Below are 72089 nucleotides of genomic sequence, written 5' to 3'. Positions count from 1 at the left end.
TTCAAATAAGACAAGACAGGGAAGACATTCTAGGAGACAAAGACAGAAGCGAATGAGCTACATATCTGAGAAACACACAGACTGCCCGGCCTTGAGCTGTCTTAGGGTTTATAGGGACCAGGGTTCTGCCATTTTAGTGTTCATTTTCAGGCCCCACTATTCCAACTGGCTCTGTGATAAATGCTATAATGTGTGCTTTTGTTGCTGGGAAAGAAGGGCAGGAGGGAGAGAAGGAGAGAGGGAAGGAGGGAGGGAGGGAGGGAGGGAGGGAGGGAAGGAGAGAAAGAAGGAGGGAAGTAGGAACCATTCTCTGGAAAAATCTAACTTACTTGCAAAAAATTACAAGTTTGATTAAGTATTTAGGTCAAGGTTCTCTTTTCTCGTTTAGATGACTGTGACAGCTAATTTCTTGGTCAGGAAACTTTGTGTTCTGTCCTGGGTTATGGGTGGAAGACAAAGGTGGCTGGATGTAAGGTGGTTCCAGAAGATTAAGATAAAAGCTCAATGTAGAGTGGCCAAACTGGCACCAGTGTGGGACGGCTTTCTGTCGGTAGATGGCTGAGAACTGGTAAATCTGGGATGCATGAGGGCTGCAGCTACCACTCCTGCATCGAGCCTACCCACTCCACAGGAATTCCTTCCACTCATGCCTGGAGCCTACCCACTCCACAGGAATCCCTTCCACTCATGCCTGGAGCCTACCCACTCCACAGGAATCCCTTCCACTCATGCATGGAGCCTACCCATTCCACAGGAATTCCCTGCACTCATGCATGGAGCCTACCCACTCCACAAGAATTCTCTGCATGCATGGAGCCTACCCACTCCACAGGAATTCCTTCCACTCATGTATGGAGCCTACCCACTCCACAGGAATTCCCTGCACTCATGCATGGAGCCTTGGAATTCCTTCCAAGATCCAGACTGTGACGCATACCCCTCTGGGCTCTAAACTGGCTAGAGAATCAGTTTCTTTTTTTTTTTTTTTTTTATTTATTATGTATACAATATTCTGTCTGTGTGTATGTCTGCAGGCCAGAAGAGGGCACCAGACCTCATTCCAGATGGTTGTGAGCCACCATGTGGTTGCCGGGAATTGAACTCAGGACCTTTGGAAGAGCAGGCAATGCTCTTAACCACTGAGCCATCTCTCCAGCCCCGAGAGAATCAGTTTCTTATCCGTCGTCAGTCCTTATCAATGAGCAAAATTAAAGGAGGGTAATAATTCATAACCAAGGAGCTCCAAGAAGTCCGAAGTCAGCCAGTGAACACGGGAGCCCTCTGCCTGCCACAGATTTAGGGTGAATTGTAACAGATGAGAGAGGCCAGCATGCAATCAGTAGAAAATTAACGCTCAGGAAATTTGTACTTATGTGTAGGTGTGTGTAAGCACGTATTGCTAGGAAGGGCATAGCTTGCGTGCCTTACAAATAGCACGCTCTAAATGTAATTGGCTCTACCACTTCTGTTATTCAGTTTTGCTCTGAAAGGTCAAATGGAACTGGGGAAAAAATAAATCTGGTGACAGCAGAATTGTTTTAAATGTTCCTGGGCCAGCAGCGCTCAGGCATGACTCCTCCAAGCAGCCTATTAACTCTCATTGCTCATCGTTTGAAGAAGGAAAGGGCAGTGGAGTGGTTCTCCCTTCGATCCCCAGCAAGGAAGTGCAAGACTTTTACCATATACTCCTAAAGCAACGTTCTGAGAAATAAAACCAAGCCCTGAACAGCACTGCTGCTCAACCCATGTTTGCCTGGTATTACTGGGGTTGCTATGCTAATTCCGGTCTGCAAAGCAGATTACATAAACAAGCTAGAACAAGAAGCAATCAGCGTTTGGGATGTGTCTTTTCTCCTCAGGCCCACCTGACCTGGTGCCCCAGAGGGTGAAGAAACTTCCAAGTCTAATGTTGCAGGTAGTTTAAGAAGCTGCCTTTGAGTGATAACTTCCAGTGGCTCCTGGAATTGTCTCAATGTCATCAGGAGAATTTTGAAAACATGCTTCAGACTGTTTCTTTGAACAACACAAAGGTTACCCAGATAATAATGCAAATGAATTCTTTATTTTACATGTGAGGTACAAATCTATTTTTATTTAATTGATTGATTGATGAGGGTGGGGTAGTGACTTGTAAAACAGCCCAGGCTGACCTTGAATCCAGAATTATTGTGCTTCAGCATCCCCTGCGCTGGGGTTAGAGGTGTGTGCTAATACACCTGGCTAAGTCTTTTATTTTCTTTTAAGCAATTTCAAGTGTGGTTAAAAGTATGTACCATAGAGCTAAGGTGTGGCTCAGTGATACAGAACTTACCTAGCACACATGAGGTCCTGGGTTCAGTTTGCAATATCAAAAAAGTAAAGTAAAATAAAATAAGATAAAAAACCTTATATGGCAAAAACTTATTATCTTACCATATTTTTATAGGAAATTATTGGATTTTGACAATATTCTGGCAAAGGATGACTTCCACAGCTGACTAAAAAAATACATATTTTTTATTTTATATGTATGCCTATATACTATATATGTGCAGTACCCAAGGAGACCAGAAGAGGGTGTCAGATCCCCTGGAAGACTTACAGATGGTTGTGAGCTGCCATGTAGATGCTGAGAATTGAACCCAAGTCCTCTGGAAGAGGAGCAGGTGTTTTTAACCTTTGAGCCTCTAGACTGACTCGCTGATTTTATTCACACATCTTAATCCATGCCCCAGTACCTCTCAGGTCTGCAACAAATGTATCTAGTTAGTAAACAAATACATAGGTCACATGCCATTGGACATATACTCTGTAAATCTGCTGTCCAACCACTCTCATAGTGGGGTAAGCTACTGTGTATGACCCAGCCACCTTCTCCTAGGCTTCTTTTGCAACTAATGCCATGTGAGGCTAAAGAACACTGTGTAGCTCAGGCCAAAGATCAGAATTTTCTGCGCATGAAGCAAATTGGCACAAAAGGATACAATCTGAGATTTCTGGCGGCGTTTAATACCTGCTGGCTACCCTTGATTAGATGGCACAGTGCTCCCTTAATCATCAGCCACCTCCAGCACTTATATAATCAGAGCCACCAAGTGTGGGATGAGGGACACGTAGAGGACAGGGAAGGGGCAGTCTGTGTGGGTGGACCGCAGCCAAAGCGAGAACAGGTAGACTGGGGAGAAGGCCCAGCTAACATCTAAACATCTCTGCTAGTGGTTTTCAATTAGCACTGCTTGAGGATCCTTAAAACGTATCGTTGTCTGAGCCTTCAGATCAATAAGAACCTTTTCAGGGATGGGAAATGATGGCCCCAAACTGCAGGTGATCCCAAGTGCAGCCTAGATCAAGAGCCCTATTTTGAGCCACCAAGTGAGTTCCTTGCTAAACTGGGTAAGATAGGATTGACCCATGAAAGCTAGCGCCGTGGACAGCAGTGATTCTCAAACTTCCTGTGCTTTGCGATCACTCTGCTAGCTACAACAAAACAAACCAACGCAGGACAACAACCACACACCCCAAATGCCGATGTCTGCCTGGACCTGGTTCCCACAGGTTGGCAGTGAATGAATCCTTACTGCAGCTGGGACTCCGAAATCCGAATGACACCCTCCCCCGACAATTCGTGCAGATAAGACACAAATGATTAGATGCGGAGAATTTCTAGCCCCAGAGCAGACATAATTATCTTAATCTGCATTTTAAACACAATTTAAATTGTGGTAAAATACATGTGTCACAACGTATCATCTTAGCCATTTTTAAGTGTTTAGTTTTAGAGTATTAAGTATGCTCATAATATTGTGCAACCAATCTAGAATATTCTTTTCATATTTTAAAACGCAGCTCTATGTGCACCAAGCCACAAAGCCTTACCTGCCTCTGCTCCCCAGGCCCCGAAACCCCACTCTCCTTTCCATGCCTGTGACTACTTTACATACCTTATGTAAGTGGAATTATATAGTATTTGCTTCGTAGTGACTGGATAAATTAGAATAATGTTCTCAAAGTTCATCCTTGCTTTAGGCTGTGTCACAATTTTCTTCTTTTTCTTAAAACTTAAAAGATAATCTCTTTGAGAGCCTGAAGTGGAGCAGAGAGATTGTCCGGTAATGCTATGTTGAGTCTTTTGGAAAGTCATTTTATTCCCCACGAGGATTCCAGCTTTCCCAAGGCTTCATCAATAATGGCTACTTTCTGGTTTTTATTTTTATTTTGTTTGCTGTGGCAATTGGCTCCCATAATCTCATAGGAAGTGGCACTATTAGGAAGTATGGCTTTGTTGGAGAAGTATGTCACTATGGGGGCGGGATCTGAGGTTTCCTATGCCCAGGATACGGCCCAGTGTCTCAGTCAACTTCCTGTTGCCTGCAAGATTAGGACTCTCAGCTATTCCTCCAGGACTATGTCTGCCTGCATGCTGCCATGCTTTCCACCATGATGATAATGGACTGAACCTCTGAAACTGTAAGCGAGCTCCCTCAATTAAATGTTTTCTTTATAAGAGTTGTGTGGTCATGGTATCTGTTCTTAGCAATAAAACCGTAAGACATTTCTGTATGTATGTATGTATGTATGTATGTATGTATGTATGTATGTGTGTTGCATGTATGTGTGTCTGCATGGGTGTGTGTATGTGTGTGTGCCTGTGGAGGTCAAAGATCAACCTTGGTATCATTCCTCAGGTTCTTTTCTACCTTTTTATGAGACTGGGTCTCTCACTTGACCTGACACTAATTGATGTCTAGAGTGACTGCTTGTCTCTACCCCCAACTCCCAGTACAAGGACTACAAGTACATGCAACCACACCCCCTATTTCTCTTGGCTTCTTTGAACTGAACTCAGGTCCTCATGCTTGTATGGCTAGGACTTTACTTATGGGGCCATCATTTCAGCCTTGGCTTTCATTGTTTATTTTTGATGGTTGCCTCTTTAACTGGTGTGTCTGAGAAGCCACTGTCTCTACTGCCCAGACCAGCTCTTTGCATGACAGGGTGCCTCCTGAGCTATTTTGTAGCGCCAACTGTGGGGCTGTCTTAATGTTCACCTTTCTGATTTTACATGCACAGCCACGAGGACGGGATCCTGCTTGTGCTCTGTTGTTCTCTAGCAGCTTGGGTGACGGCTGCTCTATGAGCTCAGACCCCAAAGACCGAAGTGATTCAGGCCTGAGGTCCCATCTGGTCTAATGTATCCACGCAGACAGAATAAAAAAGCAACAGAGTAGCCCAAAGCAATGAGAAGAAAACCTGAGCTTCAGAGAAGCTCAACATAAAAAGAAACGGAGACTAGCTATTCCCGTAACTCTTCTAGAATTCTTTTCCTTAATCTGTTTCACGGTGTCCAGAGACTCCATCTTCCCCCACCATTCTTCTACTGGTGTATCACCTCATCTTTCATTTCAGGTTTCCTCCTGTGTCTTATTCTTTCATTCTCCTGGACCGAATCCAAAGTCTTGCAACTGTGGAGGAAAGCTAAACTCTCCCCCAAATAGCCCACAGGAAGCCAGTCACTGGGAAAAATGACATTTTCTGTATGGTGGAAGGGCAGAAGCTGCTGAGAACCTTGGTATGTTAAGAGCTCGAACTGGGAAGTAGACCTGGGAAGATGGCTCCCTGGGAAAAGTACTTAGTGTGCAAGCATGAGGGCCTCAGTTTGGAACCCCAGCACCTAGGTTAAAAAAAAGGCAGGTGTGGTGACACCCACACACAAACACACAGAGTGTGTACTCATAAATAAATGAATATTCATTATATGAACACTACCATGTCAAAAATACCTGGGCCCCAAACCCATGGGAATCTTCTGGCGCAGTACAGAAGATGTTGACAGTATGTGCAGAAGTACCAACCACAGCTTCCTTCTCCTCAGAGACTGCTCCCCTACAGAGACCTATCAAGATTGGCTAGCTTACCTTCTCTAGCTCTATGTACAAAACCAGCCTCCTTGATGACTTATCTGAGTTTCCAGCCGACTTGTGCCTCTCCATCAGAGCATACAGCCTGCCCCCAACCCTGGCTTTTCTGTACACATGTCTGCCATTTCTTAATTCCTCCATCATCCTAGTCAGGCCAGTCCCAAAGCTGTGCAGGCTGTGGTAGACACAGGCCTGCAATCCCAATGTTGGCAAGCAGGGATGGATAGGTGGATTCTGGGGGATTGCTGGCCAGCTGGTCTAGCCAATCAGTGAATTCAAGGTCCGGCAAGAGATTCTATCTCAAGAGAGAGAGAGAGAGAGAGAGAGAGAGAGAGAGAGAGAGAGAGTTGAGGAAGACAGTGGACTTCTGGCCTCTACATCCATACACACATGTGTATGTGCATGCACACAAGAAATAAATAAGTAAATAAAAATTTAAAAGGGGACAAAGGATTAGCTTACATATTTGTCTTTTTCATTTTGAATTCTTTGAGGACTCTTTGTTATACTCCCATGTGAACTTTTTATTAGACTTGAGTTCCTGTTTCATGGGGGAGATGTTGAGATATGTATCACATCTGACTTCTCAGGAACTTAGTCCAGGCAACCTAGGCCCTACCAATGCTCAAAGTGATCAATTCACCCTTATGCCCCAGCTGCACCTAGACTCTCTTCTCTCATTCCTTTGATGGCACAGTTTCCCCCAAACCCCCTCTTGGGGCTCAGTGATTCTTTCAGCCTTAAGCATGTGGCTGACATATTTAACAAGAGTTCTTGATGGAGATGGTATTTTGAAACTCTGAAAACCAGTAGGTAGGAAGTGCTAATTCATAACTACTTCCTCATCCATAAAATCCATGCTTGTTAATGGCCCCGAGATGAACATTAATATTCCCTCTTACTCATAAACTATAGATTTATATAAATCTAATTAGATTCATTACTCCACATCTCTGCTCCCAATGACAATGCCTTTCTGCATCTCCTATGTTCTTTTTCTTATCATCCCTGCCCTTGGATGTAGTCTTTCTTCTGTGGACTGAACATTAGGGAAACTGTACTGACTATCTTCATTGCACGCCTGTGATCTTCTGTGGTCCTCAGGGAACTGGCTAAAGGAAAAAGCTTTAATATTCCCCAGCAAAGGAAGTTGTACCCATTGCAGTGTTTGCTCAACTTGTCACGCTCCTCTTCTGTGGATCTGGATGTAATGCAATAGAAAATATCACAATGTGCTATAGTAAGTCAGTGGGTTGGCAAGATGGATGCTTTTGTGCTTCAAAGTTGTGCCAAGTGTACATTGATGGAGCGACCTTCTCCTGGGACTCTGAGAAAGTGTCTATGGTTCTAATCCTGTATGACTCTGACTGAGTCAGATTTACATAAGCTAGGAAGTTGGCCCAGCATGGCTTCATTCATCTCCATAACTTCACTACTGATGGGATTTATGGTGAAGGCGTTATTATTCTTTCACAACCAAGGTCTGGTAAGCTTAAGCCTTCAGTCAAACTAACAAATTCCATAGTGGTTCCAGCACTAAGGGAAAGAACACAGGTCTGTAGTTATGTCTACGTTAACAACAATAGCAAGCAGGAAACCTATTGTTCAGCAAGGATGGATTGTTGGTGGAGGGCAGTTGAGTCTCAGAGACCCACTCCACTCAGGGATTTAATTAGACTTGACTTGTTAGTTCCACGAAGCAACAGGTCATTCAGCCTGACCCTCACGTTATTAGATTTATTTATTTATTTTTAGCACAGACAATTTTGAATGTTAGAGGTCTACTAAATTGACTGCACGTAGATTATTTTAATGAAGGTCATCTTTTTAATAAGCCCCGAGGAAAGCAATGATCTGAATTTAAATTCTTATTCTTGGACATCTGTTCACTAAGAAAGCTCGTGGCATCCACAAACTCCATTTGCAGCATCCTCGGACAGTTATGGATTTTGACATGCTCCATATTTTGATAGGATTTTTTTTGTTATTAGGAAAGGGAACCTGAAGAATTCTCAGGCCAGCGAGAAGTTCATTTTTTCTTCATATGGAAAGAAGTATAGACAGTTTGCCATAGCTCAGAGGCAGAACAGAAAGAAAAAGTAAATTGCTTCTGGCATTCCAGGCTTGGTAGGATAAAGAAAAAAGCATGCACATACTATGTGTTTTCTAGGTAGTAGTCAGCTTTCTTTGTGTGGGGATGGTACATGTTTGTGCTCACATAAGTGTGCACGCAGGTGTTTGCTAGTGCGCATGCGTGTGGAGGTTAGCGGCCGATGTCAGGTATCTTGTTCAGCTGTTTCCCACCTATTTTTGAGACAGAAGGTTTCGCTGATCTGGAAGCTCATTGATTTGACTAGACTGGCTGGCCAGTGAGCTCTGAGGATCCTCCTGCCCCATCCCCCAGCCTGGGATCACAGGTGCACGGCCCACGTCCAGCTTTTACAGTGGGTGTTGGGGACCTAACTCAGCTGATACATGCTTGGTGACAAGCACTTTCCTGACTGAGTTGTCTCCCTAGCAATGCGCATCTGAGATAAACGAACTGTAAAAGAAGAAAGGTTTATTTTGATTCAAGGTCTATGCTTGGTTGGTTCTGTGGTAGCTCAGCCAATCACGGTGGGAACGTGTGAAGCCCGTTCACCCAAGGAGGGAGAATAGAAGCAGCCAGGTTCCCCAATCTCCTTCCGAGTTACTCTCCTAGTTACCCACAACCGTCCATGAAAGTCCTACCTTTTAAACACTCTCTGGTAGCGCTGTGGGCTAAGCCTTTAGCATGTGGGTTCTTGGGAGCTCATTCAAAACTGAAACTACACCCAGGTGTCTGGTTGATTTCCCACAATATGGTGTGTTCCAGATTCCTCTGTGTTGTTGAAGATAATGGGGTTTCCTTTCCCAGGCTTACTGGTACGCCATTGTGTATGCATACCACATTTCTTTATCTCTTCAGCCACTGATGAACACTTAGGTGGATTCCACATGGCGACAATCATGAGTAACGCTGCAATGACCATGAAAGTGCAGGTCACTTGATGACCTCATTCCCTTTGGGTGTCTGCCTGGGGAAAGAATTTCTGGGTCGTACGATAATTCTATTTTGAATTTATAGAGCAGCCTCCCTGCTATTTTCCATGATGGCTGCACACGGTTCCATTCTCATCCATCGCATGCAAGGATTCCCATTTCTCTGTGTTCTTGATGGCATTTATCTTTTGACTTTTGTAAAGTGGATTTTTAAAATGAAATTGAGTTACATCCTTTTCTCCCCTCCCTTTTCTTCTCTCCTGTCCCTCACAGATACCCTCCCTAGAGACCCTTCCATGTCTCCCACTCTCAAATTGATAGCCTCTTTTCTTTGACTATTATTGTTATGTACAGGTATATGTATGTATATGCATACAAGCACAAACACACACACATAGGACCTGCTCCGCCCATTTTTGTTGTTTGTATGTATATGGTTTTAAGGTTGACAACTCTTTATTGGGGAGCCAATAAGGGGACTTATCCCTGGGAGAGGCTAATTCTCCTCCTGGCAATCAGTAAAGTTGCCTGTAACTCTTTGTCTAGGTGTGGGGTGGGGCTCCTGGGAAATTTCCTTCTTCTGCATTAATGTGTTCTTTGATGTTGCCACTGTTCTGGTCTGGTTTATGCAACCATGTCTAGGAGAGACTGTTTCACAGCAGACTTCCTAGTGTTCTGGCTCTTACGGTTTTCTTTTGACTTTTTGACAATAGCCATCCTAACAATTGTGCAGTGATACCTCCTTGGGGGTGCAGCACGCCGCTCCCGCCAGCAGAAGAGACGACTGCAACAGGATTCTTCTCAGAACACACTTTATTGGAGCACTTACACTTGAGGTTGTAAAGAGGCAAAAAGACCCCGTCCCCGTGACGCAGAAGAATATATACGGTGCCAGACAAAGCCCTGACGTGTTATCAACCCAATGGCTCAGGCCAGAATGGAGTGATCGTGCTTAAATTATGATTGGCCAGATCGGATGGCCAGATCGAAATACTCCCCGCCTTGGGGGGGGGGGGGCTCGCGCGCGCATGCGCTGTGGGCGCGCATGCGCACAAGTTGCGCACAAGCTGTCAAGTTTGACGTGGATCGGATGGCCAGATCGAAATACTCCCCGCCTTGGGGGGGGGGGGGCTCGCGCGCGCATGCGCTGTGGGCGCGCATGCGCACAAGTTGCGCACAAGCTGTCAAGTTTGACGTGGAACAGCAAATGGCGCCCAGGCCCCGTGCCCCTGACATGACAGCGCCATGGTGCGCGCTACATGGGGGTTCGATTTTTATTTCCTCAATGATTAATGTGGTGTTATGTCTTTTCAAAGATGTGTTTGTTGGTCATCTGAATATTCTGAGAAGTGCCTATTCAGTTTCCCTGTTCACGTTTACATCTGTTTGTGGTTTTATGACCGAGTTCCTTCTGCATCCTGAATATTAACTCCTTGTCAGGCCCATGGTTTACAGATATATTCTTCTTTTCTTAGACTGTCTCTTTACTTAGTGGATTGTCTCCCTAGCTGTGCAGAACTCACTATATAGACCATGCTGGCCTCAGATTCACAGAAATCCATCTGCCTCTGCCTCCCAAGTGCTGGGATTAAAGGTGTGCACAGCCATGCCCAGCCAGTCTTATAGTTTTAAGTCTTCCATTTATCTTTAAAAATCAATTTTGAGTTTGGTCTAACTCCATTCCTCTGCATGTGGGTGTCCAGTTTTTCTGTTTACAAAAAGATTACATTTCCTTATTGCGTGTTCTTGGCATCTTTGTTGAAAATTAATCGACTGCAAATATGTGGGTTTATTTCCTTAATTAGGTAGGTCAAAGACCTAGAGAGGGCTTGCCGTTGTAGGCCGTCCATCTGGTTCAGTTCTAGGAACACCATTGCTAAAGAGCCTGCACCAGAAGATCCTGCGAGTTAAATCACTCTGCTACTGCGACACCGCATCCACTATTTCTGCCAGATAAACCTGGTGGCTGCCCCCTGGGCGTTCACAAAATCTACCAGAATCAGGGCACCGATTTCAGTAGCAGCGCCTCCTGCCTCCTTCTCCAGGGTACCAAAGACATTCAACAAAGCGTTCTCCAAGGATACCCATCCTTCGTCAATGTTTCTCTCAAAGTCTTAGAAACAAAATGTCTTCTGAGATTATGTTAGTTCTATGTGAGATGCGGAAATTTATTCTGATTTCTCTAAGTCTCTGGAGTCTTTGTGTTTTCATTTCCTTGGCAATAAGTCACAGTGAATCCAGACTCTGCCCAGCCAACCGACTCAACAATTGGTGCAAGCTAAGTCCGTTGAATCCTGAATTCCAGGTTAGTACACCCAGGTTAACAATTTGACGTGCGCTTTTCTTCCCTGGTAGAACACTCAATATATTCTCTAATCTCATTGCCAATGCTAACTAGAAAACCTTGCAATTCTTTTGTGGGGTGATTTTTTTTCCTTTCCAAGTTTGCTTTTTTTAAATTGGCTCCTCTGGGCATCCTGATTCTGGAATTTGGAAATGGTTGTGTTTGGATGGAGAGAAAGACGCAGGAGAGAGGCCCAAGGAGAGCTGGAACTCCTGTATGAAGCAAGTGTTTCATGGGAGGTCATTAGAAGGTCTTGCCTTTGGTATGGGAAATGCAGCAATGGGGGCATCAAGTCCTCCGGGTCCTCCCAAATGCTCTTATTCTGATTCTGGTGGCTTTTCTCTTCCTAAGTTATGCCCTAGTTTTCATATAAGAGATCTGTGAGGACATAAATCCAACCTCGTATAGAAATTGAGTAACTGACCTGATTTTATTCTGCATTTAGTTTTGGTTTCTGCAGTTCTGTGACTCTAAAAGATTACAAATTTTGGGCTGGAGAATGTGTCCCATTGTTGGGTGCATTGTTAGAGGCACGAAGTCCTGGGTTTTATTTTTAAGGCCACAACAACACAAAACAAAAATAGTGGAGACCCAGAAGCACCCCGTTTTTCTAATTGTTTCGTGTGAGAATTTAATGTTTTTAACCTGTTTTGTGGGTGGGTGGTGAGGTCAGAGCTCGTGACCAGGTGTTTTCTTCAATTGCTCTCACCTCACTTTTTTGAGATAAGGTTTCTCACTTAATCTGGGTTTACTGATTTGGCTGGACTGGCTGACCAGCAAGCCCCGCGAACCAGCCTTGGGGTAATAGACACATGTAAGATCCAGCTGTTTATGAGAGTGATGTGGATCTGAACTCAGGTTCTCATGTTTGCATGGCAAGCCCGTATAGACTGGACTCCCCTCACCCCACTTCAATCCATTTTTATGTTCTCTTCAGTTTTAGAGGTTTTATTTTTTTGTTTTCTTCTCCTTTTTAAATATTTTTCAGGATCTGTTTTTATTTTTAATTGTGTGTGTGTGTGTGTGTGTGTGTGTGTGTGTGTGTGTGTGTGTTTCTGCATGTGTGTCTGATCTCCCAAAGAAGCCAGAAGTGCCAGTCGCCCTCGGAGCTGGGGTTATGGGTAGCCCTGAGCTGTCCATTGTGAATGGTAGGAATTGAACTCAGGTTTCTGCAAAAGTTGTATATGTTCTTTTTTACTGTTGAGCCATCTGTTCAGCTTTCTTTGATCTTTTAATTTTATTTTTAAGAATAATGTTCTTGTTAATTTCATGAGAACTTCACACACTAGCTTCTTTTCATGATTCTTTTTTCTTCTTTTTTAAAATTGTTTTTATTGAGCCATAGATTTTTCTCCAGTCCCCTCCCTTCCTCCCCTCTCCCCTTCTACCCTCTCCCATGAACCCCATGCTCCCAATTTACTCAGGAGATTTTGTCTTTTCTTTTTCCGATTTAGATCCATGTGTGTCTCTCTTAGGGTTCTTTGTTGTCTAGGTTCTCAGGGGTTGTGGACTGTAGGCTGGTTTTTCTTTGCTTTATGTCTAAAAGCCACTTATGAATGAGTACATATTATATTTGTCTTTCTGGGTCTATGTTACTCACTCAATATGTTTTTTTCTAGATTCATCCATTTGCCTGCAAATTTCAAGATGTCATTACTTTTTTTTTTTTTTTTTTACTGCTGAGTAGTACTCCATTGTGTAAATGTACCACATTTTCTTTATCCATTCTTCAGTTGACGGGCATCTAGGTTGTTTCCAGATTTTAGCTATTACAAATAATGCTACTATGAATATAGTTGAGCACATGTCCTTGGGCACGTACCCCAAAGTGGTATTTCTGGGTCTTGAGGTAGATTGTTTTCTAATTTTCTGAGAAATTGCCATACTGATTTCCAAAGCAGCTGTACAATTTTGCACTCCCACCAGCATTGCAGGAGTGTTCCCTTTACCCAACATCCTCTCCAGCACAAGCTGTCATCCATGGTTTTGATCTTGGCCTTTCTGACAGGTGTAAAATGGAATCTCAGTGTTGTTTTGATTTAATCATACTCATTCCCCTCTCCCAGCTCCTCTTGGGTCCCTCTCCACCTGTCTTCATGTTTTGAAGAAGTCACCGACACTAATGGAGTCAGCCCTCCCACTCCATAGGTTGTACGCTCCTCAGTCCACACCATGCTTTAGTGTAGCAATCAAAATGGAAGCCAAATCTCTACTTTGGCAGATGCTTTATTCAAAGTGATCATAGTTAATCAGGCAAGCAGCTGCTTTACCACTTTATAGACCATGAATTACAATTGCCCCACACTTAATGATACCCAAGCAGTCACTTCAAACAACTAGGTCATCCAGCCAATATAAGAAGAGCATGTCTTTGAAGTTTGTTTGTTTGCAATTACTTCTGCTCTAGTTTCTTTTATTGGCCAGGGTTTCTTAGTTGCGGTCAACGAATTTCTTCTGGTTACTTTAAGGAGAAAAGAATTTATTAAGGGGCAGGGAATTTGAAGAGTCGTTGCTAAGGCTGTATTGGCAGACTCTAGGGAAGCCAAAAGGTATTCTGTGTACTTCCACGCTCACAAATGGTCAGAGCTACAGCATCTGTTATTATCGGGAATCCAACACAACCAACGGTTCTAGTCCCAGCTAGAAATACATACGACTCCAGTCTTGTCGCTCCCCCATTGATGGCAGTTCAGAATCAGCTCAATGTGGATGTATTTTCTTGGTAGAATCTCAATCACTTATGGGCATCGGAGTATAGAAGGGCTGGGAAAGACAGCTTTTCTTTTTTGTCTTTTTCTCTTACAGTATTGGGAATCAAATTCAGGGTCTCACACGTGCTAGACAGGCACATTACCACCGAGCTACACCCTGGTCTAAATGTCCTTTAAAAACCTGTTCAAAAGACAAGATCAACAGAATGGGAAATCATCAGAATATTAAAAAGATGTTCTGGGAAAGAGGATGGAGGAAATATGAAACTGTTCCTTAGGTTGGGTGATAGGCTTCAAAACATAATTTTATAATGCCTTATAATGAATGTATATTCAGGGAAAAATAATCAATAGGTGTTTAGCCACGTCTTTCTCTATAAATATCCATGGTAACGCACTACTTGGTGACAAGGTACAGTCAGAGGAAATTAAGAAGCAATTTTGTCATTGTGCAAATCATAATCTACTTACACAAACCTAGACAGCATAGACCAATCAACTGATGTGTTCTCTTCATGTAATTAAAAAATGCATTAAGAGACTGGGAAGATGGTTCAGTCAACAAAACGTCTTCTGTGCAAGCATGAGGACTTGAGTCAGATTCCCAACATCCATGTAAAAGACAGGCATAGTGTCGTGTGTCTGTAGCTTCAATGCTCGTGGGTGGAGAGACAGTCCACTTGCCAGCTGGGCTAGCTGAATTCATGAGCTCCAGGTTCAGTGAGAAACGCTGTCTCAAAAGAAGCAAGATGGAGAGCTATTGAGGAAGATGCCAAATATTGATCTCTGGGTGTCATACTCATGCATATGCATCTGCACCCAAATATATCACTCTCTCTCCCTCTCTTATCTCACTCACGCACGCACGCACACACACACACACACACACTCAAAGATGCAATAAATGTGAGCTATAGAAGCTACTGCTAGCATTAGTAGGGTTTATTGTTAAACTGCATGTGTGTGTGTGCACGTATGTATTTTGTGGTGCTGATGGTCATGCCCAATGCATATTAGGCAAGAGCTCTACCACTGAGGTATACCCCTAGCCATAAAGACTGCTTCTATACATGGGAGTATATCCTAAAATAACAATGAAAACAGTAGCGTAGAAAACGCAACTCAGGAACATAGCTGTCTGTTATCTTTTTGAGTAGTATGTTGTGCCATCATGTTACCATGGCTATGAACTCAATTAGGTGAAAGCAATTTTCCACTCCATGTAATCTTGTGAAGTGACTGTCAAATAAGTCTGTCATCGACTGAAATATGACAGGATTCATAACTGTGACTCTGTACCTGTTTGTCAATCTAATATTTTTTATCTATCTATCTATCTATCTATCTATCTATCTATCTATCTATCTATCATCTATCAATATATTGACCTATTATAAAAACTAGATTATGCAAATTATGGAGACTAAGATCTCCAAAGTCTCTGCCATTGGCAAGTAGGAGACTTAGCCAATGGTATACAGTCATATTTGAGTCTGAGAGAAAACCAAGAGCAGTGCTCAGCTCGAAGATGATGCAAGCAAAAAGGAAGAAATTTTACTGAGTAGGTTGGTGATCCTAGAACTTGGGAAGCTGAGGCAAAAGAATCAGGAGTTCAAGGCTAGCCTATTATTATTGTTTTATTTCCTTCAGTGATGTGGATGGGACCTATCCACACTGAGCAGAGCATGTAACTCAGTCTACCAGTTGAAATGCTCATCAATAAACACTCTCAACTTCTAGCCTCAGAATGCTGCTTAACCAAGTGTCTTGGGTACCTTGGGGCCCAAGCAAGTTGACACTTAAACTTAATCATAGCATTATGTGACTTTCTTTTATACACGGCAATGGCCGATATCAATTTATAAGATACCTTGGTGCGACTCGGACTTCATGCCTGCATGTCCACCTTCTGTTTCTAGTTCCCTGAGCATTAGCCCACAGTTGAAACCATCAGGTAGTCTCTGTGTGTCATCGTGTGCTGCTGTTTGCTTCAGTTCTGGACGGGAGTGTCCTATGAGCAGATTATACGAGGGAACTTACTGCAAGCCTGAAGCTTATGAATAATGCATGACTCTCTGACTCACCCAAAGCAACAGTAAACAAAACCCAAACAGTTGGCCGCCCCCTTAGCAATCTGTAGACAGTGGTCCCAGCCCTTAGCAACTGTGAACGGCAATATTTGAAGGTAGCGGTAGAAATCATTGGTGCGGGCTATCTTTAGCACTGTCCATATGCTTACCCGCACACGGTTAAGTCAGAGAAGTGACTGAGCACAAGCAAAGAGAAAAAAAGATATCCCCATTACTTCTTTCATTTTCTATTGCTCTAACACATTACCACAGGCTGAGCAATTTATAAAGAACAAAGGTTTATTTGGCAGTTGTGAGGGCTCAGAAGATCATGACTGAGCAGCTATCAATCACCCTGTAGGCACTTGTTCGTGCAAGCATCAGCTACTGATTTCCTGGGAGGTATAGGAGATCACTCGGGAGGCACAACACTGAGCTTAAGTCTGTTTTTCTCTTTTTTATAAAGCCACGGTCTTGTGTGGATTAGGGCTCCATCCTTCCGGCCTCACTTAGTTACCTCGCAAACATCACATCTCCAAATAGTATAACTAGGTTTAATTTTTATCTTTTTAATAATTCCAAAAAGAGGCTAAGAAGTCACTTCCAGGAGATCTGATACCCTCTCTGACTTCTGCAGGCACCGGGCACACATGGTATACAGACATACATGCAGACAAAACACTCATACCCATTTAAAGAGAAAAAAAAAAAGAGGGAGGGGGATTTTATTTTTGGCGTCATCAAAAATATTCATTTGCTCATTTGGCTAGCTCTCTTTAATCTCCAGTGTCTTTTGCAGGTAAAGGACAACCCAGGAAGAGAACCCTGCTTCCTTTTGCCCTGCTCTGGATGGACCTGACATGTGGGGCTCCTGGCCCTTGTCTACTCTGGCCCGTGAGAACTGCTCCTGATTCCATGTGAGGATGGACCTTTTGGGCTCTATGCTTCTGACTATGCCCCTGGTCCCAACACCTCCTCCCACCAGACTATCATGAATCCTGGTATCAGTAAGACTCTTCTTCTAAACGCAACACACACACACACACACACACACACACACACACACACACACCCGTGTGCTCCCTCCAGAAGAGGGCTTCAACTGTCTTTCTCTATCCCTCTCTGACCATAAGGTAAAACGAAGGACTCAGATCGTGGCAGGCGACCTAAAGAAAGATGGATTCTCTCAAGCAGATTCCATCTTCTGCGAGTTTGCACGCGGCCCTGATAAACGCACTTTGACGAGCAGCGGGAGAGGCAGCAGTGGCAGATGAGAAAAAGCATCTCCAGATGAGGATGGCAGAGAACAAGCGTAGTCCTCGCAAACCAGTTCCATGCAGGACCATCCATGCCCGTGGCCTGTTGAGGGAGTTCCCAGGCTTGCAGCCAGACTTTATCATGGAGCACATGGGCCTCATTCTTTCAAGTTCAGTGGTCTTGGCCCAGCTGCAAGAATAACTTGTGCATGCACGGGCAACAGGAGTGGTTGTAACACTATTGGATGAGGACCAGGGGAGTAGGAACCTCTCCGAGCCTTCCTATGTGTCTGGTTTTCAGAGGGCTGGTCTGGTTGGTCTTGGCAAGCGGCTTGCTTGGGTCTGAAGCCAACTTCTGGGAGCTGAGGCACCTGTCTGTTTCTCTTGCTGTGGGTCTGTCACGGGTGACGAGTGCTACAGACAGTCTCAAACTGCTCTGAGCCTCAGTCCTGCAGTGCAGGGGGGCAGGATTTCTCCTCTATGTTGTCACAGGGAAGAAAGAAGAGGAGGCAGTCTCTGGTCCCGAGGAGAGCTGTGATTTGTTCAAGGTGACCTGAAAGAGATTCTGGTTGAAGTGAAAACCTTCCAGAGAGAAATTAAAAGTGAGCAGTTACTGTCTCTCATCATCAAATTTAATTCAGTAAACTATTGTCATTAAAAAGGGAAATGATGGCTTCTCTAGCCTCAGAGTCCTGCGTATTGCTTATATATGATTTATATATAAAAGGTGCTTATTTTGCCAGGTTAATGAAGCAGTAGATTGGGAGTCGGGGTGGGGTGGGAACCAGTATTTGAGCGATGGTGATTGCTCCTTATGCATGGCAAGTTCTTGGGCCCTGCAATATCGCTCTGCCCTTCCAGACTGTCTTAGGCTTGTGGGCTGGCAATACAAAAATCCTTTGATTATCCTGAAAACCAGTAGCTAGCTGCCATTTTTTCCTTTTGTCTCTCCTATTTCTGTATCATATACTGTTCTCTCTCTGGGCTTAACGCCTTTCCTTTTAGGGTCTCCCTTTGGTGTACTCTTACCTTGTATCTTGGAGATACTCTGCTGGTCCCTGTCTCACAGCAAGGCATCTGCTCCTCCTAACATCAGTGCGGAATTCTGTCTTCATTCCTGTTCCTAAACCTCAGGGAGATTGCTGTTTGTCACTTTTATATTGAGTTACATTTGTTCGTTCATTTTGTATGTGTGCGTGTGCACGCGCGTGTGTGTGTCCATGTCACAGCTTGTGTGTGGAGGTCAGAGAATAACTTGTGGGGTTCTCTCCTCCTTCCTTCTTCTACCATGTGGGTCTGGGGATTGAATTTAGGCCATTATGCTAAGCAGCAAGAGCCCTCTGAGCATCTCATTGGTTCTCGTGGCTATGTTTTGTGGGCTAAACTTTTCTTTTAAGAACTAAAGTCCATGTTGGTCCATCTTTACTTTTTGTTTGTCCTTTTCTCACTATGGATTTATTTTGAGAAAGGGTCCACATGCCGGACAGGCACGGCTATGACAGGAACAGACCCTTCCTCTCTTCCTTCTTGCATGTCGTCTTCTCATGCATAAACCAGCGGTCTCTGCAGAGCCCCCTGGAGACGTTCGCCCATTTATCCAGCGAGCACTTACTGAGGGCTGCCTTAAGGAGGCACCCACAATGGCTTGAATGATGACGCTTCCTCCAAAATTCCCGTTGAAACTTGGTTCCCAGTGCCACCAAATCACCTTTAGGAAATGAAGGTGACAGGGTATGCAGGAGGCAGCTGGCAAAGGTCCTCTTGCCCCATAAGAACACAGCATTCTTCCTTTCGGGAGGCTATTATAGCAGGGCACCATCTTGAGAGTACGGAACAGCCCAGCTGGACAGCTGTACCTGTGATATCTTGACTTGGGGCTCCCAGCCCTCCAGTATATATGACCGCACAGTTCTGCTTTGTAATTTACCTAGTCTCTGTCATTATCCTACAGAAGTGCCACATGGACCAAGATGCTGATCAACCGCCTTTGTATTCGGTACTGTCTTGGTTTTACAGTTGAAAGTCCTGCGCCTTGGGAAATGCTTTAGCGGTGGGCAGATTTAGACAGGTGTTGAGCACAAGTCTTACGGCAAGTGTTGTAAACAACAGACCGCCGGCTTCTTGGGTACTCCGTGACTGTTGCTTCCACATTGTCCCCTCACAGGTGAAAGTATCATGGCGTGGAGAGGGCAGTAAGTTAGAGTCGGACTCAGGTACTGGTTTATCAGGCCACTGAAGTCCCTGGCAGGCCACCGGACTTCATTCTCTTCCTCCGAACAGCATAGAGATTGAGCTTCCTGTACTTTAGCATCTGGGACCCAATTTTACAGTGCTGTTTATGAAGGGATGTGATAAGCCAACATGTGCTAAAATTCGTACTCCCAGATAACATGTAGTAGGTAATTGGGTCTGGTTGACATCTGACATGATTGGTGATTCCAGCATCTCTGCCGGATACATCTATGGTCTTACTTCATCCTCACGGTTTTTCATGCCCATGCTTTATTTCCTTTAAATGATAGAGTAGTTGTTTATGTCTGTAAAATGTATGTGATTTGCATAAACTCATACAGAAAATTGTAGCTCAAAGGCCGGGGAGAACGGAAGATGGTTTAGTCAATCAAGTGTTTATTGTGCAAGCCTGAGGACCTGAGTTCAGATCTCAAACACCCAGATTAAAAAACATAACTGGTGTGTGATTCAGACTTGAAATCTCAGTGCTCGTCTGTGGGGTGGACATGGGACTGAGGCAATAGTCTCCATGGGGTTTTCTGGCTGGTCTAGCTCAATCCAACAGCTTCAGATTCAGTGAGAAACAGTGTATCAAAACAAAACAAAACAAAACAAACAAACAAAAAAAACAAGGGGCAGTTGAGAGAGATATCAACTTCTGGCTTCCACATGAATGTGCACACAAGCATGATCATGAACACATATATGAACCACACACACACGATCAGAATATATGAAATCTGACTTTCATGTTCAAACTTGAACTGTTGGTCTCAATGGCTAGAGACACTGACACCCAAAATGAGAAGGCCATTTCTGATTAAAGAGCCAGAAAGAGAAAATACCAGCTACTGAATGATCAGTGTGCATCCCATGTTGATAAATATGGTCCCATGATGGAGAAATGCTTTTAACTCTTAGCAAGTCCTAGTTCAAGACACTTGCTAAAGGCTGGTGGGATCTGATTGAGAATTAGTCTCCCCGTGGCTATGGCTTGGCCATTACCCCCTAAAGGGCTATATAAAAAGGCTTGGTTCCCATGGTGGCAGTTTGGGGAGCTACTGTGAACTTTTAAGAGGTGGGCTCTGAAGGAGGCCCCTTAGGTCATTGGGGACACTTCCTTAAAAGGGATCTTGTGCACCTGTCTCATTCCTTTTCTGGCTGAAGACATGAAAGTAGCTGTAACACAGGCTCTCCATGGTGTTCTGTCCTTGCTAGGGGCTCAAAGGAATGGGGCTGCCAAACCTTGGACTTGAACCTCCAACCTGTGAGCTTTCTCTTGATAAGTGGATGCTTCAGGTCTTCCATTGTGGTAACATGACAGTGACTCATATACCAGTCTTCACGCTTTCCTTCACATTTTTTTTTTGCTAAGTATGCAATATTCTTTCTGCTCACTCAGGATTTGTGGTACACCTTCGGCACTGCCAGACGCTGCGGAGGGTCACTTCCGACTACTTGTCCTGCCTCTTGCTGAAAAAAAAATCATTTAGATCCACTTACCTCAAAGGCTGTGGAAGGGAAGGGCATGAACGAATTTCTACTGGGTACGTTTCTTCTTTGTTTAGAAAGGATGATTTCAAACACAAAACCATGAGGCAGCCAGGAATGGTGGTGCATTCCTATAGTCCCTGCACATGGGAGGCTAAGGGAAGGCGATCAGGAGTTCAAGGCTACCCTGGGCTCTTTAGTGAGTTCCATCCAAACAGCCTGAAACACATGAGGCCCCACCTCATAAACCCCAAAGGCTGTGGTCTCTCCATCAGCTGTGCACAAAATTCCTCTCAAATTTTCCTTCTGACTCCTTGTGAAATGGCCCCACTTCATGGTCCGCGTGTGTGCTGGCAGGGAGGAGGAATTAAATGCTGTTAGTCCTTAAGCCCAAACTAATTAACAGCATTTGTTTTACTGTGGGCGCCTATGTGAAAGTCTGCAAAAGCAAATTTGTATTCAGAGAGCGTGATTGCCTTCGTCTGCTGCGCTGAAAAGAACGAGCAGTTCTTGGGAACTCACCATCAGTTACTCCAAATTCTCCAGAGTCCCGAACGGGAACAGCAGACCCGAACGAGGGCCTGCGGCTAGGACCGACGGAGCCACCAGCTCAGGCATCCCAAAACTCAGCACTGACAGACTTTCTCCTGTGGCAACACTTGAGACAGGCCTCCTGCCTGCCCGCTCAAGGTGAAACTCAGTGACCCTGGCATTTAGACTATTTCACTCGCTGGTTCCGTCTCTCTCTCTGTTGAGTGGTTCTCTCAACTGCTCTGGCTGCAGTCATCTTCTTTCTCCCCATGTTTCCTGGCTGTTTTGCATATTTTTAATCAGGGCGCATTCATCACAGCATGCTGTAGTTGTAGTAACATGGCTGTCTCCTTCCCTAGACTGTGTCTTATTTACCCTCGTTAAGACTTTCTAGTTTCAGGGTCTGGCACATGCTTGTCCCACAGGAAGTAATTAATAGATTGTTACTGGATGAATGCATGATGGCTGTTATATCCGTTAATATGTATTATACACGTACTGTGTGCAACACGCCATATGGGTGCCTTGTGGACATACATGGGCACACAGGAGACAGAAATATGAATGAAAATCCGAAGGGCCTAAACCATATGTATAGCTTTGTGTGTGAATGTCTGTGGCATCTTAGGGGAAGTGAGGAATCATTTGAGTTGGGACGGAGTAGGAGTATTAAGTCAGAATAGGTGGTCTGTGAAAGGTTTGAACAGATAGAGTGTTGGAGAAGTAGGCTGAGGAAAAGTAAGATTAGGGCACATTAGCTTCCCTGGGACAAAAGGGCCTGAGAGTTCTGGTCTTACCGTAGCTAGGAAGATTGCGTACTGTTTAAAAATCCAAAAATAAATCCCATTAATATCGATAAGTGCATTTTTCCCAAGTTCCTTATATTTGCATCCTCCAAGCAGGAGTGGTGATTAATCATCTCCAAATTGCTCAAGGATGTGAAACGGGGTGTTCATACGGCTCTCGCAGCAGGAGATGCTTGTTGCAAACGAACTATTTACAGTTTACCGTGTGAGCATTGTATCTGCTAGGGCTACACAGTGGATACCAGTGACGGTAGCTATCAGCCTCGACTGAACAAACAGAAAAATGCTTCGAGGCAGAAACCACCTCTGGCTGGGTGTGGAGGCATAGGTCTGGCATCCCAACTTTTCAGAGGTTGAGGCAGGAGGATTATGTGTTTAATTGCAACACAGTTTTAATGGACTAGGCTTTTTAACACAAAGCCAGAAAATACCAAATTTTAAAATAATTTTCATAGTTGTTATATTTTCTAAATAAAAAGAAACAAATGCATATTTATTGCTGGTTTCATAGTATTTCTTTAATTTAAGAAAAAACAAGGACCAAATATAAATATTGTTAACAAACCAACAAAGGAATCTTCTGTAGCTCTCCAGTGAATTCCAGAAGCTATGGAGAGTACCAGACTTGTGTATATGATGTTTTCTCTCTCACACACATTCCTATGATAAGATATAATTTTAAAATAGGCACGGTAAGAGAGTAACATAAATTGGAACAATTACATTAATATAATACATTAAAACTTGCGTGACTAGGGAATGTCAAGATACTCATGGTACAGTCTTTAGTTATTTGCTCGACTGCTATGGTAAAGTGCACTCACAAAAGACACTTAGGAGAGGAGGGTTTCATTTTAGCTCACAGTTCAAGGGTACAGTTCACTGTGGCAGCAAAGTCACGGCTGCAGGAGCTGGCGCAGCTGGTCACACTGTGCCTGTGGTAAGGGAGCAGAGGAAGATGGTGACGCCGGTCATTCCTACTTTTCCTTTGTAGTCCACAGAAGACCCCACCCGTGAGACGGTGCTGCCCCCATGCAGGGTGGCTTCTCCAACCTCAGTTAACTTAGTCAAGAAGATCCTGCAGTCATGAATGAGGCTCCATGTCTAGGTGATTTCAGATCTTTACTATAAACCACCACATACAGACGGATTTTATTTCTGCGGTTGAATTTGGGTAACTGAAACGCAGGAGGTGAGGCTGCAGAGACCGTGGACTTTGATCTTGGTCAGCTTTCAGTTTCAGAATGGTTTTGGATTTGTTAGGCTTATGCTGTGTGACAGCGACAAACAATTTGCGGATCAAAATTACAGCATGCGTCAGAAACTTTCCAACTTCAGTTCATGAGTCCGCCATTGCCAGTAATGTTTATAATTGTCGCCAGTGGCGCTTTTCCCAGTGTGAGTCCTGTTAATAGCAGCACCGTGAAAGCACTATTCCGCATTAGTGCGGTCGCTCTAGACTCTTCTGTGTTCATTCAAAAATTACAGACGTCAGAAGAAACAAAACCAGTCAACAGCAGCATGTGCAATTCTTTCTGCTGTTTAACAGGTTAACATAACTTCACATTCATTTTCTAGCTTTTCATAGCCTGGCAAAATAAGCAGAGCATGAAAAACGATTGTCACTTTGTACAGGAAGAATTCAAAATTCAGAAATAAGTAGATGGCTCACACTCACAGCTGGCTGACGCCGCGGAAAGAACTCAGATTCTCTCTCTCCGACTTCTCATCCATTTCTACACCACGCTAGTCAGGTTTCTGTCCCTGTGACAAAAGTATCTGAGATCACGCAACTTTTTAAAAGAGGAAACGCTTATTTTGTCTTGTAGCTTCCAAGGGTTCAGTCCATGGTTGCCTGACCCTGTTGATTGCTTTGGGTCCGTGGCCAACAGAATGATATGACTGGTGTGCAGTGGAAAAAGACTGCAGGCAGAGGAGGCAAGGGGAGAAAGAGAACAGACTCTTCAAGGTGGATCTCCGATGGCGCATTTTCTCTAGCCAGACTCCATCTTCGAAAGTCTGCGCCATCTCCCAACAGTGCTCTTAGGGACCAAGCCGTTATGACATGAGCCTTTGGGAGACACTTAAGATCCAAGCATAGCGTGCAGTATTGTGTTTCTGAATGAACGTCGAGTGTGATAGAGAGGAGCAGAGGCAAATGTGATTTCAGAGTAGAAGGAAGGTCACAAATGGCATCATTGTCAAGGTAGATGGAAATGACCCAGGAACACTTTCCCTCATGCCTCTCAAGAAGCTCACTAAAATATGTCAACCTGATGTTCAGATAACTGACAAAGAGCCGCTAAAATTAGGATTTAAAAATACCCAAGTAATTTAATTAGAAACCAAAAGCCTCCAGGGGCTGTCTTTCCTCTCTACCTCCATTCTCCGGGGACTCCGAAAATTCTGACAGTACCCAGCCTCCCTCCCCGATCCCATCCCTGTATCTCAGCTGCCACTACCCAAAGGTACTCTGTACCTGGAGATCAGATGGCCACGGCAGCCAGTAAGTCAGGGAGGCAATCTTCACTGTCCTTTTTGTCTTCCAATCCCAATTCTCCAGTCTTGTCCCTAATCCTTTGTAGGCCACTTGCCGGGCCTCTCCTTCCTTTTCACCCCATTCCCAGGAGACCACAAAGGCCTTTTTCCCTTGCTGACCTCCGTTCTATCTGCTTCTTATGCTCTTTCTGCCTCCTCTTCTGCAGGGTTCCCTGCCCAGGAGAGGGATTTGATAAAGACATCCTGTTTAGGACTGAGTGTTTCAAGGTCTCTCACTCCCTACATATTATCTGGTTGTGGGTCTCTGTATTTGCTCCCATTTGCTGCAGGAAGAAGCTTCTCTGATGATGGTTGAGCAACGCACTGATCTGTGAGTATAGCAGAATTCGTCAGGAATCATTTTATTGCAACTTTTTCTTTTTAGTAGAACAGCAGTGTTTGGTTTTGCCCTAAGTTCCTGGGCTAATTAGTCTCAGCGTCCTGGTTACCCAAGCAGTGCCAGGAATGAGTTCCATCTTGTGGAGCGGGCCATAAGCTAAGTCAGATATTGGTTGGTTACCCCATAAGCTTTGTGCCACCTTTGCACTAGCGTATCTTGCAGGCAGGACTCTCCGTAAATCAAAACATTTGTAGCTGGGCTGGTGCTTCTGTTTCTCCATCAGTAGTGCGCAGAGTACCTTCCTGAACCAAAGACTGCACATGAGGAGAAGGCTCTGTGGAGGCACCAGCTTGACTTCTCTTTGTTCAGTGAGTTGTGCAGGTGTTGTCTTCAGCAATGGGGCCTTGAGTATTGTCAGTTTGTGGAAGGCAACCTGTAGTCTTGGCAACAACCTGGGGTTATTTGGGAGGTTCCCATGAGACTTCCTTTAGCTAACAACTCAATTAGATATAACCCACTCCCATTCTTAGAAGTTTCATTTTGTGACAAGAGATGTACAGTTGGGGCTCTGTCTCCCCCATTATTTGGCAATTTAATTTGCATCTCCTTCATATATATATACATATTAGGAAGTTTGTACTGTATTAGTTTTCCATATTACCACTCAAATGGCCCTTAATTTTAGATATCTCTCCCTATATTCCCACCCTCATCTCCTTTTTCCCTCACCTTCTCCACTGTTTCTCTTGTTCCGGCATTCCCATCGATCTGTTCGTCTGTCTGTCCATCTATCCATCCACCCACCCATCTGTCCATAACTGTTTATTCTATTATCTTTTCCTAGGGAGATCTATTTCTCCAAGCTAATACCTTACTCTATGCCTCTGTGGTTCTATGGATTGTAGCATGGTTATCACTGATTTAACAGCTATCCACATATAAACAAATACATATCATATTTGTCTTTCTGGGTCTGGGTTACCCCACTCAGCATGAAATTTTTTTTTTAGTTCTACCCATTTAACTGCACTAATTCACATGTGTGCATTTGATGTGTTTGGATCAAACCTCCTCTCCCTTCCAAATTTTTCTCCTATCCTCCTCCAAAACTTCTCCCTCCCAATTTCATTCTCTCTCTCTCTCTCTCTCTCTCTCTCTCTCTCTCTCTCTCTCTCTCTCACCCATCAAGTTCACTTAGTGCTGCCTGTATGTGCATGAGTGTAGGATCATTTACTGGAGCCTGAGCAGCCTTTTAGGGACCACATCCCTGAAGAAAACTTACTCTTCCTCCTCAGCAGTTGTTAATAGTGTCTGGGGTGGGGTTTCATGAGTACCTCTCCTGTGGATGCTGGGATTTTTGGCTGGCTAGACCTGGTTCGGGTATGGTGCCTGCTGTCCCAGCCATTGTGAGTTCTTGGGCACAATGACATTGCCATGTACAGTAAAGAGCTTTTCTGCAGGCATCATACACTTCTTTTAGCTCCTAAATCTTTCCGCTCCCTCTTCTTCAACGATTTCTGGGACTCATTCTGAGGCAAGTCTCTCAGTGAGCCTGAAGCACATTCTCTTGGCTAGGTTAGCTAGGCAGTGATCGGTAGGACTGTCCTGTCTTGGTCTCCACAATGCTGAGGTTACAGGCACTTATTCCCATGCCATCGTACCAAAGGAAGGTCATCTCCCTGGCTGCTCTGCCCTCCCCCACAACTTCCTTCTGGGATTTTTTTTTTTTTTTTTTTGCTTTCCTTCTCACTTTGTTGCTCTTGGCTGTTTTTGAACTTCTGGGTTGCAGTGACCCTCCTGTTTAGCCCATCAAATAGACTAGCTTTTCTAGAACTTGCTTCCAGTAGAATTGGGATTCTTTTCTCTGGAACCTCTAGCAACTGTTTTAAGACTCACTGCTTCTGAGGAGGCAAAGGAAACATTTCTTAAACATGAGCTGTGTAGTGGTCCTGTCAGTGACAGCTTTCTGTTTTCTCAGTTTCCCATCTCTGTCTCCCCAACACAGGGGAGAAGCCATGGCAGTCATCCATCCTCTTGGGAGCCCACGGTTAGCGCTCCACAGACCTGACGCTTCTCAGCGACTCTCAGAAGAGATGGGCAACAGTCCTTTGAAACAAGTGCGTTTCTGTTGAACCAGAAAACAATCACATCTTCCCATTTATCCTTTAGGGTACAAACTGGTCTGACTTGATTTGTCAGAGAGCCAGAACTGCTGTTAAATAGACGCCGGAGAAATCCACCCATCTTTTAAGCCGGCGGTAATTGTTCCTCTTGTCGGGTGGCTAAATGACTTGTGTCTGGAGGAGAAGCTCAGAGCGAATCCGAATGCCTGAGGTGACAGAAACACAGAGTGCTCCAGAGTGAGCTGTAACGAGAGTGTTTCTTCACATCTTACCAGGCTTTGGTTTTACGTTCCCCACTTCCCTCGTATTCCTTCTCCTGGGGCTAATGTCATCTGGCAGAGACCAAAGACAATGCTTGCATGTGACACGGAAGACGAGTTTGTATGGGAATGAGGAGAGGCATCTATTAGCATTGAATTCTAGGATGAGCTTAGTTATCTGTGAGTCATTAATGAGTCCAAGATGGTCCCAGTGAAGCGAGGCATCTTATCAGAGGGAGTGAAGTCCCTTATAAGTGGGTAAGCCATCATTGTCCTTCCTTCCTGCCTTCCCCCTTTCTTCCCTTCCCTTCTCATCCCTTTCTTCTATTCCCCACAACTCCTGTGCTTAAAAAGAATTTTAAACCAAACTTTTTTTTTTTTTGCCATTGATCCATCTTGATACTAACAGATCTAGTTCATTCATTTTAGCTTCTCCATTGTATCACAGTGTACAAATAAAGCCCAATTTATCTAGCTTTGTTGTTTTCTAAACATGTTTTCCTCACTACAGAACATGATGGAATGCACATCTTTGCTGAGACCCACGTGAGAATCTTTTTCTACAGAGTGGTGTATACCTAGAAGTGGAACTTTTGGGATACAAGGAAGGATTTATTTTTAATTATTCATTATTTTTTTTTTAAAAAAAACTTTTCTCATTTTACATACCGATACCAGTTCCTACTCCCACTTCTCCTCCTGCTCCATCCAACTTCCCCTCATCCTACTTCCCATCCTAAGAGTGGGTAAGGCTTCTCATGGGGAGTCAACAAGTCTAGCACATCACTTTGGGGGCAGGACCAAGGCCCTCCCTACTGTATCGAGGCTGAGCAAGGTATCCCTCCAAAGAGAATGGGCTCCAGAAAGCCAGTTCAAGCAGCAGGAATAAATCTTGGTCCCACTGCCAGTGGCCCCACAGACTGCCCCAGCCATACAACTGCCACCCACATTCATCGTTTGTTGCTGGTTCCCCTGCTGTCATTCTGGAGTCACTGAGTTCCCGTTAGCTCAGGTCAGCTGTTTCAGTGGGCATCCCCATTATGGTCTCAACTCCTTTGCTCACATTATCGTTCCTCCCTCTCTTCTACTGGACTTTGGGAGCTCAGCCCAGTGCTTAGCTGTGGATCTCTGCATCTGCTTCCATCAGGTGTTGGATGAAGGTTCTATGATGTCAGTCGAGGTCTGATTAAGAGCTGATTACAGAGGAAGACCAGTTCAGGGACCCTCTCCACTATTGCTTAGGGTCTTAATGGTGGATTCCGGGGAATTTCCCTAGTGCCACGTTTCTTGCTAGCCCCACAATGGCTCCCTCGATCAAGACATTTCTTTCCTTGCTCTCCCTCTCTGTTCCTTCCCCATCTCTACCATCTCACTTCCTCAAGTTCTCCTTCCCCGTTCCCTTCTCCCCTCCTACTCCCTTCTGCCCTCCCTTCTCTCCCCACCCTCATGCTCCCATTTTTCTCAGATCTTGTCTATTTCCCCTTCCCAGGGGGATCCATGTATGCTACACAGATCTTAGGGTTCTCCTTGTTACCTAGGTTCTCTGGGATCATGGACTGTAAGCTGGTTATCCTTTGGTTTACGTATAATATCCACTTATGAGTGAGTACCTGCCATGCTTGTCTTTCTGGGTCTGGGCCACCTCACTCAGGATGTTTTTTCTCTAGTTCCATCCATTTGCATGCAAATTTCAAGATGTCATTGTTTTTTACTGCTGAGTGGTATCTGTTGTGTAAATGGATTACATTTCCTTTAAAGACTTATTTACTTTTATTTTATGTGTATGTGTGTTTTGCCAGCATGTATGTATGAGCACCACTTGTGTGACTGGCACCTACAGGGGTAGAAGAGGGTTGAGATCCTCTGGAATGGAGACACAGAATGTTGTGAGCTATTGTGTGGGTGCTGGGAACTGAACCCTGACCCTCTCCAAGAGCAACCAGCACTTGAAGCAATTGCTGAGCTATTTCTTCAGTCCCTACTACGCCATTTTACAGAGGGGACTTGAGCACTTGAGGTTCTTTTGACACCCAAGTGCTGGGAGTTGTCTTGGAACCGATTCTTTGCAGAGACGGGGGAAGAGAATCTTTGCATCCTTTCCTCCACCCACAATTTCTACTAAGATGGTGGCCTTTGTTCTGGCGGGGTGCTCGTACAGCGCTTGGCTTGCCAGAGGACCTTACAGGATGACTGGGTCTTTACTGGGGATGAGGTGTCATTAAGTCGTGTTCCTCCCATCTGAGGAAGGGAGTAGTTCTCTGTATGCCCGGCAGTGTGGGACAGAGTAAGGAACGGAAGAAACCCCACAAGCAAGGCCTCCTTCCTAGCCTCTAAAGCATCTAGATTGGGCTTAGTCACTCTCCTTCAGCTTTTGATCTCATTTCTCTCCTCTCAAAATTAGACATTTTTTTATGGGGATATAGCTCAGTGGTAGAGTATTTGCCTAATATTTGTAAGGTGTTGTTTTCTATCTCCAGTGTCGTAACACCCAACCAAACCTAACCCAAACAATAACAATAATTATAGGTGAAACAATCTCCTATTAGTTATTTTTTTTCCTTGTGACAAATGCAATGTAAGGAAGTTGAGTCTGTGTTGAGCCTGGCTGGCATTTGGAGATATCCTGGAGGGAAAGGCAGGGCTGTGGAAGTAGCTGGCTCATTGCGTCCGTTGTCGGGAAGCAGAGAGGGAGGAAGGCTGGTGCTCAACTCTCTATTTTCATCCAGTTGGGGACTCCAGGCCATGGGATATTGCCATCTATATACAGGCTGGACCTTCCTTCTCAAGTTAAACCTTCCTAAAAATACACTCATAGGCACACTCAAAGGTATCTTTCCACTGTGACTCTAAAAATGTAGATTAACCACCACAGATAACCACACGTCCTCTCCTCCCGAGCCAGACCTTTGCCAAGGTGAGGGTCAAGGTAGGGGAATATTGCTCCCTCTTCACGGCTATCACCCTCATTTCCTTTCTTACCTTCTGGGCACCCTACATTAGCACTCTTTCAGTCTTGACCCCCCAATCATAGCACTCATAGCAGGAAGGGAATGTGACCCCAAAACAGTATAAATAAAATATCTAAAATCTCTGCTGCTGTTTAGACAGTGTACCCTGTGGAACAGAGTCAGTAAAAATTTAAAGAGTTCCTGAAGTGGGGGCATTTACTGCCTTCTTCATATGGCAGAACAGCAGCAAAATCTGTGTGTATGGTGGCATTGCCATGCATTTGTGGAAGAAAAAGCATTTGTGGAAGAAAAGGCTTCGTGGAGAGCTTGATTAATACCCCTCAGATTTCTGAAAGAGAAGAGTCGTGTTAAAGAGACCTTATGTTATGTGTTTTTACCCTCCTATTTTTTCTACTATTGTATATCAATGTCTCAAATGTAGCTGTTAAAAGCCATAGTCATTTGTCATTTGCCAAGGTCCTGTGGGTTGACTGAGCGGCTCCTTTGCTGTTTTTATGTGGATTACTATGTGACTGTGTTGAACTAGATAATCCAAGATGGCTTCCTTCATGGGCCCAGCAGATGGTACCACTGCTATATGGATGCCTCCATGGCGGTTTTCCTAATGTGGTGGGCTGGATTGGTTTCCTGTCATAGTGGCCTCAGCGTGTTTGAAGAGGGAAGACACTGGAAGCCATTGTAAAGCATTGGCTCTGGATCTCCCATAGTCCTACTGTGTTTGATCATAAGTGGTAAGGCTAACATCGATGCTTCTTGATGGGAATTGTAAATCCTCATGGCTACCCAGTCCATGCTAGGCACTTCTCACAGTTCTTCTGTCTGGCTAAGCCAGTGGAGGGGTGTCTTTTCTTTCTACAGGTGGCCTGCTTCGTGGTAGCTATTCACAGCCTTCTTTCTCTAGAGAGAATCCCCATGGTTCAAAATGAACATCAGTGTTGCTTCCACATCTGCTGCAAAGAAACAAAACTGAGGTGAGATGGGCAAGACTGTTTCACATTTAGGACCCGGATGCACGAAATAACTCTTTTGTTTACGGTATTTGAAGTAGGTGTACCCTTGGCGGGAAGCACCCTTTCTGAAGGACTAAGCCGACCAGGGCAAACAGAGGGTCCTAACACAAATGAGCTGATTTGAAGCTGCTTTAAGGGAGAATGGTAAGGGAAACCTTTAGCTTTTTAGCTTAGCTTAGCCCTTTAGCTTGGTGCATAGAACAGAATGTGGGTAAGTTTACTATAACGGAAGTCCTAGTTAGGAATAAAATGTGCCTAGGGTTACTTAGCTCAGGAAATTCCACAACTCAGGGAAGTAGACGGTGTGTGAGTCCAGGGGGAACAAAAGGACACTAACACAGCTTTGGCTAGAACTGTGTTAGCCATGGGTGCCATTATCTTTTAGATATGAAATATGCCCTTCCGTCATAAAAAAGTTCATGTGTTGAAGACTTGGTCTCCAGATGCAGACTGGAGAGTGGATCACAAGGGCACTAAGTTCACCAGTGTAGTCCAGTAATGGATGGACCGTTAGAAGGTAGGGTCTAGTTTCAGGAAACATCACTGGGGTGAGGTGCGAAGTTTATCTTTTCCCAGGACCCTTCTCGCGTTGTCTGCTTTTTGGCCACAATAAAACAAGCCATCTTCCTTCACCATTCCCCACCATCACAATTATTTTGCCTAGCCACAGGTCTTGTCAGGTGACCATGCCTTTTTCTTCCTTTTAGCTGTTTTAATGTTTAGTTCATTTTGAACCATGGGAATTTTGGTCACTGTGATGAAAAGCGGTTAACTCACAGCCACGAGGAGAATCTTGAGCCACTGAACTTTTAAAAGATGACCATAGAACTCTTGTGTTCATTACAGTTTGAAAAAGTATGTCTAGAGAGCCCTCCTGATGCTGTCAAGGATGCCGTAAAGTAGACTTACAGCCAGACCAGAGCTACGTTTGCTATCTTTCAAGACTTTCTGATAACAGAGAGAACCCAGCCTTGTTTTCTGTATCTACTGTTCATGGATTCTTTTTTCTAGGTAGTTCTTGACTATTCTTTTAAAAGTCTGATTGGAATATATCTCATTTTATCTACTATAAAAACATATAGTTCAATGATCTTTAGTATTGTCACAGATGTGTGTAGTGACTGACCATCAGTCAGTTTTAGAATATTTTAAGAAGGTATCATTTAGCTATCACTCCTTAACTTTCCATTTCCCATAGTACTATCCTTAAGGAGGTCTTTATTTCCGTAGATACTCGATCCTAGACTTTCATAGGAATAAAACCACATGGCACATGATTCTGAGACACTGGGGTGGGGGTATGGACATCTGTTGCGACTGATGGAACCTGGGACTAGATCTGTTTTCTTTTTTCACCCAGATGTTTGTAAGGTTTCATGTGTTCTCTGAAACCTTGTTCTGGGAGCTGACGTTAATAACCATGCTCTGTGGTAAGTCAAAATGGACGTTTACTGCTTTCTCATAGGCATCCTTGTGGTAGTTTGAATGAGAATGGCCCTATAGATTATGTTTGAAAGCCTGGTTCATAGTTTGTGGAATTGTTTTGGGGAAAGCTAGGAGGTGTGGCTTTATTGGAGGAAGTGTGTCACTGGGGATGAACTTTGTGGTTTCAAAAGATCCCTCTAGATCCAGTTTTTCTCTCTGTCTCCAATTTACAGATAAGATGTAAGTTCTCAGCTGCTGCTCCGGTACCATGCTGATCTGCCTACCGCCATGCTCCCTGCCATGATAGTCACGGACTCACCCCCTAAAACTGAAATCAAATCCCCAATTGAATACTTTTTTTAATAAGTTGCCTAGGTCATGGTGTCTCTTCACAGCAATAGGAAAGCAACTAAGACAAACCCCAAGAGGAAGAGACTGTAGAGGGACAGGTCACTCAGGGTCTTGACTCTCCTAAGATGGCAAGTAGTAACAGCAACAGCAAAGGGCAGGCACCGGGTGTTTACAAAGCCAAAGAAACTGTTTATAACACACAGTTTGCCAAGAAGGGGGCGACGGGAACAGATGTGTCGTTTGCAATTATTCCTAAAGATGTTAATTATGCAAATGAATTCCTGATTAGGGCGCTAAAAAAAGAACCCTATATATTATGGGGAGTTGGATGTGTACAATCAGGCATGCTTCTGACTGTTCCTCCAGGTAATCACCGTGGTGCCAGACTGCTCACCTGTAGCTCTTGTTTTCTCCGTGTGCCACTTGGAAAGGTGGAAGGAGTTCTATGGGACATCTGTAGAGCTGGAAGCGGTGTTTGAGATCACGGAGTAATGGACTTGTCCTTGGACGGGGCAGGAAAGGGAGACTGCATGAAACGACGTGATTTGTCACTTCCAGAGCAAAGAGCCCAGGTCATCTATATTACCAGTTCACTCTCCCTTCGTACGTCAGCTAGCAACTCTCCAGTCAGGATTTACCTTACATTCACGTGCAGTGAGGTCCAAGTGGATGATGGAACTAAATATATGGTTGACATAGTCAGAGGTTACACCTGAGTGCATATATGCAGCTGGGTGGGTATGAGCACAGCAAACTAGAACAGTGGTTCTCAACCTGTGGGCCATGATCCCTTTGGGGATAACATATCAGTCATCCTGCATATCAGATATGTACATTATGATTCATAACAGCAGCAAAATTACCATTATGAAGTGGCTGGGGGTCAGCACAACACGGGGAACTTCATGATTAGGAAGGCTGAGAAAACAGAACTAGACTAATACAGGGGTTGTATTCCAGATAGTTCTGTTTAACAGAGTAGCTTCTTGTCATCTGTGGCTTTAAATGAAAAGTAGAACAAAGTAAAATTTTGGTTCTTTGTTTGCAGTAGTTATATTTCAGATGCTCAGCAGCCTCTTGTAGCTGATAGCTGCCATATTGGACAAGCAGAACATTTCATCAGTGTATAAAGTCCTTCTGGTCAGGCTTCTTCCTGGGTCTGAATCCCAGTCCCATGGCTTCCACCGGAGCTTATCGGAGTTATGTAAGGATCTCAGACCTCCCTTCCTCATTGGTGAAATGGACAGAAATCACAGTATCTCATTCACTGGCTGCTTGGAGATTGCAGAGGCAAGAGAAGAACCCTGCAGCAAGTGTGTAGAAGAGGAAATACTAAACACTAAATAAATGCCACCCTCAGTAGCCGGCATCCCGGCATCCTGCTTCAGAAGGCACAGTCTCTTTTAAGTGGAATAGCGCAACTCGTTCCTCAGAAGAGCAAAGCATTATCAAGGACCTGGGACTCCGAGAACCTGACATCTTGATTGGGTTATAACAGAAGGAAATAGGGAAAGTGGAGATAGTTTGGGGGAGTTGGGGAGAAGTCCTGGGGAACAAAACTGTGTGAGGAGGTGTGAGATGAGGTAGAAGGCCCTGAAGATGCCAGTTCACACGTTTGTCAAGAACTGATTCAATATACACTCTACATGCTGAAGACATCTGGTATCAGTCTGTGGGCTATGGAGGTCTAATCCCCTCCTCATGCCCACTGTCGAAACTGCTTGCCTGCTTGTCCACAAGAGGGAGGCAGGGGAAAGGCGAGAGAAAGGGAATCTTCAAAGTCTATCTGGTTCTTTGCAGGCGACTCGGGCCAAAGGCTGGCTATGGAGCGAGGTGATGTTCCGCACAGCCCCAGGCCTCAGGTGTGCTTTTCCTGAACCCATTACCTCAGGATCCTTCCCCTAAGCTGTGTCAGTCAGGAAATCACAGTTTATAGCCTTTGTGTGTGTGTGTGGGGGGTGTGTGTGTGATAATCTTTACATCTGGCTAAAGGCTGGTGCCCGCCTCCCAGGAGCTGCAACAACAGTGACAACCCGAAAAAACAACAAAAAGCCACACTGGGCTCTCAGGCGCAGAGCACAGAAGGTGTGAGCGGAGATTGGTGGCTGGTGTCCAGGTAATTTAGCCACATGGCCACTCCCTCTCTCTACATCGACTGTGTTGCCAGGGCCCATAAAGCATTGGAAAAAGATATTAAAAAATAATTCTTTTGCCTTTGGGGGAATCTTGAGTAATTTGGGAGCTAGTGAGCCAAGGGACAAAAAGGACTTTAAGGTGACAGTGTGGGGGGCTGGGGAGGGGAAAAACACTGCAAGAGGACTCTGGAGATGCATTTTATTCCACTGTCTTCTGTTAACCAGCAACGTGACTTTGGGCCCGTTCTTGCAATTCTTTGGATCTCCTCACTCTTCTCATAGATTAATCTAATTTGACGGACTGAATGATTTTAGAGTTTTTCTCCATGTCTCGAATTCTGAGTTCCTCAGTCAGATGTGAGTTCATGCCTCGTGGAATGAGGGTTGTCAGAAAGTACAAAGCGTCCAGTTTTATTTAGTTTGGGACCAAGAGCTTTGCTATTCTAAGTGTATCCCGTGCAATGTTGGGGATGTACCTGTACAGCAAGAGTGTTGGCTGTCTATCTAAAATCTAAGTTTTTCTGGATAAGGCCCATTTTATTTGACATTTGCCATCTTCTACTTAGCTATCTCTGACCTCTTGTTCAGTGAAGGCAGGTGTTTGAAGGGACGGGCGAGGGTATGTCTGCCTTTCCCTCATCCTGACACGTGACAGGAAGAAGCTACTGGCCATGACTCTTCAGAAGTGGTGAGATTCCATGGTCACATTTGACCGGCAGGGACAACAGTGTCTAAGTCAAGGCCTTCAGCTTCTTTGACCTTTATTGCCTGGAAATGGAAACCATTGGTTCTTCTCTCTTTCATCTCTCATGGGAGACTCCCCCCAACCACGGCCCAGCAGAACCGCTCATGGGAGGGAGAGGGGAGAGTTTCTTCCTGTTCCACTCTCCCTGCAGAAAAGATTTGACCAGTTCAGCCTTGGAAACATCTCTTTGGTGCCTCCTGCCTGCTATGTCTGAATATGGTTCCTGGCATTCAATGAGTGACTGTATTACAAAGGAGGACCAACAAATACACTCTGGCCCAGATGTCTAATGGCTAAGTTGTTTTGTTTACATGGTATGTGCGGGTTGTCAGACAAAATAAATCTTCAGGACAGAAATGATTAAACTGAAATATTAGGGTGGAACATACTGCCGCCTATAAAAACTGAATAGATACTGTAATTTGTGAGTGATATGAAATCTGTATCTCAAGGCACAAATCAGAATAGAGGCACAGCATGCCACCCTGGTAATAGGCTAACATGAGCACTGGCATTAGCATCTGCTAATCCTTTCTTCTTTAGGGTAGAGAATGACTATTCTGGTATCGAACAACATGTCATCAACATATACATTACAATTTAAGAATGTGGTTTTTGTCTCGGTTGTATAAGAGCCAACAAATAACCAGCAAGTACTTCATGAGGGCATCAAACTGGTGCCCAGGATGAACGGTAGTATTTGATACTTTGCCTAAATAAAATCTAGAGTGACACTTCCCACATTTTATTTTCTTTGATATTTATTGGACACAAATTTAGCTCTCAAAGTCGTAGGCTCTTGGGGAAAGCACAGGGTTAGAAGTGTTCTGGAAAAGGTATTTGAGAACCTAGTCTCAGCTCTGTTTTTAACCAGCTGTTGGCTTCCAAGGAAGTCACACAACCTCAGCTTCCCCAGCTTTGCAAGAGAAAGGCCGTACCACATGGTCTCCGAAGGTTCTCTGTTCTGTCATTTTGATTCTATGAACTCTTTTGTGGGGACAGACTGGCTGAACAATTAGTGAAGCTTATACTTCAAGGTTCCTCACATATGAAGAGCCCTGAGACGGTCTTATGGACGTCTTGGACAGGGGCGGGTGGGGGGGTTGTAGTTCAATTGATAGAATACATACACAAATCCTTGAGGTGGATCCCTGACACTGCATAAACCAGATTACAGGCATGGGTCCCAAATCCCAGCACTTGGTAGGCTGAGGCAGGAAGTTCAGAAGTTCAAGGTCATCTTCGGCTACAGAGTAAGCTCGAGGCCATCATGTCATAAAGAAAAGTAATAGAACCTTCATCTGGCGATGGATGGAGATAGAAACATAGACCCACACTGGAGCACCGGACTGAGCTCCCAAGGTCCAAATGAGGAGCAGAAGGAGGGAGAACATGAGCAAGGAAGTCAGGACCGCGAGGGGTGCACTCACCCACGGAGACAGTGGGGCTGATCTAATGAGAGCTCACCAAGGCCAGCTGGACTGGGACTGAAAAGGAATGGGATCAAACCTGACTCTCTGAACGTGGCAGACAATGAGGGCTGACTGAGAAGCCAAGGACAATGGCACTGGGTTTTGATCCTACTGCATGTACTGGCTTTGTGGGAGCCTAGTCTGTTTGCCTGCTCACCTTCCTAGATCTGGATGGAGCGGGGAGGACCTTGGACTTCCCACAGGGTAGGGAACCCTGACTGCTCTTTGGACTGGAGAGGGAGAGGGAGGGGGAGGGGAGGGGGAGGGAAATGGGAGGTGGGGAGGAGGCGGAAATTTTTAATAATAATAATAAAAAAACAGAAGATAAAAGACAAAGCCCAGAAAAAAAACTTTTTTGCTCCTCCCCCTTCTTCATCATCACAATCCCCCAGGGATACAGTGGCCCAGAAAAGACTTTAGCATTTTGGGGATCTGTACCTAATGATGCTGAGTTGGAGATATCATGATTTGGGGTATCTTGTGATATCTTTATGTAGCTCATGCCACTTCATGTAGAATGACACTATTGCTAGCCATTCCAGTATGGCTGTGTCTTCCTGGAATGTACATTGCCCCTCCAGCCCTGTGCTGATTTACCTAGTATTATGGCATGAAGACACTTGGTGTTGTAATGTGAACTTATCTTACAATGCCTGCCACTAGAAACCTACAGAGAGTGGAAGAGAAACAAAATTTGAAATGTTAGCTAGTCTCCGAGAAACTTCCAATCATGAGATATATAAAATTATAAATGGATAATTCAGCTCACAATGATGTTCAAACAATATGGCAATGTTCTGCTAGGAATATGCTCATGATCTAGCATGCACAATTATGCACACACTTTCACAGTTTTGATGGTAATTGCTCAATACAGAATCGACCAGAATTCCTGTGTTCTGTGTTTGCAGAGATTAAGACACCTTTAATAGCTGCATGAACACTAAATCTCGCTGCAATTTTGCCGGTTTTATGCATTTCCAACTAAATCTCAATACACCTGATTCATCTTGTCTTGATGAATTCTGGCCGTTTCAGATGAAATAGCATGCGGTATTGACACAATTCATTAGAAAGTCCTGCAGAAGAAATAGTTCTGGTTACAGAATGCCCATATTCATCAGTAAGGAAAAGTTATAGCATAAGAATAATTTAAATGTATCATTATGCAGCTCAATATATTATGGTCACAAATTTAAAATGTATTTGACTTGTTCTTGATATGCTTAGATTTCAGAACAATATTGATCATACTGAAATTCAAATGCAAGAAAAATATTTATTACTGGAAACTGAGAACCTAATCTAAGAGGAAAATGACTAGTAGAAATATCAAAATGTTAAAAAAAAAAAACAAAAACCTCTCTTTTTTTTTTTTTTAATCACAGCAGAAATGAAGAAACTTTGCAGCTAGAGACACAAGGACAAAGGTCGGGGGTATAACTTAGTGTAAGAGTGCTTCCATAACAAACATGACACCCTGGGTTTTATCCCCAGTAACATGCACAACACACACAAACACACACAGACACAGAGCTAGAGACAGCGACAAACACCAGCAACACACACACAACACACACACACACAGAGAGAAAGAGAGACAGACAGTAGCAGACACAGCAACAGCAGACACATACTCAGAGACAGAGACAGACACCCACCCCCACAAATGCGTATTTTATTACCTCATTGTAAATAAACTTTCAATTGTGTTCATTGTGGCTTGGGATTCAGTATCTTTTTTCCCCTTTTGGTCAAAGGGGCTGCTGGCTCTGTGCTCCTCTTGTATCATGTGATGCAGAGCCGCATTTCTCAGACTTGAGTGTGGGTCCGAATCCTTTGAGGATGCTGTTACAATGTATCTTCTGAAGATGCTGTGGCAGTGTACCCTCTGAACTGTGGCTTTGGGTGCAACTGGAGTTGTTTTGAGATGTGATCTCATGGACCAGGAACTGACCTTGGAATCTGGATCCTTCTGCCTCCGTTTCGCATGTGATAGGATTACTGGACATGCACCAACATGCTTGGCTTTGAAATTTTGTATTTTTTTAAACAAACCCCCAGGTAATGCTAACATTGTCAATCTAGGGTATGCACTTTTGAGAATAAAAGATATGAAACAACGATTCTTACTTGGCATGCTTCATTCAAACCATTGGTGATGGGTCCAGGCCTTAGGAATTTGGATCCTTTCTCACAGTCTCTTAAAGGGTCTTGTTAGCTATGTTTTTATCTTTTCTTAACACAGTTAGGGAAAGAATCCTTGTGTTACTGTTGGTGGGAGTGCAAAATTATTTTGCCAGTTGGGAGCTCGATTTGGTAATATCATCCCAGAAACAGAGAGAAAAGAAGTCAGTTGACTTGCCAGTCTGGGAAATGCAGGTCCAGGGACACAGAACAAGGTATAGGGGAGTGGGCTTGGGCTGGGAGATGGTAGGTAGATGACTGACGTACGATACATTCTCTGTGGTCCAGTGGCCCCACTCCTGGGACCGACTTTTTCTCTCGCTCCTTCCCTTCTTCTCTCTCTCTCTCCCTTCCTTCCATCCCTTTTTCTTTTTTGTGTATATGGTGCGTGTGTGTATGATGTGTGTGTGTGCGGTAGCGGGGTGTCTGTGTGTGTGGCTTGTCAGTTCAAGTCTTCTCTTGCTGTGATGCACCTAGGAGGATAACCTTGGCCGTCAGTCCTCTTCTACCTTGTTTGAAGCAGGGTCTCGTATTCACTGCTACCCATGAGCTTTCTGGGGCTCTCCTGTCTTTTGCTGTAGTATTTGGGTAGAACCAGGTATGTTCTACCATGGTTTGCTTTACATGGATCCTCAGGATCCAGATGCAAGTCCTCACATCTGTGTGGTGAGCTTTTTACCCACCATGCCAACCACCCAGTCTCACTCCAGTGAATTTGTCCTGGAAACATTACATGAATCAAGAGTATATGTAAGGTGGCTTCATTTTCTTATTATTTATAGTAGGGAAACTGAAGCAGCCTACACATCTAGGAATTGATTATACAGATTATGAAACATTTCCCCAAAGGAATAACAATAGCTAATCTAAGTTAAGTAATTACTATATGCTAGGCATTGTCCCGTTTTATAAGGGTTGCATAATTCAGTCTTTACACTAACATTTCCCTCTTATAGATAGTATAACTTATATATCGATGCGGGGAAATATCCAAGGATATGATAAGCTTAAATCAAGTAGCATTATACTACATGTGATATGGTAAGCACTGCCATGCAATGTATTAGCCGAGGAGCAGAGAATTTTATTCCAAGGTGCACTTCTGTTAGACTACAGTGGCTCTAGATCCGAAGAGACGCGACGTCCAGAAAAGCTCTTCTCACACAACTTGGTCAACTGCTAACAGTTCAGAAGAAGACAGAGAAAAACGCTGGGGTCAATGGGTGTCTCCGAGTGTACTATCCATCAACCGGCAAGGAGAGTCATCATTCTGAGTGATCTCTCACACTGAAGATGATGTGCAGCGCTGACCCATAAATCTTCGTTGTCACATGTCTCCTAGGACACCCATTGGGGAAAATGCCCTGGAACAATTTTTTCCAGGTTTCTCGGTTCATCAGGTACTTCACTGTTTGCTGTTTTTATCTCAGTGGCTCCAAACTGCAGGTCGACAGCAAGAGATTTTGATTTTAATATACACATACATTTCTCTACACTTTATTATGGGGATTATCAAGTATACAGAAAGATTACCAAAAAATTACTCAGAACTCCTAACAGCTGTCATCTGTATGCTATGCTTAAAATTTCTCCAGTCGCCCACTGATCTGCCTCAAGGTAAAATGCATTTCAGAACAAATTGCTGACACAGCACAGCTCCCTCTGAATAGGTCAATATGCACACAAATAGCCTATTGTCTAATGTTTCTCATTTTTTCCCTCTTTTTTGTGGTAATTTTTTTCTTTTGCTCACATAGAAATATGCAAATATTCAGCATGAGATTCGATAAGCTTTAATTAGTGCTTGTACCTGTGTGACTCAAACTTCTGGCAAGAGAGACTGTTACTATGCCTGGGAGGCCCCTCTTGTCTCTCATGTCCACATCACTCTTTTGTTGTTCCCTACTACCTAACCCAACCATAGCTACCCATTGGCGAATGTCGCATCTGTGGAATGAGTCATAGTGTCTACTGCATAGCGCTTTCTTCACGCTGCGTCTTCTTGCAATTCCCCCTTTGCTACTGTTTATAAATTCTTTGCTCCTATCTGGTGGCGTTGCATTGTGTAACTCTTGTTTAGTTTATTTTTGATGGAAGGCCTGTTTCTGATCTTTGGCTTCCGTTGGTAAAGTGTCTCTGATAACACTTCTATTTTGTGAATATACTATTTAAATTTTCTTGGGAAAGTAACGTTGTGGTGGAATTCCTGAGTCATAGGGTCATGTTTAGCTTTATAACACTGTCAGCTCTTTCCCCAACATGGCCAGGTCATTTTACATTCCCACGAACAGGCTTTCTCCTTCCACATCCCTTTGCGTGTTAACTTTAGCTGTGCTTGTGGATATGTTAGAGAATCGCCTATAGTTTTAATTTGCATCTCCCTGGGTGTGTATCAGAATATATGCATAGATGAATATAGATTTTATATAATAGATCTCTTTTAATTCATCTTGAAATTATTTAGAAGTTTCTGGAATGTAAGCACTTCCTCATCTCTCCACCAGATTCATCAATCACTAGTATTTTGTGTGTCTTCGGTTGCCTGCCCATTGTCTCCCTATTTATGGCTGCAAATGGCATTTTTTTCTGATCTGTTTGGGTGGGAGCAGGAAGCATGAGGGCATCACATTCTTGCTGTATTCCTCAGACAAGTGCTCTTTCCTCCAGCACCAACATGTGGCTCTCCAAACCTGATATCCTGATGTGGTGTAGGCAGCCCTGTTCAGTTCATTGGCTGAATTGGTTTCTCACCGAGAGTCATCCAAATTCCTTTCTCCTCTGTGCCAGGCCTCAGTCCAAGAACATACCATGTTTTGGTTGTTGTGTTTCCTCACATTTCATCCCGTGGACATAGCGACTCTATCCATCCCTGTTTGGCCTGTGCTTGACAGTTAGTTGCATATTTTGCACAGTGACTTCTGATCCAGGCTTATTTTTCCTTTCCTTTTCTTTCTTCCTTTTATCTTTTTTGAGGCAGGATTTCTCTGTAGTCCTGGCTGTCCTGGAACTTGCTCTGTAGACTAGACTGGCCTGGAACTCAGAGATCTGCTGCCTTTACCTCCCAAGGGCTGGAATAAAAGGTATGCACCACCACTGCCCCAGCTTATATCTTTATGATCAGACCAAGACTTTGCATTCTTGGTTGTAAGTCTACAGACATACTCTCTCCATAGAGTCTCACATCTGGAGGCTCAGGCTGACGCTTTTAGGAATTCTCTGCCTAAAATGCCACATTCTTTGCTGCAGTTGATCCATGTTTTGTGGGGGCATAGTCTGAGAGAAATCCCTTGATTCTTATCAAATTTCCAAGTATTTGCTTCAGCCTCCACTCTCAGATTCATCCGCTGCGGTGGTTTGAAAGAAAATAGCTCCCAAAGGAAGCGGCACTATTAGGAGGTGTGGCTTTGTTAAAGTGGGTGTTGCCATGATGCAGGAAGTGTGTCACTCTGGTGGTAGACTTTGAGGTCTCTTTTGCTCAAGCCTTGCTCAGTATGACTTTCAGTCGACTTCCTGTTACCTGCAAGATGTAGAATTCTCAGCTGCTTCACCAGCACCATGTCTGCCTGCACACTGCCGTGTCCCACCATGATGATAAAGGGCTGAACCTCTGAACCGTAAGCCAGTCCCAATTTAATGTTTTCCTTTATAAGAGTTACCATGGCCGGGCGATGGTGGCGCACGCCTTTAATCTCAGCACTCGGGAGGCAGAGGCAGATGGATGGATCTCTGTGAGTTCGAGACCAGCCTGGTCTACAGAGCTAGTTCCAGGACAGGCTCCAAAGCCACAGAGAAACCCTGTCTCGAAAAACAAAACAACAACAACAAAAAAAGAGTTGCCATGGCCATGGTGTCTCTTCACAGCACCAGGAACCCTAACTGAAGCATCCTTTATGCCGTCTGCTAAATGAGGAGTGTCTCTTCCCACTGTGTCTTCTGTTTTCATTAGTTGGCACTGAACCATAACTGAGAGCTTTTTTCTCATTCACTTATTTGTATTAATGTAAATAGACATATGGAGTCTGACTTTAGTCAAAGGTTGTGACCCATCACTGCCATTATTTTTAACTCCTTTTGTTGCACCCACGAGTGCTTTCTTCCTTTCAGTCATAAGGTATTCCTGGGTTCAATTTGTACATTTCTTGTTTCAGCTCCAGAGTAAATCATTTGCCCCCAGGGTTTCTGCTTCCTTTTAATAAAGGATAGCATCTGCAAATCAAAATCTGGATTCTTATTATGCTGTTATTAGGTCCAAGTAGTTTTATCTCATTTATATATGCATACAGATGCATGCACACACACCTATAACTACTAATCTACAATAGATATACACATACATATAATAAATATAGGAGTCCATGCCTAATACCTCAGTTCCAATTCACTTCCTCAATGGTTCTTTCTTTTTCTTTTCTTGGATTTTCCTGCAGTGTTTCTAAACGCCTCCTCTGAGAATGAGGATTTTGGGTCCCCTCCCCCATAGTTACTTATTTTCCCCATCTCAGCCACACCCCTCTCTGTCCCTCCTACCACGTCTCATCCCATCCCTTTCCTGTTGTTTCACCTGCTTTTGTTCCAGCGCTCCTGGTCTCTGAGGTGCCTTGGTGGCCCCCAGACCTTCACCAGCTTTAGGTTTCTATTGTCGTCCTGCCTTTTCACAATTGGGAAGGGGAGGGAAGGGACAATGTAGCAGGTTTTAGAAGAAAAACAAAAACCGAACAAAGTTAGCCCTCCGAACTAATCTGCAGACCATCTATTTCCTAGCTCCCCGTTTTGAATGTCTACACAAAACCATAAACAAGCAACCCCCCCCCAAAAAAGATAAAACAAAACACCCCCCCCCAAAGCCCCAAACAACAAAAATCCATTTGCTAGGTCTTTAAAAGGTAAGGAATAAACCAGACAGTGGTGGCGCACGCCCTTAATCCCAGCCTGATGGAGGCAGAGGCAGGGGGATCTCTGGGAGTTTGAGGCCAGCCTGGTTTACACAGTGAATTTTAGGACAGTCAGGGCTACACACACACAAAAAAAAACTGTCTTTAAAAACCAAATCCAGGCTCCAAAGCTACAGAGAAACTCTGTCTCAAAAAAACCAACCGACCAACAAGCAAACAAACCAAAACCAAATCCAACCAACCAAATAAAAAACAAACAAACAAACAAACAAAGAGAAAGAACTAAAGCTGACATAGAATACCAGGACCCACCCCATGCTGCTCTCCCCATGCCAAGGACAAGTCAAAAACTATTCTGGCGAGACTGGTGAGCCAACCTGGGGCAGGTTTCTCCTTCCACACGAGAGAAGCTGACTCCGAGAAAAGCTGACTTTTCTGCATTATGATCCAATTGTGAACAAAAAAGTTCTCTTCATAGAACAGAAAAAATGCGCTCCCTCTAAGCAGTGGATTGAAAGTGAATTTGATTCATAAAGGGGAAGACTGAGGGCGAAGGACTGGCTCAGAAACCTGCAGTGTTTGCTGAAGAAGAGGAGACACACAGCATGGTCACAGGTGTGGTGAAGGCCGCTGGGAAGGAACCGTGCCAGGAAAGAGTTCTTCACAGAGACCAAATGTTTATCTCGCTGTATTTTTAAATAGGCATTACTAAGAAAAATGTTGAAAAAAAAAAAAGAAATAAAGATGAGAATGATGTTACAGTTTTCAGGATCCAGATAAAAAATCTTTTCACCAAAGGGCTCCCGACAGGATATCCCACTCCTGAAGTTAGCGGCTCAGCCTTACCAGGCCTTGGCCAGCAGAGGCGCTACACTGTAAAGAGTGAGCATGCTTGCGGCCCTTCAAGGGCGTAGTCAATAACAGGGAGTTAGAGCAGATGCCTCTACCAGTATAAGTACTTGATGCGGCCAGCACAGTAAGTGAGGGTCCCAGGCATCTTTGGCGTTCATGAGGTCTCAGCTGTGACAAACACACAGGCGCTGGTCACCGGCTGGCTTGAGCTTCGTGGGGCTTGCTCATTAGATCCTGCCCATCACCTTAGGTGCGTAAAGCCGGGGCAGTCAGCACCATGTTTCTGAAGTCAGAGAAATAATCTCGTCCTTTCTGGAAACCATGGGTGGTAGCCCCGGCGCTTTCAGTTCAGCCCAGGCGTTTACTCACCCTTAGCTCTCCTTCCACTCATTAGAAAGCACAAATTCTTCTCTGAGGACAGATCAGATTTCACAGAACTGTGGCACCCTCGGGGTCCGCTTTCATCTTTGGTTAATCACTCTCCATCTACTCTGAATTTAGCCTCATTTGCAGCCTTGAGGTTGCCCTTGATCTATGATAAGGACGGGTAATTTTTTAAATGTATGCCATGGATGATTATTAGTGGAGTCTGTGGAGTAAAGAACTTTTGAGTCATAATATGAGTTCAATAGGAAAGAGTGTTGTAATTGATTCGTGATGTCTGCCCTGAGCATGGGAAAGAGGAATTGGGTACCTGTATAACAAAATTTCCACCTCTATTCTAGGATTTAAGCCTACGTTATAGCTGAGAATAAGGTGAAACAGTTTTGGAGGTGGTAGTTAGTAATACTTTAATTTCAAAGATGACAGACATGGTACCTTTTATCTACCATCCTCATTTATATTGTCAATATTTTAGCACATGTGTGTTTGACTAATGATAAGAAAAGAAATGAGCGGAGTGCAGGAAGTGAATATTTGTTGTGCAATTACTAGCCGTCAGCTATTATTTTAGGAGCCTTGCAAACATATCTTAGCAAATATTCTAAACAACCTATTAAACCAGAATATTGTTTCTCTTTTTAGTAATAAATCAAGACCCAGAGAAGTAAGCTATTTGCCTAAACTGTAATATAGAATTCAAGTCCAAAGACGATACTTTTCTTGATGTATTTGGGCAGTAGCTATTAATCTGGGTCAGATTAAAAATAAAGCAACAAAATATTTAGATTAGGATGACTGAGTCTCATCCTAGATGATTACATCCCGGTCTCCAGGAAAGGGAAGTTAGCTCTGTTGAGAAGGCATAAATAAATGCCCCCGATTCTAATCTGTAACTGGGCAAGACAACCAAGGAATCTTCCATGGAGGGAGCCAGATAACTCACAGTTACATTGAACACACTTTTGCTTTCCTCTCCATATCTTGTCCAGTGTAATTCACGGGATAGTCAAGGCTCGGAAAGCAGAAAGCTTTACATTGGGACAGCTCTTGCAGCCCACTTGGGGTTTGAATGCAAATCTCTGCATCCAAAGGACACCCTGTTTGCACACCACTAGGTTGTTCCTTTAGGATTCTGTCTTTGTGCTTGGTATTGAACAGTCCTAGAATCTCAACCCCCAAGTCTGGCCTTAGCCTGTTACCCTCTAACTGGTGGGAAGTTCATACTCAGATTGCTTTCATGGGAACCTATTGCAAGAGATGCTTCCAGAAGCTCGTATTTGCTATTTTGGGACTTCATGCAGCTCAGAGAAAGGTTGTTTCTGAGGCTGGGATCCCAGAGCAGAGGGTTCTTGCCTCTGAATGTTGTCTGTGTCTAGGCCAGGTAACTCTTGAGTCTCCTCCTTGGTGTCCCGATGCTATAAAGATGTGAAAAGCGTGCGACCAGTCTCCATGACATATTGAGGGCACCTGTGTGTTGGTCCTTGTGCTACCGCACTGACTTCAGCTCCTGTGGCCAGAGTTGTGAATGTTCATGGGATAAATTTGAAGTTTATTAAGGATGAAATCTTGTAGGCTTTGGCATAAAGGAAGGTACTAGACATGGATATTAGTTATCAGGCAGTTTGAGGGAGGATGGAGAGTGAGGGAATGGTTTCTCGGGGCTTCTGACACCTCCAGGGTGGGGACAAGGAATACATCAACTGAGCCTGGTCCAGGCCCTCAGCTTTAGGGTCCTACTGGATCTGAGCTTCTTCCATACTGGCAGAACTCCATTTGTCTTTCAGGAACATGTAGGAGCAAGGGAGATGGGAGACTTGACCTGTTTGGGGTTCAGTGAAACAAGCCAGGTATGGAAAATAATACGTATTCTCACTTCGTGAGACCTGGGAGTTGATTCCACAGAAGGAAAGAGCTGAGTAGTGCCCGCTAGAAAAGAGAGAGTTAATGATAGGCTCCCAAACACAGCGGAGTGACTACCATTCACAATAATGTTTGGTTGTTGCTGTTTTAAGAGCTAGAAAAGTTTGAAGCTGCCCGACACAAAGGACTGGTACCTAAATAAGGCGCGGGGAGGCTGACGACTATTCTGGTTTGATCATTATATATTTTTACATTGTCAAACAGAACTTCCTCAATATGTCCAGTAGAAAATACCAGTGGAAAGAAGAAAGTGATCCAGCTCCTAAAATTGAAACCCTGGAGGATTTCCATGGCTACCCTCGGGTTTGAGTCTGTTTTAATTTTCCTCTCAATGATGGCACCTCCAACAGAGACATCCTCATGGAGTGCTTACCACTGCCAAGCCAAGAGGCCGCATCATTCATCTGGAGGAAAGTTTTCCTTAGAACAGACGGCTGCATGTCTTGATACAGGACATAGACATTTCTTGAAAGGCTTTTTGTTCAAAGCCAGACAAGGTCCCAGCCTTACTTTCTTTTAGGAAAGATGAAAACATCACAGCCTGTGGTAGTGGAGGGCACCGGGCAAACTAAACTGACTTGCCCTGAGGTGCAGGCATGAATGTATGTGTTTTATTTATTATTTACAGCACAACCTGTCCAGACACTGTGCATTAGAAGCTGGAAGACAGCACTGACGGAAGCCCGAGCACTGGGGTTGAGCAAGGCCCTTTGAAACTCCAGCAGACTTTCATCAGGGCCTTCCGGGCCCCCATGGGCGAAGCTGTTTGCTCAAACTCCCTCTGCTCGCTCCCTCACAAATTACCTCCTCAACTTGATTTAGGCTCTGGGAAGCTGAGAGATTGGCGATTTCCAATGAGCCTTTCAGTCCAGATGTGTCCATAATAGAAACCGCTGGGCAGTGGGGCATAATTAACCAGCTCTCCTTCGCTGAGACGGCAGAATGGCATTAATTCTGCCAACTGGGCTCGACGTGAATTGGCTGGAATGTTCTGAGTCGATTTCCAGCTGCTGCTTATGCTGCTCTGGCTTCCAACAGGATTTGCATTCCAAATAAAATGAGGCCCGAAATAGATGCCCAATACACGTTGTTCAATGCTATTTTTAATCAGTGATCACTTGGTTAGCTGTGGAAGATGATTAGCTGGTCTCAATGCATTTCAGCTTTCCCAGGGTCGTGCACACCAGATCTAAGCACACACTGACTTAGTTTCTCCTGGAGCCTTTTCCCTTCTCAGACTCTTTCCACAGAGGGTAGCACTAGAGTGGAGTGGGTCACAGCAGCACAGATGTGACACAGTTACAAGCTCCAGAACTGGAAGACCATTTATTTTGGCTAAGGATGTGTTTAAGTAGGCTCGGGTTCCACTAGAGAATCTTCGTGAGAGTCAGAAGTGTGAGGCTTCTACCCTACAAAAAAAATAAATAAAAAATAAAAAAAAATTACCCTGACACTCACTTGGAACTATCAAGCCAATCTCTGATTTTTTCAAAGTTGCTTTTTATTTTTAAATGTGTGTATGTGTCTGTGTCTGGGGTGTATGTGAGTGTGAGTGCAGTTGCCCATGGAGGCCAGAAGAGGGCATATGAGTTCCTAGAGCTGGAATTACAGGTGGTCAGGAGCCGTCTGACACAGATGCTAGGACCTGAACTCTGGTCCTCTGTAAGAGCAGTGTGAACTCCTGTGAGCCAACTCTCCAGCACCATCAATCCCTTTTAATCCACAGAGGGGTGTGGGGAGAAATGTCTATTTTACTTTTATTGCTCACTCCCACCCATGGGAACCCACTAGGCACTGCACATTTCTTAATAGACCATAGTTCCCTAGAAACTTGAGATGTCTGTAAATACTGCTGACAACATGATGCTCTAGTTATTTTTTAAAAAGTACTATGTCATGTTTGTTTAGCATGCTTACCATGTTACCATTTGCAAGCATTTGCAAAGGACATTTACATAGCCTGAACGCCCAAATGCAATTATTAACTGTTTTACAGGATATGTTACTATCACCCCTCCTTTCTCTTTCTCTTTCTCTATAATGTGGTTTTTTTTTCCTGCCAGTCCAGTTCTCTGGTCATTTTCTCCCCATATCGGTTGACAACTGTATTTCAGCTACTCTGCAGTTCTGATCCCCAGGACCACTACAGCTACTATTATATATTTGATTCTTTGAAAAATATCACACAACTTGCCTGTCCTTTCTGCCCATTTATTGATTTGATTTCTTATTTCCCATCATCCTCAAATATTAATTTTAATTTAGGATTTTCCACAGCTACTTGCTCTGGCTTATTTAGGATTTAAATGTGGTGCAGTCTTTTTTTCTTTTTTTTTTCAAAAAAAGTTTTCTGCTCTCTGATTTTACCGGCTTGATCTACCCGTTTCAGCCGGGATACTTGACCATCAATACCCGGAGGAAGGAAGTAGGAGTCTAGAGATAACCTGGTCCTCAACAGAGCTGGCTAACTCAGTTTCTCAGATGCCCAGGTCCATCCAAACTGTAGTACCGAAAGTCCTGTGACCTAGGAAATGAAGCACTGGACACCTGGTAATCGACCTTTCTAAGGGAGGGAGAAAATCTGACAACCGAGGAGCTGGAAATGTGCTGCTTCCTCCTTGTTGGTTATGTCCCGAGGGTACCCACGGCCTCCCTGCGTGTAGAGATTTATAACCACCGCTTCTCTTGCTTTTCTTGACTTCCCTCTTCCTTTTGCCTTCATGCCTTCTCCCTATCTTTCAGAAATCTTGCCCTGGCATTTTGACCATGGCAACCATGACAGACTCCAAGCTATAAGCCAAGAGGAATCAAGAGAAACATTTGAATTCAGGTTACAGGCTGACCAACTGGGGCTGGGGAGGTGTAATGCACTGTTTGACTACGTGGGCCCCAGAACTCTGCTGGTTTTAGTTAATAACTTGTCACATAACCCTTTACATATTTTACAGACTTCTAAAGTATTTGATAAGTCTTCATTGATAACACTAGCCTTTGGAAATGGAGACAAAGTCTGTTCAATTATTTCTTTGTGTGTAGTTTTGCTGAGTTTCTCTTTTGAGATAACCAGTGTACTTTTTTTTTTATTATATCCTACAAATACCATCTCTGCTTTAAAATATTAAAGCAGAGGGTTGGGTGATACTTTAGTTGGTAAAGTGCTTGTGCTTGTCTTGCAAGCATGAGGACCTGAGATCAACCCAGAACACCTTAGTTTTTTGTTTTTAAATGAAGCCAGGCAGGGTTACACATGCTGTCACCCCAGGGCTGGGGAGGTGGAGGTAGGTGGATCTCTTGGGTTTGATTTCTCACCAGTCTAATCTATGCAGCTCCTGGTCAATGAGAAAAGAAAAAGGATCTATGTTAAAAGAAAAAGGATCAATGGTGCCCTAGGAATGACACCTGTGCTGGTCTCTGGCCTCTGGCAAACACACATGCGTGCGCGCGCACACACCCCCCCCACGCGCGCACATATGCATTCTCGTTCATTCATTCTCTCTCTCCTAAACAAAGCTTGCATTTCTAACCAATGTTTTAATTTTCGCAGCTATAATTCTGTAGTTTTCGTCATTACTGCTATCTTATGCCTTATCAATACAGAAACTGAGAATTAAACCCACACCCCTATATCTCTAGCTCCTGAAGTCATCCTCCATTTTTCTTGCCTCATTCACTTTCTCTTTCCTTTGCTTGAATTAATGGCACCGAAGCTCTATCCTCAGGTGTGCCTGTGTCCATGAGACAGCAAGCTCCCCGGATCCCCACACAGTCCCCGCTCTTGGTATTGGGCCTTTGTGCACCCTTCCCTGCTTTAAGTAGGGCTGATGCAGTCATGGAGCTGATGCAGAAAGAATGGTGAGTGTCTTCTGAGACTAGGTCCGGTTTCGCTCGGTCCTCCCTGAGGAAAGCACTTACCATGTCTGGAAGAACTGAAACAGTCTGTGGGGAGGCCACATGTGAGGGCTGGAGGCCAATAGTCAGTAGCAGTTGAGCATCGTGGAAACAGACGGCAGACCCTCAGCCCCAACAGCTGCAGATACTGCAGCCCTGGCTGGAACCTGGACCACAGCCCCCAGGTCAGCTAAGCTGTGCCTACGTTTTTGACCCATGGAAGCTGTGTGAGAAACAGTAAATATTTACCACTATTCCAAGCCACTAAACTACTTTGCAATAGGCAATAAGTGCAGTCCTAAGGCCTTCAGGGAACTTCCTTTGTGACACAAGGATTTCACCCCATCCCTGTTGGAAAATAGACTGAACACCAGACATAACAGTTAACCTCACCAGCTTTCTATTTTGGAGCGATGGTGGTGCGGTGAACCTTATTGATGGTTTCCTTAAGTCCCTTGTGTACTTCTGGAGGTCTGGGACAGGAACTAAGAAGGGAGATGCTCAGTGTTAGGGGCTGACCTGGAACTGGGACTCCTCGGAGGCTGAGGGTCTCCTTCTTCCTGCCGTTCTTGCTGGGGTGAGTGATCACAGTGGTCCAGGGAATTTTACTCCTTTGAAGCCGTGTGGTCCATGAGACACATCACTCTGTGATAGCCAAATCTGCCATTATACCAGGAAATGAACTTGACAAAGTGGTCATTGAGAACAATGCCAGTCCTGGTATCAAAGATAGAAGAGTGGGTGCCACTGTTTAAAGTTGCAGGATACAACCTGGTCCTCAATGTAGCCCAGGATGACATTTAGTAAACCCCTCCCCAACAAGTGCCTGTTTCACCACCTTCTTGATATTGCCATTCTTGGCAGCTTTCTCCATGATGGACACATTAGGGATAGGAACATAGAAGGCCATGCTAATGAGCTTCTTGTTCAGCTTTGGTGTAATCTTGTCCGCGGCCTTGGTAGCTCTGGTAGATAGACACAGAGATGATATTCTGGGCAACCTTGTGGCCATCAAACCACGGTTGACCAGAGAGGCTGTTCACAGCCTTCTGGGTGTCAGTGGTAGCATATACTGGGGTTGTAAGTCCCTTGATGATGATGAAATTGTCATGGATGACTGTGGCAGGGGGCTAAGCAGTTGGTAGTACAGAAGGCAGTGCTGACAACCTTGAGTGAGATGACACATTTATGGAGGTCCATAGCCATTAAAAACACCAACAGAAGGGGAGACATAAGAGGGCCTTGACATTCTCTATGGTAGTGAAGAAACCAGCACTTCCACACATATTTGGCACCAGCATCACCCCATTTTATGTTGGGGGGGGAACTTCACTCCTGGAAGATGGAGATGACTTTTATGTTGATGACAGTTTCCTATTCTCAGCCATGACTGTACTGTGGGTCTTGATGGAACCTGTAGACTACATAGTTGAGGTCAGTGGAGGGGTCATTGATGGGAACAACATGCACTTTGCCAGAGTTGAAAGCAGCCCTAGTAACCAGGCACACAACAGGGGCAAATCTGTTCACTCTGACCTTCACCACCATGTCTCAGAGGCGAGGTTGGCACTACATGAGAAGAACCAGCTGTCTCTGGAATGGGAAGTATCAGAGAGACACTTTAACTATTTTCTAATGAAAACACACAAAATTTATTTTCTTTCTCTATTCTGCATGTTTATTTTTTTCTGACTTTTATCCCCTCCATAGCATTCCAAATACATTTTTATCCTCACTCATGCTCTAATGTATTTAATATCATTATACTTTACTTTCCCTTTTAGTTTAAACCTGAACAAATCTCTGGATTTGAAACTCATTTGTTCCTTCTACTGTTGCACCACATATGCCTGCTGTTGACATTTAGATGATATTAAAAAAAAGTATAAGAAAACTAATCTTCTGTGCTCCCTTACCTGTCATTTATGAGACAATGGCTGAGCATCTGTACTGCTCTGGATGCTGTGCATCTAGGTACCTACACATCTGCATATGTATACACACATTCATATATACACATATGCATACACACATACGCACATATATAAACATTACAATATACACACCTACACATACACACATATATGCACACATACACATATATACACATACATATGTTCACAATACATACACATATACATATGCATGCACATAAACACATACACATGTAAACACATACATATACACATACACATCGACATACACACATATTCACACATATATGTGTACACATGTACTTATTCACATATGCATGTTCACCTAAACACAAACACATATACATGAACTAAAACACATACACACATATACATATGTATATACATAAAGACACATACATATGTGCACTATAAACATGCATATATACATACACATGCATATACATTAAAAACACTGTATACACATATACATATCCACACATACACAATTCATATACATGTATATGCAATCATATACAAGGTAAACACCTAATCTCAAACAGCTTCTAGTCTAGAAAGAGGTATGGAAAAGTAAGCAGCAAACTAAACAACATAATTTATAGAAGAACAAAGGGAGGGCAGGTTTGCTTTGGCGTGTACAGACCCTATACAGTGTGTAGGGTCCCTTTAGAGCCCTTAGTGGGAGGGTCTCTCGACCCCCCCCCCCCTTCACTGAGAAACTGTAGCATCATTCAGGACACTTCCATCGCTGTACCGCAAAGCTATAGATCTATCTGTCCCTTCCTTCTGTTCCAATGCTATGGCGTGATTTCATACCCCAGTGTGGAAACAGGGGACTTGATTTCTTTGATGATTCCACTTTGTTTTGTCTCGTTTTTTTTTTTTTTTTTTTTTTTTTTTTTTTTTTTTTTTTTTTTTTTTTTTTTTTTTTNTTTTTTTTTTTTTTTTTTTTTTTTTTTTTTTTTTTTTTTTTTTTTTTTTTTTTTTTTTTTTTTTTTTTTTTTTTTTTTTTTTTTTTTTTTTTGAGAGAGAGAGTCTCTTTGCGCATATTGTTCTGGCTGTCCTCTAGGAATTCTAATTCATTTTGTAGACCAGGCTGCCCTCGAACTAGCAGAGATCCATCTGCCTCTGCCTCTCCAGAGCTGGGATTGAAAGCATGTACCACCATACCTGTCTGATAATCCCTTCCAATATGTTGTTTAGAACAGTATACCAGCATGCTCTAGAATATTCTCTTGCTGTCCCTCTGTCCCTGCCCCCAGTCTGTCTGATCTCATGTAGGTTGGTCTGGCCTGGACCTTGCTATGTAGCTGAGAATGACTTTGAACTTTTCATTGTCTAGTTTCCACCTTCAAATGCTGAGATTATAAGTGTGCACCACCATGCCTGATTTATGTGGTGCTGGGGATTGAACCCAACACTCTGTGTGTGTTGGATAGGTGCTCTACCAACTGAACCATACCCCCAGCCCTAGGATAGCTCAGCTCAAAAGCACCATTCTTAACTCTACCTGCTTCTTGTTAAGGCTTCATTTTTTTCTGCCTTGCTTTGCACTGAACTGCATGGAAAGCCATCTTTATTGCTTTGTAATTTCTGACCTTTAATGTCCTTTCAGTTAATTCTGACACTTCACTAAGACTTTTGCTATCCAGAGCACTGGTGACATAGGGGTGGTTTTCCCAGTACTGAGCCCTTGCAAGCTGATTTTCCAGGAAAGGACTTGGTCTCCAGCAGAGTTCTGTCAAAACCCAGCAAGGCCAATTGCTTAAGCGGTTAACCACAAGAGTTAGGCTGCTGCCTCCTTCTCGTGCTGGGGGAGAGCTGCTTTTCCCTAAAATAACAAATGCAGAGCTGGAAGCTGGAGCCAAGGCCCCCAAGGCATGCCACTTTTGCCTCCTTGATTGTGCTGGCTCAAAGCCCTCCAGGCCGAGGACTGAGGTCCCCGAATCTGTAGTTTTTGCTGTCTGTCCACTGCACCAAGAAATCCTCCCCCATCCTCACTACCCTTACCATCTTCTTCCTCCCTATGATCTGCTCCTCCAGCAAGCCTGGAAACAAACTGCCTTTAACCCCTGTTTGCATGGCAACCAAGAAACCACACGTCATCATGCAGAATGGCCATTTCTTTGTTCTGATACTATTCATCCCCTTAGCAGCACTTAACAGAGTGGCCTTTCTGCTTTGTGGAAATGCGGTGTCTTCTGGTGGCTTCTGTCTGAGGGCTTCCTCCTGTCTTCTCAGTCTCCATTGCAATCTTCCCTTCCTTAGACCCCCATTCAGAGTCCCGCTCCCTTCCCTGCTTACTCAAGATCCTTCCAATTGCTTTTCATGAGTGAAACAGGATGTTCTTGTCTTGTTTCTCAACCTAAACAACAGAGACATTCAGCAACAACAATCATTAAATGAATTTTGAAAACAAATTGATACTTTAAAGTATGTGTCAGGTCTGCCTTTGCTGTGAAGCTGCCACTGAGCCCTTCCCTGTTGGTCTGCCTGTTGTGACATTTCCCCTGGGACAACTGTTAGTGAACTCAGGAGAAACATGGGTGAAACCTGTTGACCCCTTATTCCTGAAACTCCGTCTGTTATTGGTCAGAATTTCCTTCAGGAACTTCGCTTCAGTATTCTCTCATCTGTTGTCTCATGAATTCCCATAGTTCTTCCCTATGAAACTATTTAGGTGTGCACCCAGACTGACCACTTGTCTCATCCTCTCCTGCCAGCCTGGTCGGAGTCATCAGCATCTCTTCCTCGCATGACTGTAAGTCGTCTTTCAATTGGGTTCTCCTCTCTGTTTCCCTATCCCAATTTTTTCTCTACCCATCCTCCATAGCAATCTTTTGAACATGCATATCTCATCCTAGCCCTTCTCCAGTTGTGTCCATTCTAGGGCTCTTGCCCATCTTTCCAGAAATTTCACACCACTTTCTGACTTGTGCTTTGGTCTCTAGCTGCAGAAGGTGCGTCCTTGGCCCACCAGACTTGCCTTAAGACACTGGGATCCATTGCCTTGGGATCTCTGGATTCACTGCCTCGGGATCTCTGGATCCATTGCGTGGGATCTCTATGTCCATTTCCCATCAGCTCTTTGCACAGTAGCCCCCTCTCCTCACCAAACATCAGCTTATAAGCCAGTTCCTTAGAAAGACTTTCTATTCTCAACCTGTGAGTTGTAACAACAACCCTTTCACAGGGGTTATCAAAGACCACCAGAAAACACAGACATTTACATTATGATTCATAACCAAAGCAATATTGCAGTTATGAAGTAGCAATGAAAATAATTTTCTGGTTGGGGTCAGCACACCACAAGGAACTGTATTAAAGGGTCGCAGCATTAGGAAGGGTGAGGACCACTGCTCTAGATCATGCTGCAAATGGAGTACTCTTTCTTTATTCTTGCTTCCTGAAGCCTCAGCACTCCCTGTCCCCTTAGGTGACCTAAACTGTTTTCTTCTTTGCCAGTCTACATCATAATTGAAAAATGTCTCGTCTCAAAAGTGTTCTAGCATCCCAGGGAGAAGCCTTTGCTGGACGCTGAACCTGTGTGCCTGCTCAGCTCTGCACTCACACAGTTTCTCATCCCTCTTCCTGCATGGTGTCCTCACCTGTTTAACAAGGGCTATTACCTGTAAAGTGCTAGACCGTGTTTAACCCGTCACTGACCATTAGCTGCCATGATGTTTTGCCTTGGCCCATAAGAACACATGCTTTATTAGACAAAGTTAGGTCCAAGTACCTTCTAATCCTCCCTCCCACCCTTATCCCCAGACCCATGCCCCACCCTTCTCTACTCCGCTCACTGTCCTGGACCATCGTCCAGAAGGACATCAGCAGCCCTTGCCTCCAGCCTCAGACTGGCCTCGCTACTATAAAGCACCAACAAGAACCGAGTGGGGAGAGGTTGGGGGCTCTGCTGCTCTGGTTCCTCCCTGTGGGGACCTAAGGGAATATAACCTTGAACACAATTCAAAGTCAAAAGACCCAACAGGTGACCTCTTCGAAGACTCCACCAGCAGCTCCACTTTCAGTTCCAGCGTTGGGGCCTCTCTCTAGCCCAGGGCTTATCAAACTACCCCTTTGTTACCCACTCCCCCCTGAAAATTGCCAGTCCAAATGTGCCATCTCGTGACTGAAAGGGCCTCGAGGGTCCTGGGATGTTGATGGAGAGAAGGCCTGCTTTTCATCCCGGCTGCCTAGTTAGCTTACACCCGAAATAATCACACAGAAATTGTGTTCATTTAAACATTGCCTGGCCCATTAGTTCTAGCCTCTTATTGGCTAACTCTCACATCTTGATTCAACCCATTTTTAATAATCTGTATGTCACCACGAGGTTGTGGTTTACCTGGAAAGATTCTGACCTGGTATCTCCATGGCGGCTCTCTGTCTGTCCTTCTTCCCAGCATTCAGTTCTGTCTACTCCACCTACCTAAGTGCTGCTCTATCAAAAAGGCCAAGGCAGTTTCTTTATTCAACCAATGAAAGCAACTCATAGACAGAAGAACCTCCTACACGACTGGGATCTAGTCTGTCTTGTTCATTGTTGATTTCAAATGACCTGGTGTAAGAGAGAAGCTTAACAAAGTTAGGTAAGAATGGAATTTGTGAATGGGGGCACAGCCAGCATTTAATGGATGAGAATTGCTGGCCTCAACAGTGAGGGGGAGAAATGTGTTTCAGGTGAGAAAGAGAGTAGAAAGTGCAATAGAGACAGAAAGTGACATTTTGAGTAGGTTGGAAAAAAAACAGTTATGGCTGATTGTGAAAAGTGAGTCTGATGAAGAAAGACATAGCGTTTGTTATCACAGTCTCTGTCAGCTGTGTTAGAGGAGTTAGGGTCAGTGAGATTATGTCTTCATCTGAATGGGCTATGTTCAGGCTGCTATAGCAAAACACCCTAAACTGGATGTTTTTTAAGTAACAGAAGTTTGAGTTCAGGAGGCTGGGAAATACAAGAGCAACGTGCTAATAGTTTTCTGTCTGGTTGGACCTACTCTCTGGTTGAAAAATAGTACCAACTCTCTGTCCCCACTCAGTAGGAGGGACAAGGCACTCTTCTGGGAGTCCTTTTACAAGGACACTAAGAATTCTTTAACCAATCACCTCCCAAAGACCTCACATACTACTAACCCATTAGGAATATGTACTCTGGGATAGGGCGGGGAGCAAAAACATGGCAGTCATAGGAGACAATGAAGGAGGAATGTTACATGGATGTGTGTGTACACATATACACACATAAGTATAAACATATCTACAAACATGTACATTTACAAAAATCACAAATGGATGATATGGCTTTGCTTTAGAAGTACATTGCTTTGTGTGTGTGTGTGTTTATGAATGGATATGTTTGTGTGTGTGAGTATGAGGGTGTGTGAATTTGCATGTATGTGCTTATGAATATGGAGGTTAGGGGACAATTGTGGGTGTTATTCAGGTAATGCTCACCTTTTCACTAATGTTCTTTCTTAAGACAGGGTGTCATGTTGTCCCAGCTAGTCTGGAACTTACTGTGTAGCTTAAATTGTCTTGAACTTGCAATCCACTACCCTAGTGCTAGGATTATCACCATAAACCACTGCTCCTGGTTTCTGTGGTACTAGAGACTGAAATGAAGAACTCATGCATGCTGGGCAAGCATTCTATCATCTGAGTCACAGCCTCAGCCTGGGATTAAGTTTTAAATATTGTTACATATGTTTTATCTTTGCTTTGTTGTGATTATCACTTCCAAGTGGGAGAAAACCCGGACCGGTTAGTTGTGATGATCTGTGTGAAATGACTTATCAAAAATGTGGGTATACAAATAGTGCCATCAAAGCCCTTGAATGCAAGTCCATGTATGGAATGTGAGCCATGGGGATGTAGGGTTGGGCTACTAGTGGACAGAAAAGAGATGCAGAGAAACTGAAAGTATAGTCAGATAACTGGTGTGGTGGTTTGAATGAGAATGGACCCACAGGCTCATATATTTGAATGCTTGATCCTTAGTTGATTTCCAGTTGGTGGAAATGTTTGGGAAGAATTAGGATATAAGGCCTTGTTGGAGCAGATGTGTCACTGGGGTGGGCTTTGAGGTTTCAAAATCCCACACCATTTCCAATTGGCTATCTTCTGTTTTGTGTTTGTAGATCAGATCTAAGCTCCCATCTGCTACTCCAGTGCCTGCCTGCCGCTGTGCTCCCTGCTCTGATTGAGGGTCACAGACTCACCCAAGCTGCCTCGGTCATGGTGTCTCTTCATATCAACTGAAAAATAACTAACACAGCTGGATGTAGGAAGAGAGAATGAGAAAAGAATGAACAATAGTTAATTATTTGCGATCCTTGATCCAGCTATGCCTAAAGTCCTACTCTTGACTTCCCTGGTCACAAAACTCATTAAAACTCACATCTAGATAGTTGGTTTTTTGTCTTTTACAACTGGGAAACCATATAGATTTGGTACCAGAAATATGCCATTGCTTAAGACTGATATTCCCACCTTGAGCTGCCTGGGTGTAAGCGAGGTATATGAAGTCTTTCCTACCAGGGACACAAGAGTTGACAATCCTTGTCTTGCTTTCTGAAACATGTGATTTTAATGGTCACCCCTTGTTTCTCTCCACTTAGATCAGATGCCTGCTGAGATTAGAGCTTTAGAGGAGTCATTAAAATTTCAGGATGTTGTCTGCCTCTTGCATGCCTTTCAAGGAAAGAAAAAGCTTCAGTATAAATTGGTCCCTCTGAAAGCAGAGAGGAAGTCGTATGTGACTTCATTAAGAGATACCTTTTTCCCATTCACATGTTAGAGTGATCTATGGCTGTTGTGGGTCAGATAATCAGGCACCACATGAAACTGTGAAACCGATAACCCACCTAGGCTGAGGTTAGTTTTGGCAGAGCCTGGGAGGTGGAAGAGAAAGGTGGCAGATAGGACCGTGACCCGATCATTTAGGCCTATCCCCCAAACTACCCTACCATGAACCTGCTGGTGGTGAAGGTGAAGAGCCAACCAATTTCATCCAGACACAAAGCTCGACTGAGTCTGCCTCAACACCTCAGCCAGAACCGGTAAGGAGTTGTTCAGTTGAGAGACCTGCTGCTAAGGGACAAACAGGCAAAAAGAACTCAACGAATAGTCAAAAACAGGACAAGATTTGTGGTGTTTACTTCTAGAAATATGCTCACACACCAGATGTCCAGGGTTTTAAAAGAATCCTAATCTGACTTGACCACAGCCATGCCAACCCTGGGGAACATAGAATATTCTGGATTTTGAAAGCAACAAGGCTGAAGATAAAAAGGATGCCAAGGGGAAGGACTCCCTTCTAGCATTTATTTCAGGGATCGCCTTGGAGAATAATGAATTTAAGGGTAACTATCCACAGGGCAAAGTCTGGGGCAGTCAAAACACAAATTCTTCTTGTGCAGTCATCTTTTGTAAATGGTGTTTTGATAGGGTTACCCTGTTGCTCCATTGTGTAATGGGGGTTCTAGTTTGCTTTCTATGGGGATAAACACCATGACCAAAAGCAAAATTTGTTCCTTAAGATTCTATGCATCCTGTTTAAGTTTTCTCCAAAACACAAGCCAAGGAAAAGTCTGAAAAATCTTGACTTTCTCATTTGATATAAAATTAAATTACTTTATTACTTATTTATTTGTGTATGTGTGTTGTGTATGTGTGAGTGTGTGTGTGAGAAAGACACACACACATACACACACAGAGAGAGAAAGAGAGAGAGAGAGAGAGAGAGAGAGAGAGAGAGAGAAAGAGAGAGAGAGAGAGAGAGCATGTGTACTGATTCCCTTGGATGCCAGAAGAGGGGTGTTGTATCCCCAGGAACTGGCATCCCAGGTAGTTGTGACTTGCTGCATTTGAGTGCTTGGAATTAAACTCTTCGTTCTCTGCAAGAGCAGCAAGTACTTTTAACCACTGAGTCATTGCTCCAGCCCTATATGCAATTATTTTTTAAAGTTGTCTAAATCGCTTGTAGAATTTTTCTTTTACTCTAATTTAATTTACTCTAATGTAATTTTTAATACAAAATTAAAACTTCCTTCAAGAATACACTTAGGTATATATACTTTGTGTGTTCTTGGAAAGTTTGTGGGCTTCTTAAATGCTTATACATGATGCATAATTTTATAATTCATAACTTCTAAATTTATGTCTCTTATTATGGTTTTCATTTCATTTGCTTCAGTTTCTTTATACTCAGAATTTATGAATCAACAAACACTCTCGAATTGGAAAAGACAAGTAGTAGCAACCTGGAGATCAGTGGTTAGACAAGAAGGGCAGCTGTCCAGTGTCAGGGCTGTGACGGATCCTGGATTCGTCCTCCAGGCTTCCATAGAGTTTGGGATGGTCTTTGTACTTCTTTTCAAATAGCTTCTGGTCAAGGAGACTAATGCAAGGCTTTCGTCAGCAGTGCTCTTCGGCACGGTTCCATTAGCCAGGTGGTGAATGAAAGTAAGTTTTTAAGATTTTCCTTTTAATTTATCTCCTCCAGATTTGTAGATATTTTAAGAGAAATTTTAGAAAACCGGTGTCAGATGCCATTTGACACTGGCAGCTTCTGTTGATCTAAACGGCCGCTAGACAAAAGCATTGAGGACTCTGTGCTTTCAGCATCACTTAACTGTTACCAAACTAGCAGCGCTGAGCTTCTTTGGTGAGCCCGACTCTGAGTTTGCTAGACTGCACAGTTGAATAAAATGCTGTTCCGACTTTCAAGGATCTAGCAATCTATGGGCAAGGGTAGACATGCAAAATCACCAGCTAGAAGTGGAAGATAAGTGTAGAATAAATACAAGACTCCGAGAGCAACATGGGAAAGCCTTCACGGGGATGGGGAGGAAAGACGTTTGCGCTTTATAAAGCTGAAAACAGCTTGCCAGGAAAGCAGAGACATGTGACTATGCCCCACTTAATGGAGTCGGAGAGGGCTGGGCCTGCAGAGTGGAATTTCTTTCTCCGTTTTTACTCCATTGCTGTGGCGTTCCACCTTGTTTTCTTACGGCTGACAGTTCTGCCTGGATGGGATCTCATGGTAGTTCTGTTTTTCTCCTTAGTTTGATTTCTCTCCACTTTCTGGGTGTGGGGGTTCTGGGTTCTGGTACATTTCAACTCCTTATGTATGATCGCATGTATTTATGTCATTTCAAAGAGAAAGCACTGATGTATGGAAGCCAAGATGTGACTATTTGAAATGATAATCTAGTCTAACCTCCCCATTTTACTTGCCACTTCTATCTGGAAGAGCGCTGTGGTGGTGGAATAAAACTGCCCCCCACAGGCTCATAGAGAGTGGCACTTTGGGAGATGTGGCCTTGTTGGAGGAGGTGTGTCCTTGTTGGAGGAGGTGTGTCCTTGTTGGAGGAGGTGTGTCCTTGTTGGAGGAGGTGTGTCCTTGTTGGAGGAGGTGTGGCCTTGTTGGAGGAGGTGTGGCCTTGTTGGAGGCCTTGTGTCACTGGCGTGGGCTTGGTTTCAGAAGCCCAAGCCAGACTCTCTCTGCCTGTTGCCTGTCAATCTGGATGTAGAACGCCTACTACCTCTCCAGCACCATGTCTGCCTGCATATCGTCATGCTTCCTACCGTGATGATAATGGACCAAACCTCTGAACTATATAAACCAGACCCAGTGAAATGTCTTCCTTTGTAAGAGTTGCCCTGGTCATGATGTCTGTACACAGCAATAAAACCCCAGCTAAGACAAGCTACATAGGAAGAAGTGAACAGGAATCCTGAAGATTGACTAGTACCGGACACGTAGAAGATGTTTTTCATAAATGTGACATTTCATGTTCATCCCCTCAAGTCTGATATTATTATTATGTTGTTTGAACTAGTAAGGAAACTGGATATTAGCCAAGTCAAATTATTTTCTTTAAAATAGTATATCAAGTCTCTGGACTGTCAATTTAGCATTTTCCCTATTACTCAGTGACATTCTTTTTTAAATTTATTTATTTCGTTTCTTTAATTGAATCCTGCTTAAAAATAAGACACTTCCTCGACTGACAGCATTTTTAAATATTTTATGAAATAGTATACAAATGATACTTAGTACCCAAACTCATTTTCCTGTGTTTCTTGCAGCCCCTAACACACCTGACACTTCCTACTATAACAAAATTTTATGTTGTGGTCTGGTTTGCCTGTATATGATTTGTTTTGTCTGAGCCAATCCTGCTTAAAACCCAGTGAATTTCTCTTGCTCCCCTCCTCTGTGACTTCCTTAAGTTTACCAAAAGCTTCGTCTCTTCCCTGCCTTTCTATGGCAGACCGCCAGGCTTCATCTATTATGCCTCTGGCTGCTCTCCTCAGCTGCTGGAGCAGAATTTTGCAAAAATCTTATCAACAGCACATTGCAATGGTGGCAACCTCTGCTAGGAATGCCTTCTTCTTCTCTCCTGCTTAAAACAAAGAATGAAAACTAGAACAACAAAATCCCCATGAACAATCACCAAGACCCTGGCGTAGTCTGCTTCTTGCTGCTGTAACAGAATGATTGAGTTTGGATAATTTATAAAGGGGTCGGTCGATTCTGGAGACAGGAAGTCTGAGATGACATGGCCGGCCATATCTGGCAAGTGCTCTGTGCTGTACAAAATGTGGCAGAAAAACAGAAGGACGGGGGAGGCCTGCAAAAGAGGGAGACTTTGGAGTATTCTGCTTAGGAAGGACAGACGTACAGCGACTGACCTATACCCTCTGAGAGTGTATTGACTGTCACATAAGAAAGCTGTCATCCCATTCATGAGGGCTACCACTCGGGGGTCCAAACACCTTCCTCCCTCGTCTACCAACTGAGGGATTAAGCCTCTACACTGGCATTGGCTGTATTCAAATCTTAGCAGATACTTTAAGCAATGCACCATTTCTCTTTCTTCTGGGTCCAGTCAGGATTTCCTCGTGGATTTAATAGAAGCAGACTCTAAACTTTCCACAGTGGAAGAGTTTGTCTCTTCAGTAACTCTATTCTAGGAGGAATTCTAGGAGGAAGAATATGTGCCACCTATCCCAGGCCAGACAGAGGTGGGCCAGGCTGCTCTCTGGTTGGGTCATCTTGGGCAAACCTTTGGGGGCTTTATCTGTAAATCATGATTGCGTTGTACACAAATACTCGGCAGAACTGTGTGGGATGAGAAAATTGAAAATTGCCTAAAATATCTTTAGATACATAAAGGGCACTAAAAGCTGGGTGGTGGTGGCACACGCCTTTAATCCCAGCATTCGGGAGGCAGAGGCAGGTGGGATCTCTGTGAGTTCAAGGCCAGCCTGGTCTACAAGAGCTAGAGCCAGGACAGGCACCAAAAGCTACAGAGAAACCCTGTCTCAGAAAAAAGAAAGAAAGAAAGAAAGAAAGAAAGAAAGAAAGAAAGAAAGAAACCCCCCCAAAAAAACCAACCAAACAAAAAGGGCACTAAAAAAGTATGCTAATTTGTGTGTTTAATATTCTTTTAAAAAAATAACTCAGGCTTAAGCTTTTCTTCGTCACCATTTTGTTGAATGCTATATATTCAAAAACATTTTCTTATCTTGAAACAGTATGTAAGCTTTTTGATAATTCTGTAATTGTCTTGACCACATTAATCTACCTCCCCCATCTCTTCCTCTTTGAGGCGAGCCCAGAGCTCACTATGTAATCAAAAATTAACTTGAACTTCCAATCCTCTTGACTACACCTCCCTAGTGTTGGGGCTCAGGCCTTGGGTTTTTGCATGCTATTGAAGCACTGTGCTGACTGAGTTGCATCTCTAGATCCAACCATCTCCCTCTTTCTGTACCTCAGGGGTTCTGCCTGCTACTCTTTCTGGCATCTTTAGACTAAGAAGATCATCCCTCTTGGTAATTCCCCTTATAGGTTGTCCCTTCTTGGTCTCACAGTCGTTTGCTAACTTCACAAGTAACCATGATACACCAACTCCTAAAACATGAATTTCCTCTCATGGTACAGAAAACCAGTTGTCTGTCATTTCTCAGTGACAGGTTCTGGTTGTTCTGTTGGCTCATTTTCCAATTTTTCTAAATTCTCAGAAAAGGATTTAGATAAATATTTGTTCCGTACTCTCCACACTGGCTCACAGCCTGTGGTTTCTGACTTTCGTTGTCATCATTGGTCAAAGGGAGGTCAAGTTCCCCTTCCAATGTGAAAAGTTTTTAATTCAAGAAACTCACTATTTGGAAACTATTGATTGACAATAATAACCATAAACAAATTCAACATGAAATTATCTATCTTTAAGAAACTCACAGGATTAGGAAACTGATCCTTATTTCTTTAAAAATGTATTTATCATTGTCATCATTACTCATGTGTGTGTGTATTTATACTGTGTGACTGTGTGTTTACCATGTTACATGTATGGAAGTTAGAGGATGACTTTTGTGGAGTTGATTTCTCTCCTTTCACTTTATGGAGGCTCTGGGGATTGAACTCACATTTTCAGGTTTCCATGTCAAGTACCTCTACCTACTAAACTATCTCTCCACCCCTCTCTGCCTCCTTATTTAAAAAAAAAAACATTATTCCTCTGTTTTTATTTTTACTATGTGGAACATGGTTTCTTTTACAAATGAGTATTAGTCGCCTATTCATGAAGTAACTTTTACCACAGAATTATCATAAACCTTACTTTGAGATGAAAAAAATTAGGGCCCCAGCTGGACAGTGGCGGCTCAACCCTTTAATCCTAACACTAGGGAGACAGAGGCAGTCAGATCTCTTGAAGTTCAAGACCAGCCTCGTCTACAGAGCGAGTTCCAGGGCAGCCAAGGTTACACAGAGAAACTGTCTTGAAAAACAACAATGACAAAAAATTAGGACCCCCAAGACGTAATATTTATTTATACATCCCTGTTTTGAAAAGGTGTCTTGTTTGAGACTGGAACACTTGGTTACGAATGATAGAGAACTATGCTTTTCTGTAGTTGGCTACTATAATTGTTATAAATTATTAGTTTAGAAACATGCAGTAAGAAGTTATTTGACAGTTAAATGGAACCTAGAGGGAGAGAAAGACATAGAAAGGGCAAAAGGTAACTTAAGAAACCTTCTGAGACAGTAATAGCTCCCATCTGGAATGTTCTTTTCCTCTGCAGGGACTTCTGCAGTCAGAGTGCAGTAGGACCAGAGGGGGCTGGCGTTGTCTACAATGGGAGCTGGTGATCTCCAGAGGGGGCTGGTGTTGTCTACAATGGGAGCTGGCATTGTCTACAATGGGAGCTGGTGACCTCCAGAGGGGGCTGGTGTCATCTACAATGGGAGCTGGTGATCTCCAGAGGGGGCTGGCATTGTCTACAATGGGAGCTGGTGATCTCCAGAGGGGTCTGGCGTTGTCTACAGTGGAAGCTGGTGATCTCCAGAGGGGGCTGGCGTTGTCTACAATGCGTGCTGACGATCTCTCCTGGTCAGCAACACAGACCATTGTTTTCATTCCACGTCTGTGAGCTGGACCATGGGAGGGCTTCTGGTTGAAATAGAAGCATTGATTCACAGGATTGTATTGCTAAGGAATTTTACAGATCATTAGACCACAGGGTTCCCAGTTCTTTCAAGGTAAGAATCGTGTTTCTGTATCAACGTGCCTTGGGCTTCTGCGGAGTGCCATCGAAACAAACAGCACAAATGGCTTGTAAAGGTGAAGTGTGACAATATGCCACCGTGGATTCAGTCACCATTTCACATGAATTTCAGTGGTTTTGATCACAATAGAATTGCTTAGGACAGTTTTGTCTACATGAATGAGACTTGCCGTTGATTTCATCTGTGACCTGCTGGGTGTACAAATCCCACGGGCTTGGAGGTTCTTATAGATTTGTGCCGAGGAAAACACCCATCTGAGATTCCTGTTTTAACAGACGAGCTAGTGTGACTCAGGGTGCAAAGTGACTGTTCAAGGCCACAACTCACCGGGGCAGAGTTCACATCATTGACCTCTTGTCTGCTGTGTCCCAGAGTCTCCGGTGTTCTTCTGAAATAATCATAGCAGATCAAACCAGACCCGAGGAGTCTGATATATACTCCAAACCCAAGAGCACCTACTCTTGTCTAACGACAATGCCCTTTCAAAGAGTTAGGTTGTGAGTAGACACCATTTGTCCTACTTGACAAAGAGCCCTGTTTGATACGTTTGCATTTTTGTTTGGTTTTGAAAGAGGGTCTCACTGTGTAGCCCACTTTCCAACTAGTGGCAATTATCCAGCCCCAACTTTCCCAAGTGTTAGCTGACACACCTGGCTTTGTGTTTGCCACTTTTTAACCCACAGAACAGACTTGGAAAATATTAAATTTTGGCTGCAGATACCCCCTTCTTCCTGAGAAAACAAAAAACAGCTACAAATGTTGAAACCTTAAATATTATGGAGTTTTGGCAGCGTACAGGCATAAAAGTCAGCAAGAATGGACATTCTCAACCTCTGCCAAGTTGGGAGTAGCAGTTCTGGCTGCTGCGTTGAGAAAACAAATGAGAAAAAAATCACCAGCCAAATAATACATTATCATATTGGCAGACAGGAGGAGGAGTGTGTGAACCTCATTAAAAAGCCAGTCAGTGTTAGAATGACCCAACTCGGCTGGAGAAAGATGAGAAGAACAATCGCTATTTCTTGGACAATGTTTAATGTTTATGTACGAGTAGACATCTCCGGAGCTCGTGAATCAGGTCTTCAGCCAGGGTGTCCACGAGTGGTTCATACAAGGTTAAAGATGTTGAACTAAACATGGATAGAGTCCATGTTCTCCCTGGATAACCCTTTTTTTTTTTCATTTACAGAACTTCAGGGGGCCAACAGATTGCCTCGCTGCCTCTGTGGATCTGCATGACTGAGGAGCATCTGGGCTGCCTCTGATTTTCACTAGGCTGTGGTTCATTTGGGGGTAGATGCTGAGCAATGCAGTCATATCCTTGATGTGGATATAGTAATGACACGGGTTTATCCAGTCAGATCCAACCGTGTCTTAAGACAAGGCTGACTTCCACTGTGTCCGCGTCCCAAAGATAAAGGACGGATATCACAACTAAGGGTTGTGGTCTCCACCCTGGCCAAATGATCAGAAAGCGTGAGTTTCATAAGGACTTTAAGGAAGGACAGAGGCAAACATGAGTAAATCTACTCCCCTCACATGAAGATGTGCTTCCACCGGCATGGTCTTTGGGGGGCAGCACCCGTGGGTCGTAGACAAGCAAGAAGTAGTTATAATTGGTGTTGACAGAAGAGCTGTGCAAACAGACCACAATGAATTCCACAGCCATTCAGCTAAGTATAATAAAACTGGGATTGAGGGAGTGTTGCTCGGCATCTGGGCCTCGCACCCTCCCATTCCCAAGGTGCTCAGGATTTCAGTGATAGAATGGTGTTTACCACAGGCAGAGATCCTTTCTCTCCCCGGTGCTCCTGGCTGGCGCATGTCCTGAGAGGGGCCCTGATAAGTGAGCTGGTTAACAGGGACATTTTCACGTCAGGCAGTTCTGGTTGCTTGGTGAAGAACATGAGAATCTGAAGAGGGACTCATCTGTCCCTGGCTGAGGACCACTCGTGATCACTCTGGCGTGGCTCCCATTAAAAAGCCCAAGTGAGCTCGGGCCAGTTAAACCATAAACTATATTTACTAAGAAGTGAGTAAGACAATTTTATTATTCCAGTTATAGAAAGACTCGTTCTTAGGAGGGAAGCAGCCGTAGAAGAGTTAAGGCATCAGGGACTGGTGAAAAGGGGTGGGGGAGGGAACAGGACAGAGTCACTGATGCCAGGAAGAGGGTGAGAGATTCCCATCAGTTGCTTTAGTTGGGAAGCTTGGGGAGAAATGTCTAAGACAGAATGTTGGGGAAATAGCTGTTATGGTCTGCTGATTTTCAAAATCTCCCAGCCTGCATGAAGAAATCATAGTTGCATTCTGTTCGGGTCAGCAGTGGGACCCAGTACTATGTGTCATTGTTGAGCCCTTACATTGGGACTGGTCCTAACTGAGATGTGTGGTAAAGAGTGTCACATCCATATTCGATTTGAAGACTTAGTATGAAAAAATTTTTTATTTATTTATTTTTTTTGGTTTTCCGAGACAGGGTTTCTCTGTGGCTTTGGAGCCTGTCCTGGAACTAGCTCTTGTAGACCAGGCTGGTCTCGAACTCACGGAGATCCGCCTGCCTCTGCCTCCCGAGTGCTGGGATTAAAGGCGTGCGCCACCATCGCCCGGCTTGAAAAAATTTTTTAAAAAGGCCTAAGTCACTGGTGTCTTTTACATTGAAGATATATTGAAACAATAATATTAGTATATTAGGTTAAAGAAAGTATATTGTTGACATTTATTTGACCTTGTTTCTACATTTTAAGACGTGTCTCAACCATACTAGTTGAGGCTGTCACTATCACTTGTGTTGTTTTCCTGCTGGACACCACTGATCTCCATTGTTGTTTGAGGTTTCATGAGTTTGGCTTATTTTTATCTTTGGTTGGGATTGGTGCTACTGCAGGGTTATACAGGCAAACATTCCCATCCTAACCTTCTTGGTGGCCAGAGAGGAAGTGGGTCAGACTCAATATATCTCAAGGGAATAATGTGATCTCCACCGTATGTGCCCGCCTCAGTCTGTGCAGTCAAGCTGGGCTGGGTATTTTCCTTCTGTGTATTCGCCAATCTCTTTAGTACCATGACGAACGACTACCATCATCCTTTGTGTCTAGTCTTAATTATTGCTCAGGATGAGTTCTTAAAAGACAACTGCTGATTTAAGAAATTGTAATACTTTTTAAGATTTAGTTTTTAGCTACCTGTCTAAACGTGTCTCTGTATATGTGCAGATGACTCCAGGTGACCCTGGAAGCTAGGGCAGGGGTCAGATGCTCTGGAACTGGAGTTATAGGCAGTTGCAAGCTGCCCATTAACTGCTGGGAACAGAACTTGGATCCTCAGGAAGATTATTATGTGCCTTAAACTGCTGAGTCATCTCTCTGACCCAACGTGAATTTTCTTAAAGCACCAGAAATTTAGATCTAAATTACCTTTGGTAACTGCCTGTGTCACCCTTAAATACGTACAAAGACCAAGTCCCCTTATGGTAGCAATTCTTAACCTCCCTAGTGCTGCATGCCTTTAATACAGGTCCTTGTGTTTGGTGACCCCCTCAACCATAAAATTAGTTTTGTTGCTACTTCATACATGTAATTTTGCCTCTGTTATAATTGTAATGTTAATATTTTTTGGAGATAGAAGTTTGTGAAATTTAGCTGTGGCCCACAGGTTGAGAACCACTGCCTGACAGGCCCAGAACTTAACTGAAAAACAAATGGGGCTGGTATGGGAAACACAGGAAGAGAGAGACAGGGGGGACTGGGGCTCTGAGGGCATCACAGTCTCCCTCATAAGGATGTCTGAGACAGAGGAAAAGAAGAAAAGGGTGAGGACAAAGAAGAGAACCAGAGAGAACAGACTAGACATGGTTCGCATGATTTCTAATAGTTCACAGGGGCTCAGAAGAGCTTGAGAATAACGACTCCACGAAGCAGAAATCTTCTGTAAAACCACCGCAAGCTGGAAACAAACAGAGTGTGGCCGCCCCGTGGCAGCAGCCTTGAGCTGATTTATTTGGGAAGTGGCCTTGAAGCAGCCTTAGTTCTTGGTCCAGACAGAGTAGGGGGTGGGGGAGGATGGTGGCGGGTGAGTGCCTGTGCGTGGGGGACCATTTGTAAAAGAGACTAAGAGTAGCTCTTAAGTCATCAAAGTCTGAATTACTCCTACGGACATGTCCTTTGGGGTTCTCCATGCCTGGTGGAGGGGGATGGGAGGCGAGAGCAGCCAGTCACAGGGGTCTGCCGTGACATCCCTGGCAAGGATATCATTGTCCGGCATCGCGAGTAACTATCCGGAGCACAATTGGGCCCTTCAATTCATCAGAACGGTATTCTTTAGTTCCCACCGAGGCGAGACAAGATACTCGTTCTCAAGACTTAGTAGAAACATAAAAACCCTTCAACAGAGCTCAGACTACGGTTTGGATCGGAACGAATTCAGTGCAATTTCTTATGCTATAACTCCTGCGTCTTCGGGACGGTTTGGATCGGAACGAATTCAGTGCAATTTCTTATGCTATAACTCCTGCGTCTTCGGGACAGGACAATGAAAATGAATGTCCTAAATAATGACCTGAGGCGCTGCAAGGGTGTGAAGTGCCTCACAAATCATCAAAGAAAGATTAAATTATGCCTTATACTTACTGAAGCCAAAAAGTGAACTAATAATATATTTTAGAAACCCTTTCTCCAGGAGCTGAAGCTGAAATCATGGCAGGGTTTAACTCCAGCCTGACCAGA

General features: G+C 44.0%; 1 pseudogene; it reads right to left on the bottom strand.

Annotated features, from left to right (window-relative positions):
* Positions 1-52454: 52454 nt before the first annotated feature.
* LOC126514563 (glyceraldehyde-3-phosphate dehydrogenase-like) lies at positions 52455-71628 on the bottom strand (annotated as a pseudogene).
* Positions 71629-72089: the final 461 nt, after the last annotated feature.

This window comes from Alexandromys fortis, unplaced genomic scaffold, assembly GCF_014885135.2.
Source record: "Alexandromys fortis isolate MF-2015 unplaced genomic scaffold, M_Fortis_MF-2015_v1.1 scaffold_136, whole genome shotgun sequence".
Lineage (NCBI taxonomy): Eukaryota > Metazoa > Chordata > Mammalia > Rodentia > Cricetidae > Alexandromys > Alexandromys fortis.
This window is presented reverse-complemented; position numbering and strand designations above follow the sequence as displayed.